This window comes from Gallinula chloropus, assembly GCF_964237585.1.
Source record: "Gallinula chloropus genome assembly, chromosome: 9".
NCBI lineage: Eukaryota > Metazoa > Chordata > Aves > Gruiformes > Rallidae > Gallinula > Gallinula chloropus.
Window position 1 is genome coordinate 960,593 of NC_140094.1, and position 52,170 is coordinate 1,012,762.

The 52,170-nt window shown below is 41.8% G+C and overlaps 2 protein-coding genes across 2 annotated transcripts; both read left to right on the plus strand.

The window, feature by feature from the left end:
- Positions 1-558: 558 nt before the first annotated feature.
- USP3 (ubiquitin specific peptidase 3) lies at positions 559-43,675 on the plus strand (the record flags this gene model as incomplete). The annotated part of the gene is made up of 15 exons (XM_084267783.1): positions 559-649; positions 16,540-16,600; positions 18,893-19,024; positions 26,826-26,909; positions 28,531-28,612; positions 30,004-30,086; positions 30,936-31,049; positions 31,730-31,843; positions 35,961-36,107; positions 37,955-38,061; positions 38,225-38,305; positions 39,276-39,394; positions 39,567-39,680; positions 39,802-39,869; positions 41,834-43,675. The coding sequence occupies 15 exons, from the start codon at positions 559-561 to the stop codon at positions 41,997-41,999; spliced, it is 1,563 nt and encodes a 520-aa protein (XP_084123909.1). The 3' UTR covers positions 42,000-43,675.
- A 3,839-nt stretch (positions 43,676-47,514) lies between these two features.
- FBXL22 (F-box and leucine rich repeat protein 22) lies at positions 47,515-51,309 on the plus strand. The gene is made up of 2 exons (XM_084268237.1): positions 47,515-47,856; positions 50,455-51,309. Exons 1-2 carry the CDS (start codon positions 47,522-47,524, stop codon positions 50,798-50,800), a joined length of 681 nt encoding a protein of 226 aa, XP_084124363.1. The 5' UTR covers positions 47,515-47,521; the 3' UTR covers positions 50,801-51,309.
- Positions 51,310-52,170: the final 861 nt, after the last annotated feature.

Sequence of the window (52,170 nt, forward strand, 5' to 3'; positions counted from 1 at the left end):
TGAACACAGCACAGGCTGCCTCAACACAGCGCAGGCTGGCTGAACACAGCGCAGGCTGCCTGAGTACAGCGCCTGCCCCCCACAGACAAGTCTCACGCGGTCTCCCTCGGTGCGCGGTGCAGGGGCACTCTCGCTGCCGTCGGTGCTGCCCGGGGAGGGCGGGACGGGGACGACACGACACGAGACGCCTGCTGCGTGCAGCCCCGGGCCCCGCAGCTCCCGCCCGGGGAAGGCGAGAGGCTGCGCGCGGGCCGCTCCGGCGCGCGCGAGAGGAGTCCGCGGCACCCCGCCAGGCACAGCCCGGCGCCGCTCCGCCTCGCCCCAGACGGGAAACGGTGGCGGCAGCGCGGAAAGCCCGGTCGGCGGAGCGCCGGACGGGAGGTTGGCTTCTCGGAAAGCCCGGCGGGAGGCGGGGTGAGGGAGTCGTTGGGCGCGGACGGGAGGGCGGCTGCCCGCAAAGCCCGGCACGCGGATCGCGAGGTTGGCTCTAAGATGGCTGTTGTTCGCGGGGCGCCGTTGCTGTAGCGCCGCGAGGAGCCGCCCGCCGCCTCGTCCGCCATGGAGTGTCCGCATCTCGGCTCCAGCGTCTGCATCGCACCCGATTCGGCCAAGTTCCCGCAGGGCTCGCCTTCCTCCTGGTGCTGCAGCGGTGAGTGCGCCCGGCGCGGCCTAGGCTGCGCCGGCCCTCACGGCCTGAGGTGGCCCAGCCGCCCCGCGGCCCTTGAGCGGCGGGCGAGCGCCTCTCGCCGCCGCCGGCCTCGCCTTTGTTTCCCGCGGCCGGTGCGGACCTCGCGGAGCGCCCTAACCCCTCGACGAGAGGACGCCCCGCGGCGGGCTTGGGGCCACGGTGTGGGGGTCGTAGAGAGGGGAGGGAGGCTGCCGCGGTCAGCCGCCCCGCCGGAGACCGTCCGGCGGGGTTGGGAGGTCTGGAGGAGGAGAGAACGCCACGGCGCTGCTTATTCCACCCTTTACGCTCCCCGTGGAGCGGCCGCCACATGCCGCGTCGGGGATGGCGGCAGCCCCAAGTTTTGCCCCGGCCTTCCCTGGAGAGCTTTGTGCGGTGCGGGAGCGCGGCTGGCTGGGCCGAGGCGGGCAGCAGACTTTGTCTCCGCCGGGGGCCACCGCCCCCAGCCCCGCTGGGCCCGGAGGAATGCGAGATCGCGGCTCCTGCCTCCTTTTGTCCGCCGCAGGAGCTGCGTGTTCAGCCTTGTACCGGGGAACCCTGACTGCGGGGGCTGGCGCGGAGCGGGGCTGGGGATCTGCTGCGGGATCAGCCTGGTTTTTAAACCGGGCTGAGATTGCCTTTTTTAACAGACGTTTTTGAAAGGGCTGGAGAGAGTGTAGTTTTGATTGGACCGGTGAGGCTGAAGGCAGCGTGGGCCCACCCTTGAATCCAAGGGGCAAGCCGCTCGCTGAAGGTGGTGGTGGTGGGGGGTGTCTGGGGGTCACTCTCCCTTACTCTCCTCTGTGGGTCGGTAGGAGCGCAGAGGTCGTATTTTTTTTTGTACTTGGCTGATTTAATAATGCAAATTACCGTCTTTGAAATGCATCCTGTCTTCAGTACCGTCCCGGGTGTGACCGGGTTTGTTCAGGGGCTTTCCTTGTTAAAGCTGCTGTGCCTGAAGTGTTTTAACTTTCTAATGGATCTCTGCAGACTTCTACACAGATAACCTCTGGTGATTGCTGCCGGTTTTGGTACGCGTTTTTCTTTGCTGTAGCTGTAACGTGTTTACTTACGCTCAGTATAAAAGCAGACGCAGGGAGGTATGTTCAGCATAGAAAGTAGGCCTAGGAAGTAGGCCGCACGTAGAGCAGCCCGTGGCACTGAGGAGGAAGCCGCATTCAGGAATGGCTGGTCAGGGATCGCCGAAGTGCTGGATATATATTAAGGTGATTCTTCTTTTTAAAGGAAAGTTTTTTTGTCCTTTGTCTCATAGCATCGGTGCTTTTTGTGTGGGAAGGCTGCTGCTTACTTCAGTTCTTCCCTGCCTGCAGTTTCCTGGAGCCAAGGTGTGGTAGTGCTGCTGCTTCCTTTGGCAAAACCAGTTATTTTACTCTGTAATGCTTTTGGTTTTAGAGGGAGTGCGCTTTACAGTGGAATAAAGTGGAGAGTTCTTAAAGGAGTACAAGACAGGAAAATCTGTTGTCTGAAACATCAGGATGTTTCTTTACTGAAAAAAACCCAAAATAATGACATCAAACTCTGTAGCTCCATCTGTTATCTTCAGAATATCATGGGTGAGCAGAGTTGTTAACCAAATCCATATGGCAGTAGGGAACCACCCTTTAGAGAACTTTAAAAAGACAAACTTGCCAAAGCTAAAAACACATCTTTGGACATTACTATAACTATCCAGCTTCAAAAACTAGCCTGTTCACAGCTACAGGATTCTGTTAGGCACGCTGCTTCTCAAGAAAGAAGTTAAAGTATTAGAACAATTTTTTCTTTGTTGTTTGGGAGGTATTTCTCCCAAACCAGCACTTGCAGGGAGAACCAGCTGCTGGGTGATCAGCCAATGTGGGAAGAATGTGCTGGACGCTTTGGGGAACTGAATAGATTGATAATGACACCGTGTCTAGGGGAGTGTCTGTCTTTGCTGTGCTTTTTAAGAAAGTTAAGATAGTAAGTCACACAGGACTGACATAGGTAATCACTGAATTCTTAACAAGCGTCTCGAGAAAAAGGTAGGTACACTGAATTTAAAACATTCTGATTAACAAACAGTATGCTCTTGTAAATTTAAAGCAAATACTTTTTTAAAAAAGATGAATCTTGCATTCCTACTGGAATAGTAAAATGTGATGCTTCCCTTTTCAGTTCCAGCTGGTAATATGTCATTATGGTTACATCAGCTCTCAAATGATACATAGAATTGTGTCTTTCTTGTTTGTGCACATTTGATTGAGATAAGTTTTTTAAAGATCAGTACTAGTTTCTGTCAGTTCACGATAAATACCATTTCTTGTTTGCTGGTTTTGCTGCAGTCTGGTAATGTCAGATGAACCACTGAAAACGCTGTGTATACCCCATCGAAATTTAATGTATTTTCTATTGCTTCTGATGTTTTCTAAGATTCTGGGAGCGTGGTTCTTTTTGTTGGTGGTGTCGCCTCAGTTGGTGGAAAAAAAAAAAAAGGTGATAATTTTCTGCAGTCTGTAATAATAAAGCATATCTCATCAAGCACATTGCCTTAAAATGACTCAGAACTTGTCAGTCCTGTTCCGAGTTGCTGTTGACCTTTCCAGAAAAGGAGAGAGAGTAAGTGAAGATACTGATACAGGAAGCTTTCTGGCAGCCATGTGACCTGCCAGCGATAGCAAAACATTGCAGAATAGGTTGGAGAGCAAGTTCTTAGTTCAGGCTGCCAGTAGCTATTTTTATCATTATCTTGAATTTCTGTGATTTGAGGAGCTGGAATTGTCACAGTGAGTGACGTGTATTGGTGAAGTACCTTTTCTTCACCTCTCCACAAAACTCCTGATTGCAGCAATAACTTCACAAGGGAATTGGAAGGCACTTTTGAACGTTGTTTGATACTGAATGTAGTGACATTGTACAGTGAAGGAGATGTTGCATTTGATGCTGGTATTTGGAAGTTAGCTTCACTGAAGTTAGGGGATTTATTAGAGGAGTGTGTGCATCAGCCTCGGTTGCTCTTTTGGACTACAGCAGTTCCCCTTGTAGCTACCTGACACATTTGTTACGAAGGTCTTGTGGTGAAGGAAGAGTCTTAAAAAAGCACTAGGAGGGTGCATTGACAAATGTGTTCACCTAATTATGAATGGCTTTGCTCCAAATTAAAGAGTAGGGGTGTAGATTAATTTTTAAGTGTGTCTAAACCATCTGTGACGTTACTCTTGTGTAGTTTGGAAGTCTGGGAGTTTAAGCACTCCTGTTTAGAGAATGTCATGCTTTCCCCTGAGTATTTAAGCGGGTCAAGCATGCTCTGTACAGTAAACAATGCAGAAAGCAGCACACATGTGCTTTGAGGAGCTGTGAGACTATCTGCAGACAGAAAGCCTTTTTGAAGATCCAGAGGCAGTTGGTTGGTGTTGTAGTTGGGCTTTTAAGAGGAGAGGAGATGAACATATAAAGTAGAAATTGTATGGAAACTGCAAATTGCTTTTAGTGCTGCCACACGAACTACTGTATGCAGATGGCTGCGAATTCCAAGGAGAGTGCAGCCTTTCCCTGCACTTCAATTCCCAACCCTTGTGCTGAAGCACAGTAGCTGGAGGTGTTGTCACAGGCTGAATCAGTTGAGTTTGTATGACGTGCCACACCTTCAGCACTGTTGTGCAAATCATGTGATTATGAAAAGTAGTCTGGAACAGCTTAGATGTATTTCTCAACAGCTTTTCATGGACCTGTGAAACCACAGGGAGCCTAAGTGAGGTTGCAGTCTTCTGGGCACACCTGTGCAAGTCTGCAGAATTTTTCCAGCTTTTTCCTACGTGGTGGAGGATTTGTTTTCATGGGGCTCATTGATTGTTCAGTGTAGAAAGTGAAGCTTGCTATTTAGCAGAACTGCAGACAGATACAATTGTGCCTACTGAAACAGAGGTTTGGTGGGTGTGGGTTTGGTTTTGTTTTTTTTTTTAATTTTATTTCTGAATTATGCTTAAAACAGTCACTTTTCAAATCACTGTCAGTTGAATGCATTTTTCTTCTTAAATAAGGAAATTTTGTTAGATACTGAAGAGCAATTCAGGCTGTAGATTGGTATTTCCTGTGAAAGCTAAATATATTGTCTGGCATCTGCTTCTTGCATTCTGACTTCTGTTGAAGAGCAGTAATTTCACGGTTGGTCAGGAACATACATTGTGGCATTTGCAAATGATGCTGGGATGGTAAGGAGTGCAGAGGAGAGCTAGCAGGAAGCTGTTTGAGGCCTAGGGAATGGGGATTTTTTTTTTTTCTGTGTTTGAAGTCATTTGCTAAATTGCTACATAAAATCTGTTAGTTCAGAATAACCCTGGATATTCCTGAATGCTTTGTTTATATGTGAGAGCGCGTTTTGGGTCAAATAGGAGAACCTTCAAGAACATGACTGTATTGGGTCAGGCTGCTTTTGATGTTTTCTGTCGTTCCCCCATCTCTAACCAGTTTTTGTTTCTATCAGTTAAATCACTCTCTTTTAATTGGGGTAGGTAACAGTATCTTGCCACACACTGTTCTTTGGCCTTGGACTGTTGCAGTCAGCTCCAAAACAAACATACTGCAAAGCTCAGGTACATAGACTTTAACTGTCTTGGCTTTGCTTTTCATCTCAGCACCTCATTAGTGTTTCTTTTTCACCTCCATGAGTATTTGTTTTTCCTTCTGCTTTTTCCTTCACCTCCATGAGTATTTGTTTTTCCTTCTGCTTTTTCCTTTTTATTAGTGGATGTCCTCATCTCTTCTATCCTTCCATTTTTACTTGAATACAGGTGGAGAGAGAGAACTCACAGAAGCTGGAGGGTTCCCATTTGAATTGGGTTACTTTTGTTATGAGTTAACTATGGGGTCAGTAGTTATTTTTGCCTGTGTGATAGAGCACAGTATTGGAACTGATTCCATTAGAAAATGCATGCTTATGAAGGTGAGGTAAAGGTCTCCATTTTGGCCTTATAAGCTAGATCTAATTTTCCTTTTAATTACAAAGAAGGGGAGTCTGTTTTCAAGTACTTGATATTTTTTTAAGTCAAACTTAAATTGATGGTGATTAATACTTTCTAGATTTTTCTTCTCAGAAATTGTCAACAAAATCAGTCCTTCCCAAATCCTAAACAACAGCTGAGGAAAGAGACTGCTTCGGAGGGAAGAAGTAGTTAGGCACTTACATTGCCTTTGTTTTGAAACGGGATCTACTCTTTTCTGATAATTTTGAAGGACAGATTTTACTACTGACTGCTCTGAAGTATGCTTAAAAACAAAAAAATCAATGTTTTGAAATGTCTCTTCAAAGTGTGCCATATGGTAAGGAGACAGGGTAGGCTGAGGTGTTGCGGAAGTGTGTACATGGCAGACTCTTGATTTATCCAGAGATTATTGCTAATCTCATTACAGATGGATTGAATGTAAGCAGGATAATAATTTTTACCTGCCTTTCCCAAGCCCTTCAAGATGTGCAGGTGCTAAACAAGATCAGTGCCTTATTCTTACTTTGTTTTTCTGATCACTGCAAGGTGCTAAGGCTTACAGAGTGAGACTGGTTAATTTCTCTGTATTGTCTGTGCCTGAGGTTCATAGAGAGCAAGTTTTGGACCCAAGGTTTGGAATGAAATTAAGCTTTGAGCAATTCCTCATCTGATCAGTGCCACTCACACATCATTTATCAACCTGTTTGTGCTTTGCTTTCTGTTTTAACAAACATTTGGTACATAGGTCAAAAGTGGTTAAAATTCATTAATTGAAATAATCCATGGAAGTTAGAAAGTGCAACTTAATTGGAAGCTTACATCTGAAAACTAGTTAAGGCTTTTCTGATTTTTATTTTGAGATTGTTGGAGGAAAATTTTACTGTAGAGTAGAACAATGTCTCATGAAATACTCATTGCTTTATGGTGTCCTCATTACTGGAGCAGGGTAAGATTTTGTGTCCTTGATGATTCATTTCCTTGATTATAAGAGAATGCTTGATATTGTATTTGAGGTGGTGAATGCTCCTATCATTCAGCCATCTTAACTGGTATGTCAAAGTAATGCTTTGGTGGTTGGGTTCCCCCCTCTTCCCCCTTGGAATATAGTGTGCAATTTTGGATCTTGTGATTGTAGTTATGAAATTTCTTTGTTGGATTTTATTACCCATGTGAATCTAAACACAATACCCACAGGCAACCTTCAAAAGTAAGGTGATTCTTCTGGAAGTTAACCCACCAATTTTGCAAGCATACAGCTTTTTAACTTTTTAAAAAGCAATCTGGTACTGTCAAGCTTGGGAGTGGGGATTGGAGGTCCTTCTTGATACTATACAGGCAGACACTGATTTTTTTCAAGGTAATGTACATTTAGGATTCCTTGTGAATGTAGGCATCTGCCTGTCTGTGTCAAAATACAGGTGCATTCTCTCCAGATAGCCATGACCCTTTTTAAAAGGTGTTTGTTTGGCCAGTTTGTTTTGGTTTTAAACCTTTAGTTCCTAAGTTTTTCATTTGGTAATGTTTTTGTCCACTGAGCATTTTATTTCTTGGGGTTTTTTTTAGGAGTAGTTGGTAATACTGCCTTTGCTTTGCATTGAGAAAGCAGGAGTGAAATATTGGGGACTACAGATAATCAAATTAATTGCTAGGTTATACAAAGGAAGGATGAAGCCTTCTTGCTGCTTTTCTCCTCTGTGCCCTCCTGTTTCCAGCTTGAATGGTTTGACCTGTGATTGATTGCAAGAAGATTCCCTATGGGTTTAAAAATTACACTGTTGGCTTTGCTGTGCTTTTCTGAAAATGTGCATTTGTCTGTCTTGCTCTAACATAAAGACTGGGTAATTCTCTTTTTGTTGGCATGCTGTTAGTATAATGAGGAACAATATTGGTATGGGCTAGAAGCCATTTGATTTTTAAATTATGTGTATATGTATGTATTTAAATTTGGACACTAAATAGTTATCAAAGTAGCTAAAGCACTAGAAATTATTTTTAGAATGTAAAGAAGAAGAAACAGAGGCAGGCCTTTTTAAAATATGCTTTTGGACACAGTTGTTCAGTTAAATAAGCTTGATACTGATGTGTTAGTTTTTCTGTCCATCTTTCTGTCTTCATGTTTTCTCACTGTTGCTTTCAGGTCGAATGTGATTTATGTGGTATATGCAGGAAGATCAACCTGTGACATTTCTTGACCTGAAGTTTGAGTTGGCATGTAGAAGTGGTGCTACTGTAGCCTGAGAGCTGAGCACCTGTATGTGTGAATGGTAGTAATAAGTGGCTTTATTTCTTTACCATAGAAAAAAAAAAAAAGCAGCAGCACAGTATGCTCTATGTGCCTCTGTATATTGCTGCTGTAGCTGATCTAATGTTGGTTTTGCACCTTCCCCCCATTTCCACACCATCTTTTTTTTTTCTTTGTTTTTCATCTCCTTTTCTTTCTCTACCCCCTATTTCATTTAACCACTTCCTCAGGAACTGACATGGCTATTTACACTGTTACAAAGAAGTTTTCCATACCTACCTGTGTGGTTTTCAACTATGGACAGACTAAAAAAAGCATGCATTTATTAACAAACAAGTTTTTCAATGTGGAACTCTGATTGTATAATAAAAATACTGAACTGTAAGCCATTGTGGTTGAACCTGGCTGAGGAGGTGAATTACAAGTGGATGGAGCTAATCATAAGCTATTCATACTGGGTTTTGACAAACATCATGAAAAGTTAGGAATGTTTTGGGGATTTCAATGACCTCTTTACTTGATGAAAAATTGTTCACCTACCTATGTTTTATGTTTGTACTCAGTTGTTCTTTAGCATGTCTGTATTACATGTGATTTTTCTATTGTAATAGAGTGAGTCGCTGCAACCCACTGTGAAATTTCTTACATGAGACTGAGCAATCCTTTTATGTGGTCACAAAGAGGAGGAAATCACATGTACAGTTATACATGAGCACAAATATTAGTTGATTTCATAAGTTCACTCACAATCACAAAATGACTTGTCTCACTAAGAACTTGATCTTTCTGATTTTGGCTGAAAGATAATAGCAGAAGAAATAACTGGGTTTTTTTCATAGCTGTAAAATGAGGGAGGGTTAGTTTTCTGTTTTCTTTCATTTTTTTTCTGTTTTCTTTCATTTTTTTCTTTTTCTTTCCTTTTTTACTTTCCCTTTCTTATTCTTTTACATTTGAATGTGATTTGAGTCACGCTAAGACTTGATAATGTTGAGATTTCTCTTCATTGGGCATGTTTGGTGTAAGGGTATGAAAACACTGAAAGTGTGGTTAACTTTTTTGTATTGTTAGTAATGTTTACCAGGAAATTTGCTTCCTTGTAAATTCTCTTGATTTGATTTAAATTTAACTGAAGTTTAATCTTACCTTCTGGTATGTGTGTGGTAGTTGATTTTAAACCAAAACATTTAAATAGTATCATTAAACACATTTCTTCATCAGTCTGGTTTCTTTTTGACTAGAATGCTGTTTTTCTAAAGTAGGCAATAAAGATTTATAACAAATAAAACTTCTATAAATAGAATATCAATTTGACTTTAATCTAGTATCAAACAGTTTAGAACAAGTTCAGTCTGTTTATGAACTTCTTGTGCTGTGGCTGATGGTAGGCTAGAAGTAAGAGCTTTATGTGAAATGAAGTTTGAAAACAAACGGGAATAGTCTATAAAACCCAAACAGTAAAACTGGCTTGTAAGTAAAATGTAGAACATGTCTCTGGTTTTCTGAGCCAATAATGTTCCTCTTTCTTGTATTCTCTGTCTAGAATGGGGCTTTAGCCTACTCAAAGGTTCAAAAAACAGTCTTGTAACATTTACATCCTTTTTCAGTCACCTGGTTTTCCTTAGTCACTCATCTGGAATTGACTAGCCTTAAATTCTTAGAATGTAGAACAGGTACTTTTACCATATGTGTATACATTTTAAACATATCATCATCACCAATTCTCACCCACTCCACCCCAACGCCCCAAAAAAACCCAACCCCCACAAAAAATCCCCCACAACCCAAAACCACACACAAACAAAAAATCCAACCCCAAACAAAAAATAGCCCAATCAACAACCATAGCTGTTTAGCTTGGTGTTTAAGTTCTGGAGCTTACTCACAGGTTATAAAGTAATGTTAGTGTTCTGCTTGGATTTAGTGTGCTTTTCTGTATGTTAATGCCAGTTCTGTCTTACCATTTTAACAGCATGTTTAGTTGAGCCACTCTTTTCAGTAGTTTTGTTTTCATATGAATATGAACAGACAGTAGGGTCAGATAACAAATCTTGCTTGTATGCTTGTATCAGTTGCCTATTTAAATACGTAAACCAATGTGAAGTCAGAAACTGGGAACATGATTGGTTTTGTTAATACATATGTGCTGCTAAGTAACTTTGCACTGCCTGTTACAAGTTTTTACATGCTGCTTGTAAAAGTACTGACTGACTTTGGAGGACACCTGTATTTTTTAGGCTTCTTTTTCAGTGACTGTGTCTAATTCTGCTCATAATCCAGATGGTCTGTGGTCTTGACTGGTGTTCTGTGTTAAGATTTCTAATTTTTTGCATTGAGAAGCTGTTCTGTTTTGTACACTGATATATAACCAAGTTTATGGGCCAGAAGGAAAGATTGCACTTGGCTCTGTAATGTTGGATGCTTCACTGTAAGTGTAAAAATCCGTAGTTCCAGTCTGAATTCCAATGACTGAATGTTTCACCTGGAGGACTTTGAATACAGAATGCATCGATATTCATTGCTGCAGAGACTGCAGCCTAGGTAAAAGCTGTAAATTGCAGGTTTGGTGTATAATAAAATGTGTAAAAACTCCCTTGCTTTGTCTTTCTGTTCACCTGAATAACTACTTGTTCATGGAAAGTGCTGTCTTTAACAGAAGGCAGTGTTGGACCTCCCTTGTCATTTAGGAGTAGTCTGGAAAGAAGGCCTTGTGAGGGTGGGAGGGGTACGCATTAAACCTGAGTCAGTCACATCTTGAATGAATGGGTATTGTGCAGAGAACATTCTGCAGCTGATTTATTCAGCCTTTGAAAAGATGTCTTTCCTGCATAGAAGGGGAGTTCCACAGCTGTAGATTCCAGTGGTGGGCAGAGCCTTTTTGCCAACCCCAGCACAGGGGACAGCATCTAACACATTGATATTTCTCATAGCCTAATAACTTCAACAATTCCCTACTTAAAATGCTGGCTTTCATAGAGAACAGTCTCAGATGGTACTGCTAGTATATTGCCTGTGAGACATTCCAGGTGTTTAATTCAGAGCTGTTTTGGCAAGTCACCTTCAAAGTTTTGTGTTGAGTGCTGAGTTTCAGGATGACTTACCTTTGCCTTAAAGTAAAATGAAACCAAGGACCAAGGTGTTAAGGCTAGTAAGTATAGTTCTGGTCTATGCTGATAAAATTCTTATAGTAAATTATTATACTCTCATTCTTCATTTTCTCACCTTCACTTCCAGATCTTTAGAGGAGGCAGATTGTAGTCTGATTCCTTTGGCCTGATGCCACAGACAGAAGGAATGTGTTTCACAACTCAGGGGTTTCACATCTTGGTATGCAGTTAGCTACTTCTTTTTGAAGACTGTTCAGTCCCTTCTCACCCCATTTTTCATGTTCTTTTAGGAGTAAAACAAATAAACGTTGTCCTGCTACCAAACCTTAATTGAACAGGACACTGGAGGTTTGTTAGGTAAAATGAAGTTAAAGGTATGGAATGCAAAAGTAAGTCTATTTCTCTAGAATTCTTAGTATTCTTGCTTCTTTTTTACCTTTTTTTTTAGATACATATGTGTGTGCCTGTACACATGCTTACATACATACAGCTGTACACAGGTAGTGTGTATCTGTGTTCATCACCAAGTACTTACGTCTGCTCAGCACAGTGTCAGTATACCAGTGCAGCCACAACTATGTAAATATTGTTCCTTGTGCAGATGTTGTGTTGAGCAACAGTGGCCTTTTCCAGTTAAGCTTATACCAATGTAGCTGACCTACTGTGTCAACAGAAACCAAACTGCAAAAAGGTCCAAAGGTGTTTCTCTGCAGGTCACTATGTTATTGTAGCTTAACCATATAATTATAGAAGTAAGATACTAATGTTGGTACTGATCCTTTTGAGAACAAAGGCTGGGTGGTTTGGTGAAGGCTGTGGAGACTATTGGAAATAGTGTAGTGACAGTGACCCAAATCTAATGTCCATTTGATGTGCTCTCAACAGAAGGGTCAAAGTATTCCTCTTAGTCTGCTGATACTTTGTGGCATTTTCTTTAGTGATGTAATAAAGGACTATTTTAGAACTTGGATGTAAGCACAGTTCTGTAGTGGCTAATGGCCTTGGGTCACCTGTGCTCCCGTGACTGGTGAAGTCGCGGGTGTGCACTGATCAAGTGTCTGTGCCACTGTCAGATCACTGGTGGACACTGTCTTGCAGGTTTCTTAACTTGGCTGCCTTGCAGAAACTGCTTCCTGTTTGTTTCCTCCTTTTCCTGCTTCTTTTTTTTCTTTGCCTGTGTTTTTTCTTTTTCTGTATTACACAGCGTGCTGTTGAAGCAACAGTGTTAGTTACACAGGTTACTTGTGTGCTTTTAGGCAGTGGTAGCTTTCCTGTGGTGGAAAGCTGCAGCTTTGTTCTGTGAGGAATACGGTGTTTGCCAGGAGGGCTCATGTTTCTCAAGGCTGCACTTGGAGTTAGTTTTCAGTAAGAAAATAAGTAGTCAGGATTCAGAAGTACATATTCAAGTGATCGTGAGGGTAAGATGGGGTGGAGGCCCTGTGAGGAGAGTGCTGAAGAGATTAGCCATATCTTACTCCTTCTGCTTGGTATAACATGATGAACGCTGTTTATCAGGATGAGTTACAGGAAGTGGAAGCTGGAGGAAGAGGGACATCTCTGAATGTTCCTGTAGTTATGTATGAGTTTGTGTGTAGTGGTGTTTGTTTGTTTGCTCTCTTGGGGATGCATTAACACCCCTGTGCATTTACAGGAGAGTTTCTGGGCTGTATACCAAGTGTTCAGATTCCAGTTAGAGAAACTGTTCTGTAAAATACAGTATTTCCCCTTTCTATTAAATGATGAAAAATAGTTGTTCTGAGCTTCTGAACAAGCTGATACTGATGTAAAATGGCAAATGACTTACTTCTTCAGTCAACATTGTGGCATTGCAGAGTTGCTTTCCTTTTTCTTTTGACATGTTGGTATCATCTTTGCCTAACCACTTAAAGCTATTCTAAAAATAGAGCAAAATGAGACAGCTGGGAACTGCTGCAGTAGGCACTTCAGTTCAGGCTAAGTAGCCAATGTTCCTTAGTCTGAATACCCCTAAATAAGGTGTAAGAAACAGATAGTTAAGAGTTTGTGGGTTGGTTGTTTGGTTTTTTTTCATGTGGTTAAGATGTTTGTTGAACATAACTTTATTCCAGAGTGGGAGTGCAGATGTAGTGCACCTCCCCTCCTCTTTTTTTAAATAGCACTAAAAAACCCCAAGCCCCAAATCTGTACTGGTTATTGAAGGAAGACATATGTAACTGTACAGATGGGTTTGAGAGTCTTTCCTTAGGGTTCTGTGTAACTGCCTGACCTGAAAAGTGTCTCTCTTGTTTCTGGTTTACTTTTAAACCTAGTGCCTGCATGTCAGTACCACATCTGAAAGGAGTACTTCACAGATAAAGCCGGACTGTCTACCTTTAATTTATATTATAAGCAGCTCAGGGCAGTGTCTGCACTTCTACTGTGCATTCTATGGTGCTTGTCTTGTTAAGACCCCTGCCTGAAGTTCCAACCTAATCTAATTTATTATTAATAGTAACAGACTATAACGGTTTCAGGATCTGAATGGAGGAATACATACAGGGCCAAGCTTTATTGTAGGTACATACTTAGCCAGTCTTAGACAAATACAGAATGCAGTCTTAACCTTCAAAACCATCAGTTGTGGAATGCTCTCAGAGCACAGCAACTGTAGGTCACAAATTTAATTCTGGCTTCTGTATTTAATCTTAGTGAGAGTCACTTCATGTTATTTGAGTTCTTTGTGGGAGGAGATGTTTGTGCAGAAAATAAACTACACGTTTCCAATGTGATGCAATTGGAGCAAAGTTCTTCCTAAAAGTTAAAGCAAACAAATGAGACATCTTTTCCTACTCTCCGATACAAACACTACTTCTTTGGCATTGTGCAGAGTTCTTGGACTTGTTTGCTGGCTTTGTGCACAACACTTAAACCTGGTGTGAACTCTGCAGAGTGAGCACTACTGCAGTGTAGTTTCAACACTGGACAAGCAAGCGGCGCTGGTATTTGAAACATGTCACTGTGAAACTGTGATTGGCCCGTACGTGGTAGAAAGTAAGAATAATAGTTGGCGTTGTAATGCTTTGACCTTTGAGATCCTAGTCTGTCCATAGATGAACCCACAGTGAAATGAAAAATCTTAATTCAAAGTGGGAGATTTCTGCTGGGGTTTTAATGTGAGGAAGACTCTTTCTTGTTCCTGGCAAGGAAAGCGAAGGGTAGTGCTTTGTTCATGCAGCACTTAACCTGTGCTTAAGTGCACGAATGGTTTTGGCTTCTAGTAAACCTTTTACCTTTAGTTTTGTGCAATTCAAGAAAATAAAATTGTATCAGGTTAGGTTGGTGGTCCAAGTAGCCCATTTTTAACTTATGATGGCTATTTAAGGTCTGTCTTTTCTGTTTGTTAGTACCACCTGTTGGTTAGATACATTTCCAGTTAGAAAAGTTGAAGTTTAAGCCCAAACAGCTCTACCTGGCTGTCTTCTATGTATTGCAAGATTACCATCCCAGTTGTGGGAACCAATCAACTTTAGAAATAGGAAAACTTGGTTTTGGAGAACCATACCCAGAAAGCTAAAACGTGAGAAAACATGTTTATTGAGTAAAATAATAATTGCAGAAGTTGAAGAAAACAAATCTGCAGTCTTTACTGAAGAATTTGAAATAGTTCAAATAAGAATATTTCTGTGGAATGTGCTTTTTTCTATAGAACATTCCTTGGATTGGGTCTGTGAGTTGAAATAAACAACTACTTGTAATAATGAATTAAAATCCGGAAAACAGTTCTTTTAAGAAGTGGGGTTAGCTAGTTTATATTTTTCTGTCTGATTTAAATAGAAGATGTGAAAACTAATGGTGGAAAAGTATATCAGATTTTTTAACCAGCTAAGGTAGTTACTTCTGTCCCATTGAAAAATTAACCTCTATTTCTATAATTAGCATGTAATTTGATGAAGAAGCTTCTTTCGCTTCTGTTAGCCTTGTTTTCTTGGTAGTTATTGATTTTAGAAGTCTGATATGTACCATGGTTTGTAGCTGGGTGAATGTATTTTTGAGTTTGCCAGAAGTCCTGAATTGGCTCGCTCAGGTGATGATGCTCTGAAGCAGCCTCTGTTCATGCTTCAGTTACCACAGTTCCTTTCTCTGAGTTGTCCAGGCAGGGAAGGCAGTTCTCAAGCTTTTCCACAACAAATAACAATATAAATAATGTACATGTATGCTAGGATTCAGTCCTCTTCTTTTTCCCTTCTTCCTCAAGGCCTGTTGTGTTTCTTACTTTTTGTCTGTGATTCTCTTCAACTTGCTGATCCAGGAAGCAGTTACTTATAGTGCATAGGAAAATTAGGTGTTACCCTGATCTTTCGTATTTTTGAGATAATTGTTGTTTTTTTGTTTGAGATAATTGTTGTCTTTTTGTTGTTTTCTGTTGTTTTTTGCAAAAGTGGAGTTAACATTTCATTTTTCTTTTCTCATCATATTAGTTGGGTGTGTGGTAATGGATAATTGTTAACAATCGTACTTCATTCCAGTCTAAGCATTGCATATTGTTGCATTCGTCCATCAGCAGCATGATCCAAATTGGAATTCGTCTCAGTTTGAGAGTTCAGTGTTGATTTAGTTGTAGTTCCAAAATGGCTATTGCTTATAGAGTTGCACACACTATTCCTTGACTAATGGGAATTTTGTTCTGCTTGCCTGTTACTGTGTTCTGCCCACGTGGGTTACTTATTGAGATATTGTTTCCAACCTAAATTTGCAGACTTCTCTACTGGCTTGGGGTAGCAGTTGAAATACCTCATTTCTGTGTCTTCACCCTGAGGTGGTGTTTCATCATTTTCTACTCTGCTGTTTTTTCCCCTTTAAGCCCTTTGGCTTAAACATCCATGTTGATTTAATTTTTCTAGACCAAGATGACAGCTAAAAAAATTAAATACCATATTGTGTCTTGAATCGATCACAGAGCATCATTGTGTTACCTTTTAACCTTCCATTTTCTCCTCAAAGGGTATAATCTTCATGGATAAAGCCTTTACCAGCACTGCAGCATAGGAATTATGTACTGTATAAATCATGTGTGTTATCATGCATTGCACAATAATTTATTCTGTGTGCTTCTTATCAGATTGCCTGGCTTTCTTGCAATATCTTCTTTAAAACAGCTTCTTGTACTGCTAGTGTTATGAAACAGAAATGCTGTGGCTTTTTTTTTTCCCTGTGTGTGGTGGACTGCCTTATAAACAATAAAAGGGTTTTAAACTTTTACCAGAGTTTTTGCTACTTGTGCTTCTCTTATTTCTGTATTGTATTGCAAAATCAAGTAGATCTCACATGGATGGAATTCAAACAAACAGACAAAGTTTTATGGAAAGTAACAGGTAAATGTGTGCTAAAAACCAAGGCAGAAGGTGACTAATGTGCTGGAGTGTCAATAGATTTTTAGTCTCTTAGTTCAGTCCCTAATATAGGCTAATGAACATGACTGGCTTTTTTATATAACTGCTGCTGAGGCAGAGTCAGCAGAGTATTGCTAGGGCTCAGGATGTGTTATGTAACTGTAACACCAGCCAATTCATTTGGTGATGCTTGCTTTTTCTTTTTCTTTAATACCTGTTGCAGTGTGCCGGTCAAATAAAAGCCCGTGGGTCTGTCTGACGTGCTCCAGTGTCCATTGTGGAAGGTACGTACCAAGTGTCAGTGTGGAGATCTGTGAATCAGACCTTTGTCTTTTTCCTTTGTTGCTCAACTCTCAGGCAGTTAGATCATAATTTTCATGAGTGCCTTATATTTCCCTGTTATAAACCTTTTATGATCTCATTTAACGTTGCATGCTTGTACTGAACAAGTTATACCCAGCTTCCTCCCCCAAAGGAAAGCATACAGTGAATGGGGTTGCTCAGCTCAGAGTGCCTGGAGAACTACTCATTCAGTGGATGATTGGAAAGCTCTGTTCTGTAAGAGATACTTCTGTTGTAGTAAGATTAAACCAATAAGAAATCTTGGAAAGCCACAAATCCAAAACTGGCACAGCAAATTTTGTGAAAAATGGCAACTGTCCAGCTTAGCATATACCTTAAATGTATTGTAGTGCAGTTTGGGGACAAAGTTATTGCCATGACATACAAAGACTGGCTACCATCAGAATTCCTTCACAGTGTACCTGATTTTTGTCCCTGTTAGTTGAAGTACACCAAAATAATGTGTGAAGGAATGACACAGTCAGTGCTGTTACTTAAACGTCTGGATAATTACAGAAAATCTGCTGCTGCTGCCTAAGTCTTTGAGATGCACATATTAATGAGAATGCAGTTAGCCTTGACAAAGGATCTGAGATGTGAATGTGTAGGGGAGCATCTGTGCTGGTGTGCATTCATTCTGGACAAGTATCAAACAGTGAGTTTGTCTTTTAAAATGGATTCAATAAACTTCAGGTTTTGTTTCTTTGATTTGGATAGCAGTAAGTGCCACAATTTTATTAGTGTCTCTTATTCAGAGTTTTCAGCATCACCCCTTTTAAATATTTTTATTTATTTATTTTATAACTTTGGGGAAAACTAAGAGAGGGGGACAACTCCATGATAGTGTGAAATAGATAGTTGGGAATATTTTACTTGTTACCAATTCTTAAAAGAAATACTACTTCTATAAGAATATATATATAAAGAATACTACTTCACCAGACCTTTCTTGTGTGCAGCTAACAGACATTGAGTCAGGTATTTAGGTATGTTGTTTTGACTTTGCAAACTGTTCCTATCCTTAGAATGGAATATAATTGAATGAGAAGAACGTAATATACCTCATAATGGGAGCACTTCTGGTCATGAAAGCACACGGTGTATCCTTCTGTTCATAAAATGTTTGAAATTAAAGGAAGAGAAGCAGAACTTTTGAGATCCTTGCCTGAAAACATGTTTGTCAGGTTAGAGCCATTAGGAAAGTTACTGACCGTGTTATAGCAACAGAGCATTTCAGGTGGGAGCACAGCTTTGTAAACCTGTCATTTGCACTGTCAGGCAGAAAATCAACTCCTGTAAACACAATTGTCTCCTTCAGGTTATGACATAATTGCTGCAGGATTCTGCCAGCACAGCGATGTTGGTAACCCTGTGGCTTCAGTTCCTTAACTAGCACAGCTGTGTTAGCAGAAATGTTTACACCTGCATGTGAGAAGAGCCCTAGAATACAAAGACTTTATTTGGACCATGAAGTTCCTATGGGTTAGCATTTCTGAATTCAAGCGAGAAATGGGGAAGGGGAAATTCACCTGAGGTCTGGCCATGCATTTCTAAGTGTTAATGATATTCCACTGATACTTAGGGTGCTTGCATTTGTAATGACCCCTTTTTTAATTGAAGATGCTAAATTTTCTAGATCTCAAGTTTTGAACCTGAAAGTGTTCACTGTGTCAGCAGCAAAGCTGTAGGATTTTAGATTTCTTTTTCAGTTATGTGACCACAAGTCCTAGAGCATTTCAAATTCAGTAACTTTATATAACATAGAATGCTCTAATATTAAATCATGCTGCAGAACAGGAAAGTTTAAAATGGATATCCTTTCATATGAGGGTCAAGCACTCTTAAAGTACTCCCAGACACCGTGAGTTCTGGGTTGAGAAAAAAGCAGAGCTTTAAGAAAAGTATCTGGGAAAGCAACATGAAGAACTAATGTCATACAGGTGTGGAAAAAGGGAGCTATTATCTTTGTCAGTTGTGAAGGTACATTAGTCTGTTCAGGGTCTTGAGGTTTTGTACAAGGATGTGAGTTTGTGGTTGCTGGGAAGGAGATGGAGAGATCAGTTTGGAAAATGTGAGAATAAAGAGGTAAAAAGAAAACATAACTACTGTTTCCATACAGGTGAATTGCTTGTTTTAATGATTGTATAAATATTGGGTGATTATTAAGCTGCCTTTTTTCTTCTTATTTTCAAGGAATGTTGGTGTAAATGTTTTTGGTTTTCATTTATTTTTAGATACGTGAATGGCCATGCAAAAAAGCATTATGAAGATGCACAGCTTCCTATGACCAATCATAAGAAAACAGAAAAACAAGAGAAAGTTCAGCATACTGTGTGTATGGATTGCAGTAGTTACAGCACATACTGGTAAGGGTTTAACTGCTACAATTTCACAACTTTTTACATACTAGAAGGTGAACATTTTGGAATACTTGTGACACGTTAGATTATAAACCTTTTTCTCTTGATTCCCAGCTCTGGCTGTTTAAGAACAGTTAGGAAATAACCCTCTGCTTTTGCCTGTTGTGGTTTAGCCCCCAGCTGGCAGCTGAGCACTGTAGACTCCTTGCTTGCACCCCCTCCCCCCCCAAGTGGGGTATGAGGAAGGGAGGAAAAAAATGGGAAGGCAAAGGGAAACTTGATGAATTAGGATAAGGATAGTTCACTGGGACAGCAAAGGGAGGGATAAATGACAACAACAGGACTCTATAGCAAAATATACAAACCCAGTGATACATAATGCAGTCTTTACTCCAAACCACACAACTCAGACCATAGAGACCCATCCCAAAGCCAGACCATCCCAAACTGTGTGCTCCTCCCCCAACCAGCTTCCCTTTATGCTGAGTATGATGTCATTGCTATAGAATACCCTCTTCGGTTAGTTTCACAGAATCACAGGATTACAAGGTTGGAAAAGACCTTTAAGATCATCAAGTCCAACTGTTCCTGTCCTATGCTAAACCATATCCCTAAGTATCTCATCTACCATTTTTTAAAACACATCCAGGGATGGTGACTCAACCACCTCCCTGGGCAGCCTGTTCCAGACCTGACAGCTCTTTCAGTGAAAAATATTTCCCTGACATCTGCTCTGACCCTGCCCTGGCACAGCTTGAGGCCGTTTCCCCTTGTCCTGTGTCCTATTACTTGGCTGAAGAGACCATCCCCCACCTCTCTACAACCTCTCTTCAGGCAGCTGTAGGCAGTGATAAGGTCTGCCCTCAGCCTCCTCTTCTCCAGGCTAAACATCCACAGTTTGGGTCACCTATCCTGGCTGTGTCCCCTCCCAGCTTCCTGGGTGCCCCCCGCCTTCTCCTGAGGGCAGCATGAAAAGCTGAGAAGTCCTTGACTGCTCAGCAACAACTGAAGCGGTCGGTGTGCTGTCGACATTGCTCTGTCCTGGCTCCCAAACACAGCACTGCACTAGCTACTGGAAGGAAAATTCTCTCTGTCCTAGCTGAACCCAGGATGTGTAGTAGAGCATTGGTTGCTGCTAAGCTCCTACATTTCAAAGTACTTAGCAGAAAGTTTTTGAAATAAACGCTATTTATGTGGTTTAGAGTTGCTTCTGTTTGCTTTGAGGTGTGCTGAGAACCTAACCTCTTAATTGCAAAAGCTGTAGTTTCCAAATTAGTGAGTGTTTCAAGTACGCTTTAATTGTCATAATATTGGAAAAGTGAATTAATACACTAGTTCCAGCCTAAGAGATATAAACTTCAGGGTGTCTGTGTGTTTTGTTTGGAGTTTTTTCCAATATTAAATTGTTTTCTTGCTCTGAAAGAAAGGGTTCTTTCTTTTGGAGGTTTGGTGCAACCTGTATGGTTTGAGAAAGTGATGGATCCTGTTGGGACTCAGTATCAACTCTCTGGCAAGGTTAAGTAGCAGAATCACAGAAGTGATTCTTCTAATGGAAGAATGACCTGGGCTGATTTATTCTTCCTTATTTCTTAGAGTTAGATAAGAGCACTGTTTAGGGGAGATTGAATAGTGTGCTGTTCCCCAAAGAGAAAAGACTGGAAGTCCATTGAAAGCAGTGCTTTTTGTGTGTTAGGCATCTTCCATCCTCTTCACCCCTAAACAAAACTGTTGACCGCTGCTTCCCAGTTTCCTGGTAGCTTCGTAGTTTGCCGTGTATGTTGTTACTTGTGCAGTATGGCAGTGTGGGATTTGAACAATGCAGGTTTCAGGGAAATCCATGTTGTGGTCTTGTAAAATTAATGAGTATATAGCTCTATTGGTGGGTATTATGGTCAAGTATTTGGGTGTCTTATGTGTAATTCATCAGGGAAAAAAACCCTGTTTCTTAAATTTTGGGCATCCAGTCTTCTGAAGAGTACTTGTGTAATAGCTATTTTTATCCCCTTTAAGTAAAGTCACAGTTCAGTTCTCTCACCTGTAGAAACTTTGTTCAATGCAGTTAAATTATTCAGCTGGTGCATGCAGCAGTGACAAAAGCTATATGCATGTGTTAAGCCTAGAAGAAAAGTTTGAGTACCTTTGTGATATGCAGGGATTTTACTTCTCTTGAGTTTTTCTTTAAATGGCCAGATTTTTATCTGGTCCTGTGTGAAAACATTAGAAAACATAACATTTCTCTAAGTGATACATTTGCACAGATCTGTGAGAAGCTAATTCCACTGTCATGATTTAAGCCATTCACAACGGAGTTCAGCATTGTAGGGGGTTGTTTTGTTTGAAGTGTGGCCTGTCTCTAGTCACTCTGAAGGTAGCAATGTGTGGAAGAATCTTAACAGTGTGAAATCTTGATTCTGTCTCTATTTACTGTGACACATAGTATGCCCAACTTGCTGAGGCTTGATGAGTTACACTGGCAAGTCAGAGCACCATGCTGACCTTATCCCAAACCCTCTGTGGGCATTTTGAAGCGATGACAGCCCAACTGAGGGCTGTGGGATCTATTGCTGAAAGAAACTATCCTTGTGAGGGACAGGTAGGCACACACTTGAGGAAGCTCTCTGGTGTTTCACAGCATATTTGTGGTAGGAAGCAGTTCAGCATGCTATGTATTTTCTGCTGTAATCAAAGTAGAAGGCTGAGTCATCTATGGATGAACTGGAACTAATTGTAGAGAGCTTTGCCTCGAGGGGGTTTGTTGCATATAATTTACTAACAAGTTGTAACTCTCATGTGCTAATGTGAAGCTGAGCAAGTTTCAAAAGCAGTGTGTATTAGCTTTCATTTGGGCTATTTGAGCTTCTCCCCACCTGATAACCAGGGAATAGATACCTGGATTTGTTACTGCACCCAGTTTTTTCAGTGGAAATGAGCTTAGATGTGCAAAGATGAATCAGAGAGCACACAGACCACTTCTGCCCCTTTATTTCAGACGGTACTGTAGGGCATGTGCTGTCCAGTCACGACTGCCAGGTAAAGCAAATAGTCGTGTGAGTGTGAGTTCATAACCAGCTACTGTGGAGGTTGAATTCTGAGTTGGTATTTGTTAGCACTGTCTGCTGGATTCACAGCTACCCTGAAGAAACCGTGTTTCTTCAAGGATGTTTCCATTAAGTGACCTTGTATTTAAAGACTAAGATGCGAGCAATGTGAGCAACCTCAAAAACGCAGCAGCCAGGAAAATGCCATACTAACAATTAATTGAATTCTAATTCTACTGTACAAATAATAGAGATGCTTTGATGAGGTGCTGGCTTCTATATTTTTATTTCCCATTTTGTTTATTGCACAGAGTTGAGTAGAATGTTCTTGTTTGGTTTTTATACTGTGGATCCCAGTGTCCTGTGTTTCCATGACAGTAGCAGGTCTGTACAGGCTCCTTTCTAATACGCAGGAGACATTTCATCTTTTGCTTTTCTTTGGCCAGGTCAGAAGCTTCCATGCAATCATGAGGGCACCACCCAGCATTTGCTTTAGCTATTCGTGTCAGTCCAAGGAGAAGAAATACTATGTGGCTGTTGATGCTACCATGCTGTATTGAATTTTGTTTCTAGTTCACGGGCAGTCTTGCTGTAAACCAAAACCAGATCGAGCTGTCTTCTGTAATTGGATTTCAGCATGGAGGTTTAGGTGTGTGGGGGTTTTTTCACATGATCACAAGCTTTGAACACAGCTTTGGAAGGAAAATGTTTTAGTTCTGGTGGGATGGTAGTTCATATTTATTTTTTAACCTTAGATGAGTTTTTTACTCTATTTATGAATTTGGTAATGTTTTTTAAAAGACAGGCTTGCTTGAGGTATCATTAAGTATTGGGCAACTGGAGATTTGTTTTCCAGAGGGTTTTGATCTTTCTTCTCTTCATAGGCACAGTCTTCACAGTGGAAAAGGTGAGAGAATGTTAATCATTTCCTTGAGAGTAAATATCTCAACTCTGTGGTCATTTTTAAGACAGTAGATGCAGTACTAAATTTTCAGACTGAGTTATGTCTGAGACCCCTAAGCACTGAGAAAAACAGGCTCCTGAATTCTACTTTTTGGAGGTAATCTGCCTTTCAGTTAGTTTTAAAGTACTAAGCACTCAGAGTTTACAAGTAGCACAGATCTTTTTGTTTCTCTTTAAGCTATGATAAGATGCTTTCTCCTGCTGTGTTAGTGTTTGTGCACAAGTAAAATGATGTGTGTGAGAAGCCTGCTTTCAGAAATAAATTTCCTGAAAGAGGAGTCTTGTAAATTTGTTTGCACTAGCACAGAGGAAGAAAACCTGCCCTGTTTATGTATTTGCCCAGAGAAAACTTGCAGGTCAGATTTATGACCCATTAGCCTCCTTGTTATCTGGAGGTTATGGTTGTGCTAAGGTGGTGTTCCCACCCCAGTTCCATTGTACATGGGTCTAGGTTCCAGGGACTTAAAACCTTTTCAGGCTTTCTGTTTGTGACAGTGCCTCTATTTAAAAAACAGACATACTGTGCTAGTGTATGTGCTTCCAAAAATGAAATTACTTAGGACCATTATTTTGCATTCTACAGAAATTAAAGAAGGTAAAAAGCCTTTTATCAAGACAGGAAAACGAGTAAATTAAGAACTGATGTAAGATGTTAACACATCTAAGGAAACTGTGATTTTCTTAATTTTTCTTGCTCTGAGATTCCTCAAATCCAATCAGGGCTTTTAAACATGGCATGAAGTTCTGTGACTTGCTGAAATGGTCAGCACTGAGTGTAAGTGATCCCCAGAGCAGTGCATATATTCACTGCTTGCCACCTTTTTGGCAGCAGGGGAGGCTAGAAAATCCAAGGCATTGGAAGTAGCAGAGGCGCTAAAAATTGCGTAGAGAAGAAAATGTTGTGCTAATCCATGAAAGGGACCCTTTCCTGGGGATCACACAGGAATACTTGTTTTCAATGTCAGCATCACATATGGGTAGTAGCTGGTCAGCAGTTTACCTTTAAGGGGTGGTGTCTCAGCAAGTCCTAAGCATGAACTACTTCCTGTGCTGTTTACTGTGTTTACCCAGAGTTGATCCAAACTGCTGTTAGGTTTAGTAGTAGTGCTGAATCCTGGTGTTGCAAGGGAGGTGGTTTAAAAACCCCTTTCCACTCAAAAGATAAAAGAAGCATAGGTTGTTGTAAGGGAATCTTAAAATTACTTTCCATAGGTGCAAGGATTCTGATATTTCATGATGCATTTGGGTTTATCCCTCCATCTTAGAGAAAGTGCTAACTTGCAGAATTACCTGAAGGTTTAACAACTATGTGAGATGGGACTAAAAACAAGGTTAACATGATCTTTAGGTTATGAGAACAGGTATTAAACCATCTTTCAGCGATCAGTGAGCTTAGAGGCTTTCAGGGAGCTTGCATTTGCTTCCATTCCCCATTTATAGATGTTAGTGGCTACACAACTAGGGCAGCAATATAATTGTGCTGATATACCTGAGGGTGTGCACCAGCTTTGTATTAAGGAGAAGTTGGACTGTACCAGTTGCACCATGTTTAACTCTTACCAAAGCTGGTCTGGGGCGTTTTCTCTGGTGGTTGTCCTTGAGGTGTGGTGTCTTGTGAGAGTGGCAATTTCAGGAACGTTTCATTAGGTAATTGTAGGTTGTGTGCTAATTGTATTGTGGCTGATAAAGCTGAACAGGACTACTTAAAACATGACTGAAAAATAAGCACTTTTGCAGATTTTTCCTTCTCCCAAACTAACAAGACCTGTGGCAGTCTTGAACAAAGCCAACCAAACAAAAAGATTCTATTAGTGACAGTAACTATCTTACAATTTCTAGATCCTGTGTAAGTGTCTACAACTACTGTGTTCAGTGTTTGGAAATCTTGAGAGCTGCCTTAGTTTCTCAGAGGCAAAAATCAACAGAGATCCTGGACAGATTGGTCCTAGAGACTCCTTTTGGTGGCAAGGGCTTTTACTTTCTCTGCTCTGTAGTCTCTTCAGGGATTCAGTGTTTGAATTAACAGTAATGATACTATTGCCTTTGAACTACATCCCAGATTTATGCAACAAGGAATGCTGTAAATTCCTGTTGTGCCTCAACTCGCGGATCTGCTCCAGCTGAGGAGTAACCTGAGATGAGGAGGATGTATTTCTCATTTGAGTCAGTCCTGTGCCACAGGGAAAGGAGAGGAATAGCTGCAGTTCTGATATTAAGTGTATCCAAAGCAAGTTAGCTTTCTTCATGGGAAGCATTCAGTTGCTTGTCAGAGTTTGAAGCTGCAATTTGATGCTTTTCAGCAAGCACAGGGTTGACAAACAGTGCTCAGAGCCGAGTTACCGTTGTTGGGAGGACATGGAGGAAGGGATCTGGTGACAAGTCTCTGCTCCTGTCCTGTCACAGTGCTCTCAAAAAAGCTGGTGCAAACAGTGTTAAAACTTTTCTTACCTTACTGTTTCTCATGCCAGAAGATGGGCCATCTTGTTCTTGAGCTAGCTCTTGGCTAATCCTGCAGGAGTACTGTGAAAGGTCATCTGCAGCTCCTGTGCAGAGCCATAAGGCTGCCGCTCTGCTGACTGTCTCCTTTGGGAGAGACTCAAGGAGGCTTCACAGAATTTGGTTCTGTGGTGCTGGGCGTCCTTGCTGACTGCAGCATTTCTCTTGCTTGGTTTTAAGGGATTTGAAATACAGCAAAGCAACAGAAGTGAGGCCATCTTGCAGCAGCGTTCTCCTTGTGACAGTTTTCTGTGCTGCTCTCTCCTTTCATTTCTTCAGATTGACGTGTGCACTTTGGATTTACTCATCCTCAGGAAAGGAGTGAAATAAAGGTGTGGGGCTTTGTTCAGTGTTCCCTAAACGACTTTCCTTCTCCCCTTTTAGAAATGGTCTGCAACTTTACCTTAGTGCATTGTATGATGTGTTACAAGCCCACAGTTTGAATATTAAGTTATAATTAACATCTTTGCTTCTCAGAAATGTGAAGTCTTTGTAGAACATTACAGAATGGTAGGTTTTTGTAACCCTTGCTTCTGCTGAGAGGCCATTTTGATTTTGCTTCATTTTGTATTTGCTTTGAGGTAGTGGGGGATCACCTCCTCTCTTGTTCAGCTAAGTTATGTATTTTTGCACACTTAATCCAAAAAAGGTCAAAATCCTAACGCAAAAGAACTATAAAACTTTCAGAATTTCTCTCTATGTAAAACCCATATGAGAGATTGAATGATAGTTGTAGTTAAAGCACAAGAGGTGCCACAGTCTTCTGATATGACTTGGGACAAATTGGGTAATCTGTTAGTTCATTTTCCCTGGTCTTCTTTTCATAGCAGAAACGTTTACATTCTGTGTGTATTTGTTCAGCACCTCAGGTTTTATTGATAACTTCAGAGTATTAAAATATGTTTGGTTTTGCTCTGCATTAATAAAAACTTTGTGTTCTGTTTACCTGATATTCATTGATGTTTTCTGATAAATCTTCTATGGAATATCTACTAATGCTGCTTTTGATTACACTGCATGAATTTTTGTTGAACTGGACTTCTGCACTGGGACAAGCAGCACATCACCCTTCTGATTTCTCATAATGAACTGAGGTAGAGGAAAAAAACCATGTTAATATGACAGCATCTCTACCTTCTGTTGCTGTACTGTAGATTTCAGAGGAAACCAAGCTCAGTATGTAGGTGTTGTGCTCATCTCTTCCCCTCATAATCTTCCACTGAAACACTCCTGCACACAGCCTTGCCATGACTCTCTTGGAGTACTTCATGGAAATCCTCTGCCTGCTCTGAAAAGTGTTTTTCTTGCAGTTATCGCTGCGATGATTTTGTAGTCAATGATACCAAGCTGGGCCTGGTGCAGAAGGTCAGAGAACACCTACAGAACTTGGAAAAGTAAGTGGTTTGTTTATATCCAGATGGCTTTGTGTGGACTTGGAGTATTGCACCATTGAAGTGGTATTCCTGTTTGTATGTGTATAGGTAGGTACTTAATAGAGAGGTTTTTTTTAATTCTACCATGAGTGACATGTATCCCTTTTGTCACTGAGAAGCAGAGGTCAGAAGGAGTGGATTCGCTTGATCTCGTATGTTTTGTTTCTTACACAGTGAATCTTGTTGAAGCAGCATATAGTGATGCAGGAATTCATGTGTCAATTAACTTTCTTGCCACCTAGCCAATAGTTACTGTCTTTTTCTGTATAAATGGGAGAGAATTTCCAGAACAGTCAGTTTTGTCAAAACCAAATAATTTTCTGGAGCAGAGTAGTTGAAGCAAAAATACAGGTGGAAGTAGTCTTCATATTAATTGCATAGTTTTATTTCCAAACCAAAATATTAAGAAGGCTTATGAACTTGGAATTGTATGGAAGGAGCATGTGATTCCTCTACTTCTATCTGGCGCTGTCCCACTGAAAAGTGGGTGTTATAATCTGTGTGATGCAGATGCTGTGACCGGTGCTGGACAGCAAATGATCATTTCACAATTGGCTTGGAAATCTTATGCTAAGTAGAAGTATATGTGCCTACAGTGCTGCCAAGTATATTTGAGTACCCCAAAGTTTAAATAGGATTTGTAAGAAATAGCTGTGATTTTGGGAAGTCTCTGGATCCTTCCTGAGTTAAGTGTGTCACTGACTCTGTTGGTAATACTGCTTGCATAGTTTCCATTCGCTTTTTTGATGGGCTTCTCAGGTGTGTAATGAGAGGTGCTTTAGCATGATAAAAAGCATGCAGTAATAATTCAGAAATGTCCAGAACATCTGGCTCTTTGGCAGGTAAATGATACTATGGAGGCTTCCCTGGTGTGCAGTGACAGCTTTTGAATGTTTGGAGGGCTTTTTAATGGGGGGGAAAAAACCCCAAACCCACAAAACCAACATAAAATGTGGAACAAGTTATGAGTTTGGTATTTGATTAGAGAGAAGCTATAAACTGTTAGAGTTGAGGGGGTAGAAATTTCCAATGAAGTCGAAAAGAATAACTAATTATTCCTGTAACTTTGTATTACTATCACATAAATATTATAATCTGTGTATTTTTATGCTTATAAATCAGCTACAGTATGTGAGATACTTTTGATTTCAGTAGCTTTATTGCATCCTGATCTTTTTTTTAAGTTGTCATTCTGAAGGCTTAGATGATTCTTCTGACAGAAAGATTTTATGGAAAATTCTGTAATAAGTATTACTTTGATAAAGGAAAAAGGTTGATGTTTTAGATGAAAAGTAGCATGCTAATAAGGCTGGTGTCCAGGCATAGTGTAGCATGCATAACAATGCAATTCATTTGGACATTAATGTTACTAATAGGATGTGTGTCTGTAGTTTGAGGGAGATTCAGTCTGTTTAAAGAATATGAAAAGCATATGTTGCAGTTGGGAAGCCCATCAGACTCTCCTTGACAAGTGATGGCAGATGTTAGGACTGTGTTAAACATCAGGGTGATTATCTGTCGCCTGTTTCACACAACATTTTGTTTTTGTGGTAAGTAACCTCTTTGAATTCCTTGCCAACAGTTCGGCCTTTACGTCAGACAGACACAGGAAAAGAAAACTATTGGAAAACTCATCTCTGAACAGCAAGTTATTAAAAGTAAACGTAAGTACAGTGGATCCAGTACAGGAAGTTGTTTTGAGGGTGTTTTAAACCTGTTGAGGATTACAGTTGGCCTAGACTTGAAATACTTAGTTATCAGTTACCCAAAATCTGCTTGGTGCACTTTGTCTTTCTCATCTCCTGAGCACTCACCTAGAGGAGCCCCTTCTCAGGAAGGAATGTTTGGTACTCTGCTGCATTTCTGTTAACCTAAACTTGGAGCTTCCCTGTGCCTGAGAAGAGTTTCATCGCAAGATAGAGCTTCAGGGCAGTTTTAGTTGGGTGGGATCGGTGAAACTGGAAGGAGGTAGTACCTGTTGGGATTGAAACAGCCACAAGACACTTTTGAGCAGACAAGGGGATTTACGTCTTTTTATTCCCACCCATCCTCCTCTTCTTTTCAGTGCAGAAGGCCAAACAGCAGGTGCACTGTTGGTTGGTTGGGTTTAGAGCGTTAGGTAAACAGTAAAAACTCTGTGCAAATTTTAAGAAAAGTGTAGTAAGACTCACTTTCAAAAGGAAGTGTAGGCTATTCTGAAAGCTTTTTCACTTTCATCTTCCTGCTCTTTTAACTTCACATCTGCAGCTCAGGAGAGGATGGTTCAGTCTGTGCTAGGTAACTGAAGGGCCACATAATTGTTTGTGGTAGATCTGGGGAGGAAAAAAATGTTTTATTGGAACGCTTTGAATACCTATTTGGTAACTTGGATTTGCATCCTGTCATTTGCTTTTAAATTTTCTTAGAACAGTGAGAAATCCCCCAAAATTTCATAAACTTTCATTGTGGTATTTTGTAGACAGTGGAATGTGTCCAAGTGTTGCGGATTCTAGAAATCATAAATGCGACACTGTCCACATTTCTCCTCCTTCCCCTCCCAGCTCACCTGGAAGATTATTTGGCAGAAAGCAAGCTCATCTATGAGTAACATTGCTCTAACTTCTTGAAATTCCTAGACTGCAAATGGTGTATATTTGCTTCTCTTTATTCAACAGATGCACATTCTTTGTACGTTTTAACTTGACTGTTACTTTGCCAAAGAAACACTGCAGTCTGTCTTTAATTATTGTTGGAGTGTGAATATTTAATGTATATCCACACGAAGACTTTGCAGTAAAAACCTGTGAATACCTCTGTGTTGTCATATTCTAGATTTATTTACACAGGAAAAGGTGAGTTACAGTTTTCTGTTGACAGGAGTAAGGTTTCATGTCAAGATGGAGCTTCCAGGCAGTTTGAGCTGGTGAGGTGGTTTCTTTGGCCCTGAAACTGCACTTTCAAACAGTGTCATTTGGTGTTGTTTAAATCTATACTGATCTAACAGTAGAAGCCTTGTGGGGAGAAAGTGGAGGAGCAGTGACTGCTCTTTGTTTACTTCAGCTGTTCTTGTTTTCAGGGAAGCACCACTGCCCTTTGTGCCACAGGCCTTCGGAACCTGGGGAATACGTGTTTCATGAACGCAATCCTTCAGTCGCTCAGGTACCGCTGAAGCTTACGTTGTGCCTCTGAGGGAGTGGTTGTGCACTGTAGCATCAGGCAAGGGAATTTGGGAAGTTACCACTGTGCAGAAGCGTACCAGGATTTGTAGGAATGCAGTCATGCAGGTACCATGAAATTGTGCTTTGCTGTGTGAGGGACTTGCTGTGATGCAGCGTTTCAGAGCCGTATCCTCAGCATTTTTAACATCCTTCCCTTTCATTACCAAGGATGTTAAAACATGTTGATGTTTATGGTCACTGTGATAGCAGAGAAAGTGTTTTGAGTGATGGTGTGTTCTGGAATCAGGTAGGAGAATGGTTTCTGCAGGACTGAGGTGTTAGTCATTTCATTGCCAAGACCACCGCTCTGTGATTGTCATTTGGCATTACTGAATTTGCCTATGTCACTGGGAGACTGAGTGGAGCTGTAGCGGGACTAATCCATGTCCAATTTTCTTTTCTGCCATTCAGGGGTGTCTGGCAGGAGTTGGGGCACATGTTTCTTGTGTTCCACTGCTGGATTAGGATTGATAGGTGGTGGTAGACATGGAGTTAACCTCCTCAGCAGACGCACTCTGGTTTGATAGGGAGTGTCTTCTGATACCTCCATCTGTCATGGTATGTCTTAGTCAAAACAGACCCAAAATGTAATTATTTCAAGCAGTTGGTATGATGATTATGTTTTCAGGTTTGCTCAGTGCTTTAGAACAGGTGAGTGTTAGCTACAGCATTTCTTGTACCTTCAGCTGTTGGTGATTGTCATCCCCTATCACTGCATGAAGTTGCCTTTATGTGTTTCAAAGAGCAGGCTGCAAAATGTACAGCGTTGTCTTTGTTCCTTTTTCCATAGTAACATTCAACAGTTTTGCTGTTACTTCAAAGAGTTGCCTGCTGTGGAGCTGAGGAATGGGAAGACAGCAGGCAGGAGAACTTACCATACCAGGAGCCAGGGAGATAACAATGTGTAAGCTGCATGTTACCACTGAACTTCACAGAAAACAGCAAATGCTTTGATAGTGCGGCCACGGTCTGCTTGCAGTGCTGCAGAATCATAGAAAAAGGATTTATGGGAGGACAGAGTCATAGAAAAACAGTTGGCTACATAAAAAAGAAACCTTTATTGCTCACAGTTTGCGTGTGTAGGTCTGGTGCTGCAGGGGGAAGCAGTCAGATACATCAGAAAGCACTGGAGTGTAACTGCATATAAAGTAAGGTTAAGAAGTGCTCGTTATATGTACTCTGAGCATTGTGTTACTTAATTGCAGCTAAAATACAGTCATGGGGCTGTGTCTGCAAGTGAACATATTTTTAAAAAATAATTAAAAAAATCGGGGTAAGTGATTTATAATCTGCAGCTTGTTTGAGCAAGTGTTAAAGGAATTAGTTTAGCAGAGTCTACAGTAAAATTGCAGAAGGTGGATAGATTTCCAGGTGAGTCATCAACATCTGAAATGTAATTTTCCTAATCTGTGTGTGTGTCCAGTGTTAAAGTTTGGATTTTGCACATAAAATGTTTGAAGTACCTAAAAGGATGTTTTACCAACTCTTTCTAATCATAACGGAAGTAATGTCTGATGTTTGTACAGTTGAGCTAGTAAACCAACACAAACAAGTATTAATCACCAGCTTTTACTATCTTTCCAGTTCATTGGTGGAAGAATTCAGAAAGACACTCTGTGCTTTATGGCAAGGAAGCCAAACTGCATTTAGTCCAGAGTCTTTATTTTACGTTGTTTGGAAAATCATGCCAAACTTCAGGTAAGTTTTGTAGACCGACAACAATATTCCTGATTGCAACCTTGAATTGCTGGTGTCCTACCCTAGAATTTGCTGAATCTGTAGGATGTACTCTATGCAGCCTTCCCACATACCCACAAATATGCTTTGAAAGGGATCTTCGCTTTCACTGGCAGTTTTGTGTTCATTAGTAGTGCTTTTTGGCTTTTTTCCCCGCCCATCTACCCCATGCTACACGTAGCAGTGTTGGACAGGACAGACATCTCAAAAACTGAAGTAGTAGTAGTTGTATCTTTGAACCAGTGCTCCAGAGGGTGGAAGAATCAAAATAATGACTGATGGGTAAGTGCCAAGCGCATGGTGGTGACAGAGCCCAAGGTTGGCTGCAGTAAGAAAGTCATATAGTCAGATTAAAAAAGGTACAGCACCTACAGGCCTAAATTAAAAAACATACTGGCTGAAACTTCCTTGATTCTCTCAAAATAGTGTGGTCACCAGCTGGCCATGAAATAATGACTGTGAGGAAAAAAAATCTGATGCATAATAGGCGTCTTGTGCCCCTACTTTCAAAAGAAGTCAATAAAAAGAAAGGGAAAAGAAGGTTACACAAGTAAATCGAAGTATCGTTCCTCTCCAAGGTCTCCCTGTCCTGGCTCCTGAACCTCTTTCAGAGGAGCACTGAAACCTGTTAGGATATATTGTGATGAAGGTAAGTTGTTCCACGTTCTCAGGTAGTAAAGATGTTCTGTTCTCTGTTACATCTCCAGCAGTGCTGAAAAGATGCTGTGAACACATCTGCTCAACGAGTAACCTGAATTACACAGACCTATTTATTCTTCACACTGCCAAACCTGTTTCACTTGGCTTATGAGAATCAAGGAAGTTTAATACCAGTAGTTGCAAGCAGCGACCAAAACGTTACAGGCAAATGAACATCATCCATCATATCCTTGACCTATTAGAGTCTTAATAGCTTCCCTATTAGAGTCTTCGCTCTAATTCTTGTTAGAATAAGCAAGAAACCAGTTTATTACAGTTTCTCAAGCAGATTTTCAGCACTGTGGGTTCTATCATAGCTTTTAAAAGTGCTGGTTTTTGGGGTTGTCCCCATCCTGTTTTTGTGCCTGGTTAGGTAGGAATATGTCTGTGAGTAACTGATAAATGAATTTATTAAATCACATGGAGAAGAGTCAGCTGCTCAGTAGATCCCTGCGCCCATATGATACAGGGAGAAAATCTGAATTTCTTCAGTGCTTAATTGTACCTTGTAACAGCAAGTGATGCTGCAATGCTAATTCTACCTTGTGTGTTGCTTGGGAGACTGGGAGGAGAATGTGGATGGACATACATGTGAGAGAAAGCTGGAGCCTGTAGCACGTTAACAGCAAAGCAGCCACTTTGGCTGGTGTTTATGGAGCCTGAAGTGACGGGGTAGGGGGATGTTTAAACCCTGGGTTAATTGTTAGCCCAGAGGTACTTCAGTTGTCAAGGGTACGTCCTGCCTGCCTCCAAGGACATCCAGTGCTGCTGTACTTACAGAAGATTGTATGAAAAACAGCAGCTGATGTACTGAATGGCCCTTTGTCTAGTATCACATACTGAGAGTACAGACTATAATTTATAGTTACTGTAGGCACAGGCTAATGCTGCTGTGGAAGTCCTGCTCCTTGACTTGGACAAAGGTGGAATGCTTCTGTCATTCTCCTGCATGCTGAGATAGTTCTGTAGCCTCGTGCTGAGTTGCAAGATGTCTTACATTGCTGTTCTACTGCTGATAAGTGGTATACTCTGTTTTCCTAATAACTGTTCCTGTTTATATCCTATCTTGTTGCAGATAGGAAAAGGAATGTCAAAGGTGGGCTTGAATTGAATTGCTTCAGGAGGATGGAGATCAGTTTTTACACAAGCTGTCTACCAGAGAAGCTATGCTTTTTGCTGATGGGCTTTTAGATCATAGTTTATTTTAAACAGTGCACTGTCCATATTGGCACCATCTTTTAAAGATCTCTCTATATACTTACGCTTTTTAAGATCCACAAAGAACCTTTCATCTACCAGTAACACATTTGTATGCAAGTATAAGCATGTGCACCAGGAGCACAACCAGCAAAGTGGAATTATCCTAAATGTTACTTCATCAAATGTGTTGCTGAGAAAGAATGCTGTGTGCCTCAGAACTCTTTTATGAGGAATCTAATGTTGAAAAGGTATCTGAAGGAAAAACATGCCACAAACTTAATCTTCAGCTGTTTACTGTGATTGCCTATACGTTTGTTAAATTGAAGATACCTGTATTCGGGAAACCAGGGAAATCCCTTGTTAGCAACCTCAAGATTATCCTACAGCATGCACAGTTCACAGCAGCTTTGGAGTTCTGTTTTACTACCTTGTTCCACAGTAATGTGTGATAATTTCATAAGGATAAGATCTGGTTTTGATTGTACAGCCTGTTGAATGTTGAAGCACAGCAGTTGTTTCTGTGTGCCAGTTTTTCTCTTGTAACAGGTAGGTAGTGCTGCTGGTGTTACCCAGGGTGCTGCTGGATTTACATAGAAAATTGGTGATTTCTTTTAAAGCTGCTAGTTTGGAAGAGAACTCGACTAGTTCTCCAAGATAAAAAGGCTTTATTTCATTTTTATTTTGATGCCTCCTAGCAATGCTTTGGTAGGACATACCTGTGTTTTTCACTAAGCACCTCAGTGTCACGTTGCATATTCCCCTTGCACCGAGTGTGTCCTACAAGTCCTACAGACGTTCTCCCTCCCTGCAGCAGTAGCATAAAAAGCATCTGTTAGTCTTTCCTAGACATTCCCATGTGATGGTTACTGCTGATACTAGGGAGCAGGAAAAGGGACAGGGGAAGTAAGATCGAGCAACTTAAAAGAATGGATAAGAGGAAGTGGGAAAGCCAAGTCTACTGTGTAGGAATTCTTATAAGCAGGCCTAGAAAGACTCGCATGTAATTCTGTCAGTTGCTGAGAGCTTTCACTGTTTCACTGTAGATAGAGAGTGGTGAGGGGCTGGAACAGGCTGCCCAGAGAGGGGGTGGATTTCCCGTCCCTGGAGGTGTTCAAGGCCAGGTTGGATGGGGCCCTGGGCAACCTTGTGTAGCTCCAGGCCTGGAGGTTGGTGGCTCTGCCTGTGGCAAGGGGCTTGTACCTCTGATCCTTGGGGTCCCTTCCAACCCAGACCAGTCTGGGATTCTATGATACACTTTCTGACATCATCTCAGTATACATCTTGCAGGAAATGAATAGAGCAGTTGTTGGTTACATTCGATGTATGATTTAGCTTAAATCAATTTAAAGGTGTGTTTTACCCTGATGGCTTCTCCCTTTGCTTGGGTTAGTTAGTGGTGGAAAAACTAATGGTGAGTCTTTGAGCAGAATTTCTGCTGATGGCATGACACATCTGAGACTGGAGCCCTGTGCTGCCAAATCCAGATGGTCAAGAGATGCTGCACCATTACCTCCCTCTCACCAAACAGTGGTGTCTGGGTTACACAGAGGTGTGCGATTCTGAGTGTGGCTAAATAGATGCCACCCTAGAAAAGGAGACAGCTCTCTTTCACCCTAATTATTGCAGAGTTTGTATTTTTGCTGGAAGATGCACATGGAAAACAAACCCAAAGATTAAATTGCTGGCTTTGGGGGGAGGTGAATTGTTGATACAACTATAGTCATTAACCTAAAAAAAAAAAGGGGGGGGAGCATGAGCGGGGGAAGCCACTGCTGCTGTAGGTAGGATGACAGGAGCACAGACTGAGTTTGCCAGGCCAGTAAACATTTACAAACTACACGAACAAATATTAGGACTTGCCGCTGGCTGTTGCCTTCTAAGATCTCTTCCTACCTAGAATGTGTATTGTCAAATGTTTCCCATTCCTCAAAGAGATGTGCAGAGAGAGAAAGAGCTGTGAAGGACCAGCAGTTTGTCTAGATGTAGCTGTACATTTCCAACGGCTGCCTGAAAAACTCTTGGTACAAAATGTCTGTGTTTGTCAAGTCTGCTCGGTATTCCTAAACAAGCAGAGGTTCTTTCAGGAGATCCTGGTGCTGTCTGTGTGTCTGCAGTAGAGCAACCTGTGTATTTGATTGTTTGTTTGTTTGGTTTTGCTATTGTTTCCTTTTCTCTTAAGGGGATACCAGCAGCAGGATGCCCATGAGTTCATGCGTTACCTTTTGGACCATCTACACCTGGAACTCCAGGGGGGCTTCAATGGAGTTTCCCGTTCAGTGATTTTGCAAGAAAATTCTAGTCTGTCTGCAAGCAGCAAGTGTTGCATGTAAGAAGTGTTATTTTAAGTTCTTCAGAACTGTAATGGGTCTGCATGTGGTGGATCTGAAACCTCAAATTTATGTTTCCTTGTTTAAGTTCTCTGTTGTCTCTGTAATTAAAAAGCTGTAGCGTACAAAGGATTAGCAACCAGTAGGATGAGCTTCCTGTTGAAAGGCTCAGTATTTTTCATAGATGTGAGCAAGAATACAGGTTCTAAGAATACAGGTTCCTTTTAATTCATCAGAAAAAAGAACTTTTGTATTTTCTATTCTATACCCATAGGAAATTCTTTATTCAGACAATCTCATTGTCTTAGTGTGACAGTCTGAACAATACAGTAACAAGGCTTGTAGGTTTAATTTGCCAGCAGATCTCCTGCATTAGTGAGTGAGCAATACAATTACATTTGTCAAGTCACTTTGCCTGCAGATGACCTTCCTATATTTGCATATCACCTGACACAGTTAAAGCTCTTGGTTTTTATATGATTTCAAGCAGGTAATCCATGTGTTTCACTCTTCATTCTGTACTTCTCAAAATACTGTTGTTTCTGAATTCTGTCCCAGGTGTGTTTTCTCTCAGATTGAAACTGTCACAGAGAGAAAACATTTTAATTTGCTTCAGGAAGGAATGTTAAGTCAGCTCAGCCTGCACATTTGGTCCCTAAGTCCTTGGATTCCCTATGTAAGAGTTGAGTGAGTTTTCCCTTACTATACTGGTAGGACACAGTAAGCAGATCTGAGATACAGACACTCGATTAGGGAAAGTGGAGAGTTCAGACTCTGATCCCTACGATGGTTTTGTTGCTTTGCTTATCACAAAAGGATCCTGAAATGTTCTTAGAATTGAAGCTGATTTAAAAACTCCACCAATTCTGTTTTGTCAACATTTGGAATGTCATAACACAAGGAGAATTTTAATTTTGCCCACATAAATACTGTAAATTTGTCTTGAGAATGGCTGTTCAGATGCATGGTGAGATGGAGTAAGGTGCTTTCTGTCAAGGGCAAATGAAGGTCGCATAGATTTAAATGCCTGTATAAAGTGCTAAGTGTGCTGTTAACGCCTCTTCCTGAGCACCGCTCGCTTCATTTCTGTAGCCGTTTTGTTCTGCTCAACAAGCAGCAGATTACAAATTAACTAACAGTACCTGGAGTGCAGATAAGGAACACAGGTTTCTGCAGGCTTGCAGTGTCAGGTGTGCAAGCACAAACTAGCAAGTTTAGAAGGTGAATAATAGTAAAACTTGAAGATTATGTGTTTGGAGTTTTTTTAATGGATTATGAGAAGTCTGTTGCATAATCTGCTAGAAAGATTAAAAAACTAATGAAAGCCCAGAGAGCGATGATGCAGCTGGCAGTTTACACGCTGTAACGCAGCATAAGCCGTCTTTGGACGTGAAGTGCAGAAATGTGTTTTAAGAAGTCAAAATTTCTCGTAACAAAGGGTATGGAATGAAAACAAAACCAGGCTAGACCTACCTGAGAGGGAAGAATTTTTCTTTCAGGAACAACCTTAATTAGAGGGTTAAAATACTGCACCCCTCTGAACATCAGGTGTCCTCTATAGCAATGCAGTCAAGCAGAGAATACTTTCAACACTGAAGTCTTGAGCATCTGCTTAGAGATACACAGTTCACACTTTCTTTTGGGTACAAGATAAAGTAGTGTAGCAGCTAAAGGCTTACACTGTACAAACTGGATGAAAGCAGTGCCGGGTGGATGAACTTGGTCACGCGCGGATGAAACCACCCTTGCCTAGTAGGGATGAGTTGTAAGCAGGAAACGTGTAACAGGTACCCAAACTGCAGCTCAGGCAGTGTGACTGAGTTGACGTCTGATGTGGTTTATCTAGAAATGGAGCGTCTACTGTTGTCACAGCGATTTTTGGAGGGATTCTTCAAAATGAAGTGAACTGCCTAATATGCGGGACTGAATCGAGGAAGTTTGACCCATTCCTAGGTAAGATGCCTCTTGCTTTCAAAACGGTGGGCGACTGAAGGCAGAAAAACAACACCCGAAGCTTGATGAGGTGTCACATGACCGAACCAGAATTTTAGGCTTAAAAGATCAGGCATTGTTTTATTCAGCCCTAAATTTTTATTTTGATCTTTGGTTTTTCTAGACCTTTCGCTAGATATTCCAAGTCAGTTCAGAAATAAACGTACTAAAAATCAAGAAAATGGACCAATGTGCACACTACGAGGTAAGAGCACTTGGATAATGAAATCATTACCAGGAGTAAGAGTACATACTCGTCAGAGTATTTATTTCAGAGGAACCAGGCTTGTCCGTGGGCTGTGACTCGGTGCCATGTGTGCCATCTCATTTTATTACATTTGGTGGTAGAAAAAGGTGCCAAAATAATCTTCCGTGCAGGTTTTGCCCCAGTTACTGTGCATTGACATACTGGTATGGAAAGCTGGGGCTGAGAAATGTTTCAGGACTGCTAAATTTCAAGGAGGATTTCGGCAGAGTTTTTTCGTTGTGGTCGGAGTGTTTCTGACACATTCCAGTCTTTGTAATCAGCACTCACCTGCCTTGCTGCCGCTCAGCGGTTGCTGCGGCGCTGTACTCAGAGGTGTGTCCCATTGCACACAGGCAGGACACTCTTGGGTGTTCTGCTTTTTGAACAGCATGAACACAAGCCTGCAAAGTGTCCTGTTAGCGACCTTGTTTTAAAGGATGTTGATTGTACAGACTTGTGACTGTACTTCCTGCAGATCATGAAATACTAAACCATCGTTATTTTCTCTGCTCATTTGGTACCTAAAACCCAACTGCCTTTAGAAATAGAATATTCTTTGGCAGAGAGTCGCGTGGGTTCTTTTGAAAGCAGCTGTGCTGGACAGTGGGCAGAGTCTTGCTTGAAAGCTGGAGATTTTGTGATGGCTTTTTTCTCTATTGAACCACTTAGAGCTGTGGTGTAAAGAGAGGGGAATGCTGCTTGTTGCAACGTGTTACTGTATTAAAACACGTTATTACACAGCTTTTTGCTGCATAACTGACTGTAGTGAGTAGAATGACTGTAGCCATTAGACACACCTGTGTAGTGCTGCAGTTGTTGTATTTGATGTTACAGAAAATCACTTCATGTCATCTTGAATGAGGCTTCTGTTTATGGGTGGTTTGTGTTCTCTATGTTGTTGGGTTTTTGGGTTGTTTCTTTTTTTCAGATTGTCTTCGCAGTTTTACAGACCTGGAAGAACTTGATGAGACAGAGCTGTACATGTGTCACAAGTGCAAAAAGAAACAGAAGTCCACCAAAAAATTTTGGATTCAGAAATTACCAAAGGTTTGTATAAGCATGAAAGCAGCGTGACAGTACGTCAAAGGCAATCATGACTCCACCTTTAGCAGACCAACACCTAACCCTCCCATGGGCTATTGCAGAAAAGTTGCACCAAGCTCAGTCTCTTTGTTGAATCCATCCTGGTGTTAATTGCTTTTTTTATTTAATGCTGTAGGTGCTGTGCTTACACTTGAAACGATTTCACTGGACAGCGTATCTGAGAAACAAGGTGGATACCTACGTTGAGTTTCCCTTACGAGGCCTAGACATGAAATGCTACTTGTTAGAGGTATGAAGTGATGACTCAGTGATAACTCTCTGCAGAAATGTATTGCCCAACATAGATCTTTATTGCTGTTTAGAGTAGATGCTATTGAGATCTGAAGGTTTTACTGTCTTTTTGACTGCAGCCTGAGAACAGCGGCCCAGAAAGCTGCCTGTATGACCTCGCGGCTGTTGTTGTGCATCATGGTTCGGGGTGAGTACATGGGCTCACTTACTGGCAGAGACTGGAGCACGTGAGGAGTCAAGGAAGGCTTTTCCAGCCCTAGTGAATGTATTTCTAATGGTGGAAAGCAGCAGGAGTTTCAAAACTTACTTAGAATTAAGCTGTAAAAACTTGAGATGGATCTATGCGGTTACTTCTGTGAGTGCCCACTGGCAGTCTTGGGGGATAATGAGCAGAAGTGAGAGAGAACGAAGAGTCTAGTTTCTCTAGGAGTGGAGAGCTCTAAATCAGCAGTGGGAGTCAAGGGCCCGTCCAGAAGGAAACGCTTCATTTTGGAATTCTTAGCGGAATTTTTTGTTTGTTTGTTCTATTCAGTTTGACAGGCAAATGTTTGACCCTTTGAACCAGCTGGGCACAGACCTAAGGTTGTACTGACCTTGCCTCCTACAGGAGTGAACTTCAAACTGACTGTTAATAGCCATGCCACAAGGCTGGTGAGCAGTCACCCAGCTGCTAATTGATGACCTCTAGTCACCCCAGGAGCCAAATTTTGGGTGAATTTGACCTCTAGTAACCCCATCTGCTAATTGATGACCTCTAGTAACCTCAGGAGCAGAATTTTGGGTGAATTTGACCTCTAGTAACCCCATCTGCTAATTGATGACCTCTAGTCACCCCAGCAGCAGAATTTTGGGTCAGTGTGACCTCTAGTAACCCCAGCTGTTAATTGATGACCTCTAGTAACCCCCATGAGCCAAATTTTGGGTGAATTTGGCCTATAGTAAACCCATGAGCCAAATTTGGGTGAATTTGACCTTTAGTAACGTCTTCTGCTAATTGATGATCTCTAGTAACCTCAGGAGCAGCATTTTGGGTCAATGTGACCTCTAGTAACCCCAGCTGTTAATTGATGATCAGTTGGATTTTTGGGGGGAGCTGGGGGGGGAGGGGGGGGGGGGGGGGGGTGGAGCATACAGGTTGTGTTTGGCTTTTTGCCTCAGCCCTGGCTCGACCCAAGGGCAGTAACAGCAGTGGGGACAAGGCACCTTTTCATCCCAAGAGCGTGGCCTTACTGTCCTTTAGGCAATTGCTGTCTGGTTGTGAGCTGTGAAAGGAGTTTTCTCTAAAGAAATTAAACCCTCTCACTCACTCAAAACCTTGCCTCTACCAGAGTTTTATTCAGAGATATAAAACAGCCGTTCAGGCCAAAAGCCCCTTTTTCTGATTTCTTTAGAGGAGCTGTCTGGAGGCTTTTGGAGAAAGATGTGTCTATTCAAGGCAGCCCTTTAGCACCACAGCACCTCTGATGCTTCCGAGTCACAGGAAAACTATATGGACAGGAAAGAAAAGCTGCTCCCAATTAGAATGGAATGAGGTGGTTGGAAATGCTGTGCGTGTGTTAGAACACGTAACAGGCGAAAGGAGGCGTTAGCCTGCAGTAGCAGGGTAATGAAAACTGATGGGTGTGTGGTTCTGGTGTGTTAGATTGAAGAACTAGGACGCCTGAGACGTGGAGCTCTTTACAAATGAACTTGGGAGAAGTTTCATCTTGGGGTTCTGTGATTAGTTTTTCAGTGAGTGCTTATATTTAGACTGTGAGTTTTTCTAGACATAAAGGGGGAAGGCTTCTGAAAAGGGAGCACAGTACAATTTCGACAGCTAATGCTGAACTAACAACAGGTAACGGATTTGATACTTATGGAGACAAGCATGCACGCACTGCACAAAAACACTGGGCTGCTAGTAAGTTTGTATTAAAAAACCCTTTTAACTCCTCCTCAGTCTGTGATTGGTTTACTTAAGGTAAAGCTTTGATTTGAATAACTTGGAGCCCCGCAGAGTAGGAAGGGAAGCAGTTAGCAAATGTCGCAGAGGGCTCGGTTCCTGTCTTCCTCTCCTGGAAGTCTCTCAGCCACAGTGTAAGATGCATCAGAAAATGAAGTGGCCTGGCTCCTGATTGTCTTTTCTTCCCCCCCTCCCTCCCCTGCTGACAGCGTTGGCTCTGGACATTACACCGCGTACGCAGCTCACGAAGGCCGCTGGTTCCATTTCAACGACAGTACTGTAACTTTGACCGACGAGGAGACTGTGGTAAAGGCCAAGGCCTACATCCTCTTCTACGTGGAACGGCAAGCCAAATCCGGATCAGATAAACTTTAATACCTCCTTTCAATTCTCACTTAAAGTCCACCGGACAAAGCATTTCCATTTCTCCATAAATACTTGATCCAAGACTATTAATTTCATTGTGCACTTTTCAATTTCCTCTTGTGGGTTTTAGTTTTATTGTGTCAATGGTAGCATTTGACTTCCTGAACTCGGACACAAACTAACTTTTATTTTTAGTTATACCAGAAAACCTCAGCAGACTTTGATTTGCTGCTTTAGTTGTGATAACTCAGTTTTTATATATATAGTTTCATTGAATACTTAGTTAATTGACTTTTTTATATTAATGTTTTCAGTTCTCACTTTCTAAAGGCACATTTACATCAGAGAAGCTTTCTGTCCTTACAAGCGAGATAAATGTGCTTCTGATTAAGAAGAGTAATACAACTTGATTCTGTTCTCATAGCTGTTATGTAGGTATGATTCAGTCTCTTTATATCAAGGAGTTGCTGGCACGTACTATTTTCTCCCGTGCAAGAAAGTATACAGTGACCTCTGAACATTTGTTCTTTGCCTGCAGAAGAGAGAAGTGGCATCATAAAATAGACCAGGTAACTGCTGCTATATTGGTGTGTATTCAGGCTGCTGACTTATTTCAGGAATCGTTGTAAATAAAACAGTTGGTTCAGTTGTATCTACACTGCAGTTTAATTCGAGTATTTCTCCTATATGCTCTGCTTTCCTGGCCTTCAAATTTAAAACAAACAAACAAACAAACCTTAAAATGCACACATGTCTAAAGTGTGTTGAGAGCAATGGGTTTTTTTAACCAAACCTGAACTGCCTTAGACATCTCGCGTTTTGGACCATCATCCAGAAATTGGATCATAAATACTTACTCGCAGGAAAAATCAGAGACTTCCTGGCGCTGGGAGTGGGGAGCAGAGACGCAGAGTTTGTCATCTTAGGCTAAGTGTAACTTCTGTCTGGGACACATCTGCAGTTCACTTCAAACCGAAAGGAAGCTGATGGTGTTCCAGACGCTTTGCACGACGATCGTTTTACCAGTTTTACCCCCATGTGTAATGGGGGTTCATCGGCCAAGACTGCTCAGTGACCAGAGCAGGCTGAGTAGCTGCAGTATATATGCATTGGCCCAGCATGGGGTCTGTATTTACAGTGTCTAGATGAACACCAGAGGTGTGATAGCATTTCTAAAGCTTGATGATGTAACACAGAAAGACTTCTGTTAAAAAAATATATATTTAATTTTAGCTGTCCAGCTGATCTGGAAGTTGGCATTGAGCTAATAACATATAAAAAAAGGTGGACAGGAAAGGCAATATTGTAAAAACCTGCAGTCCCCAAAAAATCTGAAGTTTGACAAAAGCTACAGTTCTCTTCTCCCAGCCCATCCTTGATAGCTAGCGCCCGCGTGCCCGGTATGGAAATGGACACCCTTAAAATCCTAACAGCGTGGTTAGCAAGAGTAGAATTTACATAATGTAGTCACACAGTCAAACAGAGCATCTTAGTTGTGGATAAGTCCAGTAAGGTGTGATTACCCTTTTAGTTAATGCTTCTGAAAGGCATTGTGGACACAGTAAAAATTTCACTACTGTAGTTCAACCTGGTGGACCCGGAGCAGGCATCAGTTTCCTTGCTGTGGGGTACCTGCTAGCTGTACACCTACTAGTAAAAAGAAGTCACAATTGTGGTTTTTAAACGCTTCCTCTGCATCTTAAAACAGGGAGAGAAATGGGCTTAACAGAAAACCACAGAAAGCATTCAGCATCAGCGATGGTCTATGAGTAGGTAAACTGTACGCTAGTTACAACCTATGGTGGTTATTTTTTCATATGCTAAGTGGCACATATAACAATGTCTGCTTTTACAGAAATAGGCCTGTTTGTTGCTTTAAAGTGCAGCTAGTTTGTCAGCTACCATTTCTGTGTTTCTTGCAGCGAGAGCCTTTCTTCTCAGCGGAATAGGTAGCCGTTGCTTTTTATACAGGCAGAAAAAGGTACTGGACCGACTTACTGGGGGCAGGGCAAGCAAAGGATCTGATGACTGTTATTATTCTGAAGGGCAGCCTTACTGCTCACAGGTGAGGAGTTAAGGAGATTCCAGCTATAACTGTATTTTGTCTGCATGCTACTTGGTTTGGATGGCTTTAGAATTTGAATTTTGAGACCACAAAGCTTAAAATACACAAGTAGCTACGCGGCAGAAGCAGCTTAACTTAACAGTAGCCAGGTGCATGCGGCATTCTCGCAAACCAGTGATGTAAATGTGCCTTTCTGTATATTTAAAAAAACCGTAAATTTGTAATCTTCAGCGACATTCACTTATTTTAAGCAGCTTCTACTTCTGCAGTTAATTTTTTGGGTCAGCGTGAGGTTCTCTCTTCAGTGTTTGCTTTCAGTGACGTTTGCTGTGTAACGTTAAGGGTCTCGGGCCATGGCATCCGGCACGGTCCGTGGGACACAGCCACGGGCACACAGTGCAATCGGGTCAGTCTTGCTCTCGCAGCAGGCGGTTATAAGGATTGGCCATATGCGCTGCTGGAACAAATACATTGTAAATCCTCTCCTAATTTAACCTTCTCCCACGGCAAACCCAGATGGACAGGATGAACAGTTTGTTGTGGCAACACAAGTATTTCTCTTCCTGGTGGAGAACTTTGATTATCGACTGTATTCTCTTCAGTGTGGTGTCCAAAAAAAGAAAAGTAACTGAGCACCGAACTAGTAACATATACTACACCTGACCTAATATTACATTTTTAACCTTACTTGTATATCCTATATTTATCTACTAGCGTGGAAGGGGGGGGTGGGCGGGTGGGGTGTTGGAGCGGGATATCTCATTTCATTTAAGCCAAATGTTTCTTTTCTACTTACTGATGATGATAGTACACATTAACTAGCAAGAACTTTTTTTCTTGCTTGTGACAGCTCTGCAAGCCACAACTGCTCTCTACAGTTCAAAGACTTGCATATTTTTCACCAGAATTTGTCTGATCAAAGGTTGTCCTTTTGTTAGTGATTTTTAGCCATATATACAACTGGAGACAAGATATACCTAGAACAAACTGCAACATGTCCAGCTCTCAAAATATTCTGCTTTAGCGTGCTATTAAGCGCAGCATTATGCGAAACTCTAAGGCACTTAGAAGCAGAGCTCCTTCTTTCTCATTAGAGCCAGAAGGCGCTTTTTAGGTGGTAATAGATGTCAGCACACGTTCAGACAGGCAGGGGACCATGGGCTTGTATCAAAAGCAGGAGGCCGTTTATAAGGAATTTGTTAGATCAATGGAAAGCATACCACACGGTGTTCTTGAGATGCCCCAGAATATTTCATTACCAATGTGTCTGTGTCTTACTGATGAGGTAACGAGCACCTTGAAAACTGATTCCAGTGTGCTTTAGGATATCCTCAAGTACTGTAGTGCCATAGTTGTAATTGTTTACCATTAAAATTTAGTGTGTAATTTTCAGCGAGGATTACTGACTGTGCTCATCTTGCGTGTTTCTGGAGCGTTTCCAGGTTGAATGTGAACTATATTTCATTCACACGGCGTGTTTATGGAAAATGTGCCATTAAAGTGTCTCCTTTCCTTAGAAAATTAAGCTCCTCTTGTCCTTCTACAGGCTTGCAGAATATTGTTGGTCTCAATGCTTTGAACACGGACGGCAGAGTATTCTCAGTTGTTGCGGGGGAAATGAAATAAAGCATAGGGAAGTGTAACAGCCCTATGAAAACTGAGCATCTAAACCCACAGAGGAATTGCCGCTCAATTTTAAAGGGTCCTGTAACCCACCAGCTGCTAATTATTTTGCCAGATGGTGATGCGGGTCCTCTGCGCCGTCAAAGAGTCCACCCTAGGAAAATGTCATTCAGATTTGCTCTTGTGTTGGCTTTTTGTTATAACTAACTTACCTGTGTTTTAATACAACTCTGAGCAGCCTCAACGGTTTACAGCTGAACAAAAACAGAAGGTAAGCTCTGAAAAGGACTGAGGGACAGAGTGGAGGTTGACAAACAGTAGTGTGAGAAGGAACAAAAAAACCCCCCACTTCTGGTGCACCATTTAAGCTACAGTTTTCCAGTGACTGGCTTACCTGGTACATGTAAACATCTACCCTTCTTGTCCCTTTTGTGACTACATGAGACACCAATGCCACTGTCCACAGCCTGTTTCTGAGCAGGGGTGAGGAGCAGAAATCAGGTGAAGGAAAATATTGAAGGATGAAGGAAACCAAGAAGACCAGCAAGTGTTAAGCACAGCTCGCCGTACATCACAGAAAATTGCTAACTACAGAGTCAAAAAAGATGCAGAACTACAGTATTTTTGAGGCGCTGTGTGTATGCGTACACATTCCTCAAGCAATGTGATAAGCAGCCAGAATAGTTGTGCAGCCTGCAGACAGATTTCAAGTGCTGCTTTTCAGAGTTCAGTTTCAAGGTGACCCTTCGGTCCCACTCAACCCTGCGCTGAATTGAAAGATGCCCCAGTCAGATGCAAAGGTACCTAAAATCTCCTGGCTACGAAAACGGGCAAGGCACTTCACCACTGCCTGCTGGGATCCACTGTCTACTGATTAGTTGAATGTGTTGTTTTACTATATTGGGTGGGTATAAGGCTCCTTAAGCTCAAGGAGTTTTATTGCACAAGCATCAAAGTTCCAGGCCGCTCCTTGGCGCTTGTAATTTTAACCTGCCATTTGCTGTAGCCTTGTTTTATTTCTAGGGAAGACTTTGCACTAGAATTTCTCCCTTCACTCTGATTCCCCCTGAAAATTGTATATATCCTTTTACCCCCCAAAACTGCCATGGCTGCGGTAAGAGAACTAACCTTACAGCAACAGAACACAAGAAAACTCTTGTAAACAAAGCTCAAGCTAGGAGAACACGTTTACGAGAAGCACATGCTGCCAGGCAGTCAAACACAGACTTGCTGTGCACATCCTCACGCAGCTCGTTACTTTCCTCAGATAACACGAGGAATGTGCCCGTGAGTCTGAGGCATGTAAATGGAGGTGGGGGATGATTTTTAAACTCCTTTTACGAGCTGTTCATTATTCAGTGTTAATAGTCCTTTAACACAATGTGAGAGTTCAACCTGAGAAAACTCACCAAAGTAAGCTAGTCTGAACCAGCTGTACTGTACAGAAAGTATTGTGCGGAAAGCCGAGGGCTGGCCAAACTGCTCCTTGCAGCTGTTGGCTACAGCCCCCAGCCCCCACCCCCTCCATTCATTAACATTAAGCTTAAGGAGTGAGTGCCTAAAAGGAAAGTAACGCCTTTTAAGGAAGCGTTTTTTGATAGTCAAATGCTGCACGCTCATTCCATGCCCTTGTTGAAACAGAGCAGTTTCAGGCACGCACAGGGTTTTTTTTTTTTTCCCCTTCCCCATTCTTAGCTTCTGCACCAGTTGTTTGCCAAAAATAAACACCATTCCATAACCATATATGTGCAATAGCTTTCCGGTTATTCCGAACCCCCTCCAGCACTGCCATTATACCAGAGGAGCAGAAGACACTCTTCTTTCCAACACATTCTGACGAGCTATGCATATAACCCAGCTGAATCGGGAATGCCTTTTGCATCTGTTTTCTTTTCTGGACAAAAACAGTAGGAAGAGTTTAGCAAAAACATGTCACAAGTTGCAAGAAGTGTTTCAGGATCCGTTGCTATGGTCTTTGTTGAACTTTCACTCTCCAGTGGAACTAAAGAAGGATAATTTTCTCCTGGGACCTGCTTTAAAATACTTATCCATCTGCTGGTATTCAGAGAGAGTCAAGGTGTGTAACATTGAGGACTGGATGAAAAACACTTTCCAGAAAGACTTCTGTAACAGGCACGAGAACATTGTCAGTGGTTTTTTACTAGAAGTTTGCAACAGGTACGTTCTTTGGGTGTGAAACTCTACATCTAATGTAAACATTAACTGCCTCGAAATGAGAGAACTTAGAGCTGTTTGCAGTGAGCACGTGAGCGCTTTGACTTTGCTGTTTAACACGGTACTAAAAGCTGGTTTTACAGCGGCAGTAGCGCATGCTTCATACTGACCTGACTTTAGCCTACTTCTCCACCCCCTTTTTTTAAAAAACAAGTAATTAATATAGAAAAGTGCAACCCTGCCTACAAAAGTGCATCGTCCCAGGGTGTGCCTAGAGGAAAGACGAGATTTCAAATCTTTACTATATGTCAAAACAAAGTGAAGTTCAGCAAACATCTTACTAAACACCGTATTTTTTTTTCATTCTGATAACGAGTAGAATATTTTTTCCGGTGAAATTTAACTCTTCAGCTTTTTCTAAACTGCAGTGAAGAAATCCCTGTAGCAAAAGCAGCTCTGGACACACACTGTTTCTGGGAACAGCTTTACCATCAAAAGCAGCTCCAAGAAAAAGAAAAAAAAAAAGATGGTAGGAGGAGCAAAGGGTGTAGAACCCACCCCGAGCGGTTCAGTATGCTGGGGGACAGCTGCGGACCCAAGATTAGAGCTGAATGGGGTGTGTCAGCAGCTATCCTGAAATGGCACACGGCAGCCAGCCCTCAGCTTTGTGCCACAACGTGCAAGGCTAAAAGGTCTCTTTGGAAGAAACAATTTAAAAAAGCCGACAACAGCAACAGGCTAACCTCCAAACAAGAACTGAACTGCAGGTTCAAATGTGAGCATTAAGTTCTGAGCACACAGTTTCCGAAGTAACTGAGGACAGCAGATTAAAAAAAATCTGGATTAAATATAGCAAAGTATCAATTAGAAGCATGTCTGTGCCTAGAAACAAGGGGGTAGGAGGAAGTAGTATCCTTTTTTTTGGCACCAGGATGGGTCCCATGCGGCTGCACTTAACTATTTCCATTCTGATGTCACAAAAGTGGACTTAGAAAGAGGAGGCGAGAGCACAGCTCTACAGAAACAGTTTAGGTACCATTCCCCCCAGAATTCATAAGCCCACATCGGTCGCTAGACAGAATTCAAAGCAAAGCCAGGGGAGTAAGACTGTCAAAGTCCATAAATAAAAATATCAGCAAATCCCTTTCCAGCTTCGATGGATTTGTTTCCAGAATTTAAACTGAACACTTGAAAAGGAGAGATTGTAGTGATGGTTTGTCCTTCCCACTGCACCCATTTTAGCCTTTAAAGCAAGATTCTGCTTTTTTTTGGAGCAACACATTGAAATTCCTCTCAGACTACTTTTGTTCCGTGGACAAAGGCACAAGAGACGGCAGGTCAGAGCGTTTCTTGACCTTGCCTGCTTTAAAACATGTTTCCCTTAACTGTAAGTTTAAGGGAACAGAGTTGAAAAAAAAAAAATAATAGTGCAGCCGACATGATTTCAGTCCTGTCACCTCTGCTTAGAAGGTGAAGTAAAGCAGCAGGGGGGGTCGAGGGGATCGAGAATAAAAGGAATGTACTATGTAGCAGTTTGTAAGGACTGAAGACCATTGTGGCAGCATTGGCGGAGGCCCTTGTTTGCCCCCACTGCCACTTCACACTTGAAGCCCTGACACAGGCTGCAAGTGTTCCTGCAGGATGCAGACAGGCTGACAGTGCTGTGCAAAAGTGTCACGAGGCGAACAGTGTTGCCATGGTTGCTTTTCCCTGCAACAGCAGCACCCAAAGAGGTGCTGTGCTAACAGAAACATTAAGCTACATTTACTTAAGGAGATGGATAGCTGACCTGCTGCTGCCTGGAGAGACGTAAGCCAGAAACCACACACCACACAAAAGGCTTTGCATGTCAGGGCAGAAGGGTCCCTGAAAATGGACCTGGTGAATGCAGCCGTTAGTTAGGAATAACAGGTGTGCTGCAGTTTCTGCACGAGGGTTGGTATAAGTCATCAACATCAACTTGGAACAGGCCTTTCCTGTAGTTTCCCAGATCTACCCAAGCAACCAAAAAAACCGCCTTTAATTTGCTCTGTCAGCATCTTAACAGTAGAGATGTTCCCTGTTTCGGTGATTTCAAGGCAGGTTTAAGACTTGTGTGGGGTTCAGACGTCAACACTGAGGTAGTAGCTGGCACCTACTCAGGTCATCGAGGAGCTGAGAGACACTTGTGAATCTTTGTGAACTCAAGAGCAGGCTTGCCTTACTTGTCTGCACTCAGCGTGTCTACACAGCCACCTCTTCACTCGGTTATCAAATGCGTCATGACTTGAATCTCGTCTCTAGTGGGTCGTCAGTTGCTGTGGGTGGAGAAGGGCAGCACTGTGCAGGTCCTTAAAGAACAACAGAGCCGCAGATCAAATAGGTATCTGCACGCCAACTGATGATGTACCAACAGAGAAAGCAAAGGCAGTGAGTTTTGCAATTACTGGAGCTGAGGAGTAAGTTCTATGTATGCCCCACCTAGCCAAGCTTCCACAAGCTTCCGGATGGAAGAGGAGAGGTTTTTGTAACTAACTGTCATATTTAATCTTGACAATAGTAGCTTCTTCAAGGTCCAATTTTCTTTTTTCCCCTCCTCATCTATAACAATCGTGTTTTCAGATGTCCCAACCTGTTATCTCTGACCCTGTCTGGATGTGGCCACGTCACAGATGATTGCATCTCTGTGCTTCTCAAGAAGTGCCCAAACCTCAAGACCCTCAAACTGGAAAATTGCGTGCGGATCACCAACCAGACGCTAGAAGCGGTCACCCTCTACGGGGGATCACTGCAAACGCTCCACGTGGATTTCTGTCGGAACATAACGCAAACCGGGCTAGAGAGCGTGCGGGAAAAACGTCCCTCTGTACGGGTGAGCGCAGAGAGAAGCGCTAACATGATTCCAGACAGTAAGCCAGAAAAAAAATCAACACTTGTTAAAGCATCAAGAAAATCAGTTCAGCTTTAAGCGCAACAAACTATAAACTCTGCCAGTGTGGGTATTTTACTGGACTTTCCCTCTCGTGCCGGGTAGCATTGCTACCTGAGCATGGCTACCTCCCTGCGATCCCTAAGTCCAAACACACAGCAGATACACGTTGTAAAAGCTGTGCTGGGAAAAGGCCTCTGTCTCCATCAGGCCAGTTGTAAGGGAAACCCTGTTTGTTTTCGGTTGTCCATCGAAACAGGAAAATCCCATGTTGCTGTCACAAAACGGTAAACCTCATTCAGGCTGAAAAGCTCAATTTTAATACCCTCGTATTGTGGACGAGCAGAACATACCACGCTGGGAAGCAGCAATATGTTTGAATGAGGTAGAATTTGACAGAGATCAATAAATTCAATGGAACATTGACAGAGTTTAAAAGCAGTTTGATGAGCTGCCGTAGGTTTGTTGGGCAAGGTTCACCTTACTAATTACTGCAGGTAAGTATTGAGTTAGAGTGCAGTTAAAATGAATCACAAGACTGGTAAACATCCTCCTCCTCTTGAGCCACGAGGCTCAGAATGGGTTCCCTGGCTTTTGAAACTGCCAGTGTAATGGGAAAGTGCAGAAAGCCAAAGCGGATGGCTCAGGTCGTTGGACGGGTGGGCAAATTTGAGACAAATGGGAATTATGAACACATTCCTGGTAAAGGATATATCCGTATGGTCATTCCATCCCCTAAAAGCGGTAACAGTGCTCTGTAAGATTTTTCTGGCAAAAGCAGAGTACCTGGCAACCCTCGCTTCCTCAACCATAAACATTTGCAGCTCAGTGGGCAGTGTCATATCAGATGTGCAAAACACAGCTTCGCCCTCTGCTGAAGCTACTTTGACCAGATGCACTGAGTGGTTTGGTTGGTTGGGTTTTGGGGGTTTTCTTACAGTTAAAACACTATATTAAGCAATGCCAGTTTACGTTAAGTACCCTACATGAAGAGATGGTGAGTTACAAGCCTTAGGTTTAAATGCTAAATACCAGAAAGTACAGCTTTATACAGATGCCTGTTTCCCCATGCGAAGCAGAAAACAGCTGCAGTCATGGGAAACTGCAGGGCCACATGCTGTTCTGCTACATGCAAGCAAAAGGCCCTGAATGACAGATCCTTCATTCAGACTGATGCCGTGCTCAACTGCTGGCATAAGAAAAAAGGTAATAAAAAAGAAAAAAAAAAAAAAGGCAAATAAACCCCAAAGCAGTTAAAGCCATTTATAAGACTAAAGCCTTTACCAGCAAAGCCTTTTATACTTTACCCTACAATTTACTTGGGTTTTTTTCTTTACAATTTGATATGACATACCCAAAAGTTTATGCAGAAGCTAGGCAGTGCTGGTAGCTGGCACAGAACATCTGGC

Coding starts and splice junctions, on each gene's coding strand:
- FBXL22 (XM_084268237.1), top strand. CDS start 47,522: ATGCATATAACCCAGCTGAATCGGGAATGCCTTTTGCATCTGTTTTCT. Junction 47,857..50,454: donor TTACTAGAAGTTTGCAACAG/GTACGTTCTTTG, acceptor TCGTGTTTTCAG/ATGTCCCAACCTGTTATCTC.